This window comes from Tachysurus vachellii, chromosome 7 (genome assembly GCF_030014155.1).
Source record: "Tachysurus vachellii isolate PV-2020 chromosome 7, HZAU_Pvac_v1, whole genome shotgun sequence".
In the NCBI taxonomy this organism is placed as follows: domain Eukaryota; kingdom Metazoa; phylum Chordata; class Actinopteri; order Siluriformes; family Bagridae; genus Tachysurus; species Tachysurus vachellii.
The window spans coordinates 4,131,581-4,197,007 of NC_083466.1; the positions used below are offsets into that span (position 1 = coordinate 4,131,581).

At 41.1% G+C, this 65,427-nt stretch overlaps 1 protein-coding gene across 1 annotated transcript; it reads left to right on the plus strand.

Annotated features, from left to right (window-relative positions):
- The first annotated feature begins 8,992 nt into the window (after nt 1–8,992).
- Nucleotides 8,993–59,997, plus strand: lamc1 (laminin, gamma 1). Its single transcript, XM_060873914.1, has 27 exons — nt 8,993–9,636; nt 36,599–36,903; nt 39,431–39,561; nt 43,747–43,913; nt 44,249–44,555; nt 44,807–44,905; nt 46,986–47,122; nt 47,239–47,361; nt 47,564–47,753; nt 48,055–48,167; nt 48,534–48,755; nt 48,918–49,106; nt 49,197–49,442; nt 49,980–50,133; nt 50,226–50,368; nt 50,445–50,623; nt 51,177–51,330; nt 51,411–51,616; nt 51,697–51,776; nt 53,430–53,567; nt 53,640–53,784; nt 53,862–54,011; nt 55,409–55,523; nt 56,340–56,539; nt 56,623–56,781; nt 58,987–59,086; nt 59,194–59,997. The coding sequence occupies exons 1-27, from the start codon at nt 9,207–9,209 to the stop codon at nt 59,448–59,450; spliced, it is 4,839 nt and encodes a 1,612-aa protein (XP_060729897.1). The 5' UTR covers nt 8,993–9,206; the 3' UTR covers nt 59,451–59,997.
- The last annotated feature ends 5,430 nt before the right edge of the window (nt 59,998–65,427 follow it).

The following is a 65,427-nucleotide window of genomic DNA, read 5'->3' on the forward strand; positions in this document are numbered from 1 at the left end:
GATCAGAGGGGTGAGGGGTAAGTGAAGGGTGGCAGGACAAGGTGGGATGAATGGTTGGTGTGGGGTGGCAAAACAATGTGGGCTGAGGGGAAGATGTAGGGTGGCATAACAAGGAGGGGTGAGGGGTAGGTGAAGGGTGGCAGGACAAGGTGGGATTAATGGTTGGTGTGGGGTTGCAGAACAATGTGGGCTGAGGGGAAGATGTAGGGTGGCAGGCCAAGGAGGGGTAAGGGGTAAGTGAAGGGTGGCAGGACAAGATGGGATGAATAGTTGGTGTGGGGTGGCAGAACAATGTGGGCTGAGGGGAAGATGTAGGGTGGCAGAACAAGGAGGGGTGAAGGGTAGGTGAAGGGTGGCAGGACAAGGTGGGATTAATGGTTGGTGTGGGGTGGCAGAAAAATGTGGGCTGAGGGGAAGATGTAGGGTGGCAGGCCAAGGAGGGGTGAGGGGTAGGTGGAGGGTGGCAGGATAAAGTGGGATTAATGGTTGGGGTGTGGGGTGGCAGAACAATGTGGGCTGAGGGGAAGATGTAGGGTGGCAGGCCAAGGAGGGGTGAGGGGTAGGTGAAAGGTGGCAGGATAAGGTGGGATTAATGGTTGGTGTGGGGTGGCAGAACAATGTGGGCTGAGGGGAAGATGTAGGGTGGCAGGCCAAGGAGGGGTGAGGGGTAGGTGAAGGGTGGCAGGACAAGGGGATATATAGGTTGGTGTGGGGTTGCAGGATGAGGTTTGATGAGAAGTAGATCCGAGAATGGCAAAACAAGGTGCAATGAAGGGTAGATATAGGATGACACTACAAGGTGGGATGAGGGTATGATATGGGGTATAAATTCCCGGGCAGAATGAAGGGCAAACATGCGGCTGCAAGTTGGGGTTGGATGAGAGGTAGATGCAGGGTGCCGGAACGTTCACCTTGATACAATATCATGAAACTTTTACTTTTTTCTATTATTTTTTTTACCTCAGAGACATGAAGCAAAGACTTTACTTTAGCCAGAATAAAAATTTCACAGTGCATTACAGCACAGCTGTGATGGCAAGGATAATATGGTACACATTATATTAACAGTTTTATTCTGTTTAATCGTCCCACTTTATTAATTCAGATGAATGCAAGAAACTAAACCATGAAATGAAGGAATATAAAGACGTTAAATAAGTTACTGCAAGATGATAATAAAAAAAATAACAAAATAAAAACGAAATAAACAAAATAAAAATCTGACAAAAAATGTTAATCGTACTTGAACGCTGCATTTCTTAGAACGCTGCTTTATAGCTGATCGCTGATCGTCTTTGTGGTTAATCAACGCTGCCAAACTAAGGCAGTGTTCACTACATCTTAAGTCAGAGTAAACTGAAAACTATAAACTCCGCTATCAAAGTAACTTCCCATGGTATCAGTTGTAATATCAGTTATAACACCAGTATTTCGTTCTTACAAGAATATTGAAGAATTCTCCGGTCCAAAAAGATATTATTTATTGATTGAAATGTCGAGTGATTACCAACAGGGGGACTAGTTTCTCTGTTGCAGTTTCAGACATCCCAACCTGCAAAAAGTTTTCAAAAAAAAAAAATTAATTTTCAATAAATGTGTTTATCTTGGGGGGGCACGGTGGCTTAGTGGTTAGCACTTTCGCCTCACACCTCCAGGGTTGGGGGTTCGATTCCCGCCTCCGCCTTGTGTGTGTGGAGTTTGCATATTCTCCCCGTGCCTCGGGGGTTTCCTTCGGGTACTCTGGTTTCCTCCCCCGGTCTAAAGACGTGCATGGTAGGTTGATTGGCATCTATGGAAAATTGTCCGTAGTGTGTGATTGCGTGAGTGAATGAGAGTGTGTGTGTGCCCTGCGATGGGTTGGCACTCCGTCCAGGGTGTATCCTGCCTTGATGCCCAATGACTCCTGAGATAGGCACAGGCTCCCCGTGACCCTCGGTAGTTCGGATAAGCGGTAGAAAATGAGTGAGTGAGAGTGAGTGTTTATCTTGCAAGACATCAGATTCACAAGTGTTTGGTGAGACATCTGATTCTGTCTTGATGTGACGCACTATGCTGAATGCCCTTTTCACATCACAGTTAGAATTTGGCAGCATCTTTATCAGCTGATAGATCTCCCTGAATCTCAACTGCCCTGAGCTCACAGACCTTACTCTGGACAGCTTCCCCCAGAACTCATCGACTAAATTCTTGTAATTTGGCAACACTGCTTCCAGTTTAGTTGAGACATAATCCAGGATTTCTAAATGGAGTTGTTCTCTGGCATCTGCCTTCATCCCATTTGGAAATCTCTCTGCCAAAGTCAAAATTTGCTCTGGTTTCACATCATCTTGGTTCTCTGGATTGACCACTGACAGTTTTGTCAAGATTTGGTCTCTCATTGGGAACTTTTCCTTTACTTTTTGAAATCTCCTGACATAGAATGCTCTGGCATCTGTGAAGAATTGCCTTGTGAGTGGAGTGTGCTTCTTCACTTAGCAAATGCCTCCTTGTCAAAAACCCAACAAAAGGTTCTTCATCTGGACAGTGAATTTCAGGGTTGCTCACATCTACAGTATCTCTTGCAATTTCAGTTCTCTCAATACCTTTGGCACAATAAATCTGCTTGCTATGTCATTTAACCTGAAAAGAACTGGTGCCTTGTTTTGAAAAAAAAAAAATAAAAAATCTAACTAAATTTCTCAAAGCACTGTGTGACATTGTGGAGAAAACAAGTGTAAAGTTTCGTAGTGGGGTCTGTCAACCTCTTCTGAATGTCATAGGACTTCTGATTCTTACTATGTGACTCAAAATAAGAACTAAAAGACGGCCATTGTTTGATCAGATGGTCCAAAACCTTTTCCCAAAGAAAGCCAACGTGTTGGACAGTGCTTTCGTACTCTCTGCTCTGCTACATTGCAATAATCCTGAAACTGCTTAAGGTCTTCTCTTCTTTTTGAACTTTTCTCAAAGTAGTAGTAGATGTCAATTAGCAATTCCTCAGGTGACACTGAGAGCTCTTTAGCAGCAGTTTTGGAACATATGTTAACCAAGTGACTTGGACAACCAACACTATATATAAGGTGCCTGTGCTTTCACTCTTGTTAAGACAGAGTTGTTTTTACCAATCATGACATTGCAGCTGTCACTGCTGAATCCTACACAGTTAGACCTTTCAAGGCCTTTTTCATGCATGGATGATGCAATGTAGTTGAATATGTTGGCAGCTTTGGCATATTGCACACTGGCATGTTTTTTTGGGCTCTCTCCCTCTGCCAATGGCCATGATGGTGTAAAATATATCTTATACTGTGTTTTTTTGGACCTCTCTCCCTCTGCCATGGGCCATGATGGTGTAAAATGTGTCTTATACTGTGTTTTTTGGACCTCTCTCCCTCTGCCATGGGCCATGATGGCGCTCCTGTTTCTAGATACACTGATTAAGTCGGTCCGGGAGAAGAGATAAAAGCCCGCCCACACTGACAATTGATTGGTTGACTTACCGAAGCAGGCCAATCAGGATGCTCTCTGTCTTACATGCGCTTAATGAGGCGCACACACACACACACACACACACACACTCACTGACTTGGGATGTCTGTAGTTTCAGCTCTTGCTTGAGTCAGACGTGCCTCAAATTCAGTGAAATTATTTATGTTGAGATAAGTGACAGTGAAAAAAAAAAAGTTAAATCCTACCTGTGAAAAAGTTCTCTCTCTGAATGCAATATTTAGCGAATGTGCTTTTTTTATACACGAGTTAGTTCCGGCAAACTAGGCACTGGGACGAATCATTGCGCGCTCGGCTTCAGTCGTGTTAGTGACGTAATTTGTGGACAATTAAAATGTAAATTGATTTAAATTTTGACTTTTAAAAAAAAATCCACATCAGATCAAGACGAAAAGGAAGAAAATTTTACCTTTAAATCCCTTTAACAAGATTTTACAAATCAATATCAGTGCGCTTGTGGGATCTATTTCCGCTAGCGGAGGAAAAAGTCAACGGAATGTTATATATATGTATATATTAAACTTATTAATTGAAGCAAAACGTACACTAGGTTTGATCCTAAGAAAATGAAATGATATCAAATGAGATAAAATCACAAAGTGTATCCCGTTTTATTATTAAAAGAAACCCTTTGTCCATTTGAAGTCATTTGGTGTCACCACGTGTTTTACACCCACATGACTGTTGAAATATGAGATTTCTTTCAGCTTAGTAAAATAAGTTAGGGTTTAGTGTGTGTTTACATTAAAATGAACATCTCTGTGTTAAATGGACATTTAATTAACGTTTAAATAACTTTTATTACTCAGTGTGGCTTGTTAGCCGGTGGTAGACTGCTGAGAAAAAGTATGCTAGCTGGTGTTATTTAAAGGGATTAGATGGCTTAAGTTGGAATCTTGTCATTCATCCATCCATCCATCCATCTTTCCTTCCATCGATTTTCCTTCTGGAGTCTATCCTAGGCCTTGATGCCCGATGACGCCTGAGATTCGGATAAGCGGTAGAAAATGAGTGAGTGAGTGAGGTGAGTCTATCCTAGGTGACGGAGGAGGCGAGTTGGATGCACCCTGGATGTCACATGGAACACTCAAACACACCACGAACAATTTAGAGATTCTAATCAGGCTATAACTCATGGACTCAGGACTGTTGAAGGAAGCCAGAGGAAACCCCTGGGTAGAAAATGCAAACTTCACACACACACACACACACACACACACACACATACAGGTCAAAGATGGGAAACCCCCAGCCCTGGAGGCAAGAGGCAAACGTGTTAACCACTAAGCCACGGTGCCTCCTGGTGTTTTTTCATAAATAGCTTAAATTCTTAAGACTTGACATTACGCAATGCTCCCTACAGCCCATCAATTTCATAATTTTGCTTAAGTTAGGTGAATCTATTTCACCAGTTCACCAACGGACTTATGGACGTTTAATGGATAATTTTATTGTGATAAATCTGATATAAAATGAGTCAGGACTCTGTTGTGTTTCAGTTGGAAATGTTTGTTTTTCCCTTTCTTGGATAACCTTACATAGAATTTTAGTTACTTATGTACGAGGACGTGGGGCGTCTCACAGAGCAGAAATGGGTTTGATATTACCTTTTACTTTTTTGAATTAGAGATTTTTGTGTGGAAAAAATATAACTGAAAAATATAACTGATAAAAACAGAACTACCTATAAAAAGCTACAAATTCTTAAAGCCCTGAGTGTCTTAAATAACCTTCGAATTTAACCACCGCTGTGGGGAGAGACATGACAAAGAAATTCAATGCTGAGCATGGACTCAACAACAAAAGGCTCCATTTTTTATCCCCTGGGGGAAAAACAGGTAAAAAGAAAAGCGCGGTCAACATCCCAACTAAAGTAATGGGTTTTTAAATTCATTTAACACAGCTATTTTTAGTGTGGCTTTCTAGCTTAATGGTGGTTATCTTACTTTTTATTTTCAATAAAGGATCCTCTAAGCATAGTTGGATTTATCTAGCTGGATTTATCTAGCTTTATCAGCAGACAAACATGACTATCTGGCGAGAACGAGGCCTCAGGATGAATTCTGGTAGCTGCAGAAATCCTCTTAGAGAACAATTACTAATGAGAGTTTTAAATTTCTCGAGGCTAAGGAATTGAGACAATGTGCATTTGAGACATGCCTGCACATGTAGCCAAAGAAAATTGTCTCAGACAGGAAAGGTGGAACCTGCAGATGACTGAGGGTGTTGACATGCCGTGCTCATTTTGACACAGAGCGACAGGTCAAATTTGTTGAGACAAAAGATTGATTGATGGAGCGCTGCAATTAAAGACGTATGCTTGAACCAAAGCGCGTGTGTGTGTGGATGTGTGTTTTGGTGATTTGACGTTTGTGTAGACAGAGAGATAAAAGGTACAGTGTTGAGTTTTGAGCATTTTTCTTTAGTTCTTTAGTTCTTGAAGCTAAGAGGTGATCTATATAAGAATTATAATGATACTAAGCTATTAAGGTCTGCATGATTGAGTTAGATCATTTAGTGTCGTGCTGATTGCCAAGCTTTGATCATTTAAGATGCTTAGCAAACAGTTTGATAATGCAATTATGATAAAGAATGTGCCTTTTTGTGTGAAAGATTCAATTGATAAAGCGCCTTTCTTCAGATAGGACTGCAAATATCACTTACATTCCCTATGACATTCTCCGTGACTATTTTTTTATAGATCATAGCTAAAAAAAAACCTTGTTGAATTTTTGAGTCTGATTGGTCAAATGAAAGGTTTCTATGAATAAATTCTTACTTACATACTTGCAGTGTCCCCAGATGCTCCATCGCTAAGAATACATTTATATTTTAAATGTCTGCTTGTTGCTACGATGGTGTTTTTTTGTAAGTAGATCTTTACTTGATATTTATGGTTATGGAGTATTCCAGGCTGAAGAATTTGGTGGAAAGGAAACACTTTTATAGCTGTTATAATGTAAGTGATGAGTGGAACAGACTTGTTTCAGTTACGTGTTGTGCTGTGTTCCTTACTAAACAGCTGGAGAACATAATAAATGATGGGTGCATCCCAAATCGCACACTAATGCACTATTCTAAAACATTTTGTAGGACGCAGCTTTGCTTACATAGCAGAAAAGATGGATGAAAAAATATCTCAAGATGGCTAATGACACTCCGGTGGACAGTGTCTTAGAAATGTCTTTTGACTTCGGGCTTCATTTGCAGTCGACTGGGAAACAACTTATACATTCAGTTTTCCAGAGGCTCTTGTGAAGTACAAACAAAATATCTTGTGGATTATTTTCACCCAAAACCTCTTGATTCCGCCAGGAGGTTGACCACAGACAGATGTTAAACAATATTCCAAACATACATCAAAATCAAGACAAACTGTTTAACATCTGGCCGAATCGTAGAAGTAATGTAATGTATGGAAGGGCTGAGAAAGATGCAAGAAGATCTAGAAAGATGGCTGTTCTTGTCTCTGGAGAGGCGCTGGTCATTTCAAACCCAGTGTTTAAGACAAACTTAAAAGGTTTTCTTTTTTTTTTATTTTCAATGAAGGGGGTCAATCATCCTGAACTGGCCCGTATGTAGTAGAACAAAAGCTTTGAGGATGTTTACGCTGAGGTGAGGAATGTTGCGCTTGAGCTGTGGTTGAAATGGTCTTCATGGAGAAATGCACTGTAAACTGCTGTAAAGGTCAGCAAAGAGCTTTTCAGTCAATAGCTGTTGTCGAAAAAAAAGAAAGCATGTGTGAAGTCACAATGTGGTTGATTTTGATGCTGATCTAGAAGTATTTATTCAAAGGAAAGAAAATTGGGTTTAACTGAAACCTTCAGGTCACACATGAGAGAAATGCATTGATTTTTTTCTTATTGTTAAACCAGCATTTTCTTTACTATATCAAAAGATCCTTCTGAGACATATCAAGCTTCTGATCATGCTATGTTACAGGACAGCATGAAACCTTTAGAGTAAAAGTTCCCATAGTTCTTTTCTATATAAATGAGCTCACAGATGCACATGTGTCTGTATGATTGACAGGAGAGAAAGCGTATACCGTTCCTCCCACTCGGAGAACATGGCCAATTTTGTTTTTTCGATCTCCAGACGATCTCCTGACACTTTTAAGTTTGGACAGTTTGGCTTTTATGTATATTAGTCAAAATGGTGTCTGACTCAGTGTGTGCTGGTGTAAGAAAACATCCAGCAAGTGTCAGACAAAGTAACGTAAGCCTCTGCAGCTATAAATTCTTAACATCCACTGCTATTCTTGGTTTTCTGGGCACGGTATATTTAACCTCACTTTTTTTTGGCCCCTTTGCACACAGCATGTAATGTCTATCTTCTTCTATTTAATTTATAGCACTGGAGATTCATCCATCCAAGTACAAAGAGTCCTTTAAAAAAGTCCCTCAATGAGAATGCTCATTTGTATTAGCATAGCTTTTATTCTCTAAAGAATATTTTTTCTCAACATATATTGATTAAGATCAGATTTGCCCTTCTTCAAACATTTTGTGAACTATATCTTTAAAAAGTCTTAAGCATAAAACAGATAAAAGAAAAATCTAAGACATTTATGGTCTTGGATATGACCTAAGAAATATTTCTTTTACAAATTGCATCTTTTAAATTGAAAGAGTCATTATTGTAAAATAATTATATACAATTTAAAATATAAAATAAGAGTCATTGCTGTAAAAAAAAATAAATAAATAAAAAAATAAATAGAAAATATTTTACAGTATAATTAACTTTTTTTTAATCAATTTTAAAGTATGTGGTCATATTATTTTATTACATTTGTTTATCATGCTATAATAATAATTGTAATAATAATAATAATAATAATAGTCATTGTAAAAAAAAGATAATATTTTACAGTATTTTTAACTCTTTTTGAAACAATTTTAAAGTATGTGGTCATATTATTTTATTACATTTGTTTATCACGCTATAATAATAATAATTATTATTATAACAATAATAATAATAATAATAATAATAATAATAATAATAATAATAATAATAGTCATTGTAAAAAAATAAAATATTTTACAGTATGTTTAACTTTGTTTTAACAATTTTAAAGTATGTGGTCATATTATTTTATTACATTTGTTTATCATGCTATAATAATAATTGTAATAATAATAATAATAATAATAATAATAATAATAATAATAATAATAATAATAATAGTCATTGTAAAAAAAAAAGATAATATTTTACAGTATTTTTAACTCTTTTTGAAACAATTTTAAAGTATGTGGTCATATTATTTTATTACACTTGTTTATCATGCTATAATAATAATAATAATAATAATAATAATAATAATAATAATAATAATAATAATAAGCTCCTGCTCACTGCCTCGCTCACAACTAAGATTGACGGGGAGGCTGGCCAATAAGAACGCTTGCTCCTGCCAGGTCACGCCCTCTCGTGTCGCAGATATTCCTACTCGGCTTTCCAGTGGCTCGGCGGAATATCAAATAGTTCTTCGACCGGAAGTAGACCTACAAACTATTTTTTTTTGCACTGAAGTTCTATGACTTGCGCACTAGCTGGCAGGGTGTAGCCTGGTCAGATGTAGCTCTTTTCCTCTAAAAGTTTTTTTTTGTTTTCCTTTATGGCGTTGCTCAGGAATCAACAGCCTTAACGAGTGGAAGTAAAGTCGAGGAAAGAGTAAGAAAAGAAGGAGAGAGAAAAAAAAAAGATTGTGCATGGTTTTATTCCTAACTGGAGGACAGGGCCAGGACGCACGGAGACACATAATAATGCTCTGCGCGGCTCTTGTGTTGAGTTTACTGACTTTGTGCGCGACGCGCGTTCACGCAGCAATGGACGAGTGCGTGGACGAGACCAATCATCAGGCTCAACGCTGCTTGCCTGAGTTCGTGAACGCGGCGTTCAACGTGACCGTTGTGGCCACTAACACGTGCGGATCACCGCCTGAAGAATACTGCGTGCAAACCGGCGTGACCGGAGTCACCAAGTCGTGCCACATCTGCGATGCCCGAGATCCGAGACTACATCACAGCGCCGTCTACCTCACCGATTACAACAACCAAGCCGACACCACCTGGTGGCAAAGCCAGACCATGCTAGCAGGCGTCCAGTACCCCAGTTCCATCAACTTAACCCTGCACCTAGGTACGTGTTCCTGTTCATTCCCTCTAAACTCCATGCACAAGTTCTCATCACTGGAACTGGAAGTGTACCAGCATGTTCAGGTCCACAGATGCATTAGTTTTCCATCAATGCTTTAGAAGAACTCCTTTAAAATCTGGTAGAAATCCTTCCCTAGACAGTAGAGTTTTTTTTTTATATCAGTTATATAGTCAGGTGTGCACGTGTTATACGTCGGACGTGGTAGCGTAACGGTTAAGGCGTTTGACTAGTGACTGGAAGGTCGAGAGTTCGAATCCCAGGTCTATCAATATAAAAATATTTTTTACCTGATTATATAACTGATATAAAATCCTCCACTATCTGGGGAAGGCTTTTTACGAGATTTTAAATGAGTTCTTCTAAAGCATTGATTGAAAACCTATGCATCTGTGGACCTGAACTTGCTGGTACACTTCCAGTGATGGGCATACACCCATATCCTTCCACTATGGATAAGGGTGTATGCTAAATGCTCCAAACGTCATTTTACATACAGTCTAGTCTGTTTTTCTCGATACATCAAGAATCAAATGAATGGTGATTATAACACAGACAACCGTATACACCCAAAAGAATCATTAATATTGATTAGACATTGATAAGGCTAAATAAGGATAAAGGTTAATATCTTTACGGTTTACTTTTTGACCCCCGCATCAGCTCGCTTTCTTTGAACAAATGTCCGGCTTCAGATTATTTAGGGGGGAAAACACACACAAGATCCAGAGCTCATGACCTAATGAGTCGTCAAAATCTCCATAAACTGTATCACAGTTACATAAAATGCTCCATATTTTAGTTTGCAAATACTAACTAAAGGCTGGGGTTAAAACTAGCCTGTGGGTCGATAACTGTAGTCACACACACGCACACACACATGTGTGAACGTGTAGTTCTGATGGATTGCTTTGTGTGTTGAATGGGAAGCTGTGTTGACAGTGATTGGGTGGCTTTTCTCCTTCTGGGCTTCATTACACTATGTTTAAGGACATCTGGACACGGTTTACAGAGTCATGTTTGGTTTACTCCTGATGGGAAGGCTTTAACATGCAATTTAGTGCTTGAAAAATAGCCCATAATCACACTAGACCTCATTTTTATGGACTTCAATATAGTTAAAACTTCATTTCTAACAGCGCTGTTGTTTTGGACTCTGAGAGAGCGCGAATAAGTCGCCTAGTTTTGTTTGTAAAGCTATGGGAGTCGCTAAAGACGTCTCCAATAAGCGATTATATAATTGAAATAGAAACTGCAGCTCAGCTCATGAACTCTCCTCTACTTTCACTATGGTTGGGAAACTACTCAAGTGGCTAAACTGATTAAATGTGTTTACATTGTTCCAACCAGTCCGTTACCACCAGATTTAAACAATTTGCCAGAGGAGTGTGAGACTTATTCCAAACCAGGATCAAAACAGTGTAAGCAGTAGATCGGAATTGAGACTCGGGTTGAGTGACCATCTGGTCCCGGACCCCCAATAGCACAAAGAGGATTTTTGGTGTTTGGTGGATGTTTGAGAATTTTTACCTGAATCACAAGCTTTATAGGTAAAATCACAGGTCTGTCTTCTAGTGTATAATAGAAGATTCCATTTCAGATAGTTTGTATGTATTTCACCCCAAAGATTTTTTGGGATCATCTAGTAAGCAATCAAAAAATGTTGGATCACTGATTGGCCAGTTACATGTTTGGTGGATGTTTGTAGCCTCCATTTGCAGTCTTGATTGTTCTTGTACCCCTACATAGTTCTGGTGTTGGTTAAGCACGATAAGCCTCGTTTCGCGGAATAATTGCCGTGCCCTAAGGGACCTCATCCCTGCTGAAAGATAGCAAGCTAGGGGAACGTGATCTCTAAAGCTGATCAGCTGTCTGCTTTGAGGATGGCACGTCCAGGGGCGCTGAAAACCCGCATCTGTAATCACGGCTGACGTCGCCGCTAATGAAGGAGACATGCAGTTCCACATATTTGCACTTATACACTATAGAATCCCCCCAACCCAACCCCCATTCTTCATTGGAAGTGAAGTTAAAATGTCTGTACATAATGATGGCGGGATTCTTTTTTTTTCCCCCATCAGATAGTATGTTGTGTGCACGTCTCAGTAGGTGGGAAGCCACAAGAAGTCTGGAGCTTTGAGCCATAAGCTCTTATTTTTATATACTTTGCCTTTGATGGCTTTTATCTCTTATTCTGCCCGGTTTGGGCAGGAAGCAGACATGCCCTGACTTGACAGTTACCTCCACTCTTCCCTGAAAGCTGGAGATGAAGCTTGATCCAGCCAGACAGAATAAGAGATGACTCTGGTCATTATAAGCAAGTATTTTTTAGATTATGTAAACCTGTTTTTTTTTTTTTTTTAACGTTAGCAATCAGATTTGTGTAAGCCTTATTCGTTCCAATAGAAATATGAAACTTTGACCCTGTTGAACTCCAGTCAGCACTTTTGACGCTTGACATATCAGTGCCAAGACTATTCAAATACCAATCACAGCACAAAGTTTATGTTTATTTCAGTTGCATTACGTTGTTGGTATGTGATAACCTCTTTGTCCCTCTGTGACAATCTGGAGCTTCTAATCCAAGAAAACGTTGTGCAAAAACAGTATTTCTGATAAGGTCCATTTCACTTTAATAATGAACACCACTAAGAAATAAACCGACTCCTCTAAGCGTACCACCATCGTACATAGTTCATTAACCTGAGTCGGTACGAAGGAACGTGTCCCGGTGGCGTCTTGACTTTCTAAACTTATCGTGCTGTATTTCCTCCATAAATGAAAGGACTGTTTACTCAAAAGATTACCACTATCTTTTCCCAAATCTTAAGTCATTTGTTGTCAAATTACACCTAAATATATATCAGTTGCCCCCAAGGGACCAGGGAAGCTGCCCCACATTTCTCAATGACCTTAAAACTCTTGACAACATGATTTTTCCCTCCCAGAAAAACCCCTGCAAAACGTTATGTAATACAGTTTGCCAATATTAGGTCTGAGACACATGCACGTAATAGTTGTAGTTGTAATTGAATGTAAAAATATATTAATTAAGCTTTAAAAAAACATGTTGTCTACCTTCTAGTACTAGGTGGTACGTCTTGATCATCTCAGTAATAGTGCTGCTACCCTGTTAGTTCTCTGAAATTTTACCATTTAACAAAAACACAAGGTGGAACCAGTCTCTATTACCACACACAACGTCTAACAAGAAAATATTGTATTTAAATTGGCGAAAATTTGAAGTAGATTTGCAGTTTTGGTAAAGATTCAAGCAGAAAGGGGCTACACGAGCCAGAAAAGAGGCACTCTAGTTTGGGACCTTATGTAAACAGATGCTTTGTTGTCCCAGAAGCTATAGCTTACTGTATGAAGCTGATTTAGATGATGAATCTGGGAATGTTATGATGCTCCTTTATACCAGTCACAACACAGGCCATGCCTGTTTCCTGATGCACGTCCGTTTATCAGAACAAAATATTGTTTGTCGGCTTACGCTATAGGATTTCACAGAGCGTACTTCACGAGGGTCAAGCACTTAGGAAGAGTGTTCTCTTCCTGTTCTGTAGCTTGCATCAAAACTCCCTCTTCCCCTGTGTGCTCTTCCATGGCTGTCTTTCTCACTGGCTGGGAGAGAGTGTGTCGAGAGTGAGAGAAGCCATACAGTGTGGGAAAGTAAAAAGCAGCATGTTTCTTGGGCCCTAGGGTCTTTCAACTTCATCCCTCGCAAAGTTGTTTTTTCCCCGTCCAATCTCAAAGACCTTGTCATTTCCGAAGTGGACCAGCTGGGCCAAATTATACCAATTGCACTCGTGAAGGTCGGAGGGACTGTGAGTTATCTGCTCAGAGCCTGGAAGGTATGATCTCACTGTGGGAAACTTGTGTAAATAAAGGACTGTGAAGTGTGTGAGCCTTTTGGTGCATTTACAGTCCTAGGTATGCAATCAATGCTTTGCCTGTTTTGGGTGTTAGATACAACCCATACTGATTGAATCAAGTGACTAAGTATTGTTAGAAAGGTTCACAGGGCATTCAGTTGAGAGTAGACAAATCAGGGATTGGGGTATCTTGACAACAACACAAAAAAACAGCCACTAAAACTGTTCTGAAACGGGGTATATAAAACTTACAGGACAAGACCTAGCTGATTTAAGGAAAACTGCTAAATTGTTTACATTTAGGAAAATGGAACCAGATAAAATTGTTGAAAATATCCCAGGAAAGTACTTTTTAAAAAAAAAAAAAAACACCATGGATTTATTCCACAACCGTTTCTGGTTTTAATCTGAATAGAGCGAGAGCACTAAACGGACACGTATATGGGTTTGTGACTTTTCCTTACACCCCTGTTTGCCAGCGTCGCCGTTGTCTAATGCAATAAAAGAAGCCGTGACTGTTAATCGCTTAAGTAATTGCTTTGTCTGAGGTGGAACTGGGGTATCAGACCACCCAGGCTGGTCAAAGTGCAAAGTGTCACCTCATCTCCTGGTGATAAAGCCATTGTGGGCAGCTGATTCTGGCCAACATGGCCAAACACTTGACGAAAGAGCTCCTGCTGCTTTCAGATTGTACCTCATAGGAGCTGTCACACAGCTGTTTAACTGCAAAAGGAGCGAATCGTTGTGGCCAGACCGTTTACCGTTACCTATAATGGTTATTTGAAAAGAAAGGAAAGCCAAATTAGCATTAGGCCTTCCTCAATTACTTCAGATCATCTTATTAGGATCTCTTCGTTAGGCGCGAGTGTGATTCATTTATAGTCAAGGATAGATATTGTCCCTGAAACGACCCTGTAGAATATCGTTCCCACCCATTCGGCACACATGGCTGTGAAATGCACATGAAAACCAACGCACTCTTGCAGACCGAAGATTTTCTCCCTTACCTCCAATTAGTTTGTTTGAATTCAGCCTATCTTTGTTTTAACTGGCTTGAATTTACCTCAGCGTGTCAAGGGCACATTAGTAGTCGAAACGTCCTCTCAGGTTACTGTTGAATTCGTGTGGCTTTTACGAAGATGCTTAAGATTCACATTTATGTTTCGTATATGTTATGTTATCCATTTAAAAGACACTACCATTGTGTAGGTGGTAGAGAGAGTGCCAGCCTTCCACGTTACCTCAGGATGGCCTACGAATAGTCAAAACAAACATATAAAGGTCAGAATAAACAGCTTACGCGAGTGCTTATCGTGATGACTGTTGCCTTTTAAAGCACAACCATTGGCAATTAGTTTATTTTCGTAAATAAGACAATTTAAATTGTTTGTGTTTGTCACTTGAACCAGTTCTTGCCTCTGAAATGGAGGTTTTCAAGATCCCACTCAACTACGCTAACAAAAAAAACTCTGAACATTCCTACCCACTCGATCAGGACCTGCCTGCGAACTTTTCCAACAAATGTCCTTGTTTATATTAAATGTCAACATCTTAGTCATTAAAATCGCAGTTACTTTGACTGGGACAAAGCAGCTACTGAAGATGACTGAGTGGGTTAAGCAAATGTTTTGTACAGTTGTTTATTTCCTGCGTTAGTTAAAGTGGACGTTATTTGTACTGACGCAAAAACTACCTACTCCCCTGACTTTTGTCTTAAATGATGACTCTACTCTGTTCCTACCAAGCGAGAACTATTACATTTATCATTTGTAATTATTTTACTTTTAGTTCACTCGAGTATTCTGTCTTTCAACGCACATTTTGCGCGCATCACGTCATCGTGCCGAAGCAGATGGCGCGGTGCGCTTTATAATTTACTCGCACATCTCTGACGTAAAGTGACCCTTGTGTAAAAACATCTCGACCGCCAGAGCTTTTCTTCTTTATTTCGCTTCAAGCAGCTCTTCAAAGACTTCAAACACAGTGCTTAAGTGTGAAACCGACCCGGGTGTCGTTGGCCAAATACAGCTGTTTGTTTTTTTTTTTTGTTTTGTACGCATTAATGAGGAATCAGGTAACCCTGAAAATGAGAAGATCTCTCATGCTTTCTGTTTGTTTGTTTTTGTTTTTTTTTTCCCCCCCGGCTGGTCCGGTGCTTGAAGCTGTTCTCTCTGCTTTGTGTTATGATAAAATGTCCTCCCTCAGGCTGAAGTGTTAACACCTGCTTTTACAGGGGGATGTTTTTTTCCTCCCCTTTTCCAAGGTAGGACTGCTAGCCATGAGGGCCTTACAATGTACCCATGGAAAAAAACATGGTTTCCGGATGCCAACTCCAGTAAGGGATAGGTTTTCAGCATGCTGCAATAAACCGTGTTAGGGACACGTACTTCCCCCTCCTGCCTAATTTTAAATCATATCAATGTTCAGCTCGTGTCACATCTTCATTTTAAATCAATTTTATTGCACGTGGTGTTTTGGCGTGCTTTTATCTTGACTAGCTCGTTTGTCAGCTCCATTGTTTTTGGAGATGTATATTAATACAGTGTCTGGAGTAGGAAGTGCCTTCAGACTCTCAATGAGTCAGTGCCTGTTTTTAACTTCTGGTTTTAACTGTGCCATTGTTGAGAAGGACTCTTACCCCTTTTCCACCAAAAAGAACCGGCTGCTGGTTCAGAGCTAGCGCTGGTGCTGGTTCAAAGTTGGTTCCACTGGCGAACCTTCTAAGAACCGGTTTGCCTTTCCATCGGTTAGAGAGCCGTCACAGAGCCGAGTCTGACGTCACTGTGTACGTGTCACGTGTCCCAGCAACTTTAACGCAGCAGCGGCAAACACAAACACATCAACAATGGCGGATGTTGCTTTACTGTTAATGCTCATGGCTTTGTGAACCTACATTGGCATCCAAACGCGGCGAATCCAACATGTACATGCAGCTCCATGTAATCTGTATAAACGGAGGTTGTAATCGAGAAAGTACATAACATTATTTTATCATTAAGTTAGCCTTAGCATGTAGCTACATACTATCATGTGTGCCGATAATTGATCATATTGAGGTAAAGTAAGTGTATTAAACATTAGTATACTTAAGGTGCATTATCTAACAGTAGCCCCGCCCCCAGCCCCTGACACAAGCGGTTCTTAAGTCTAGACAGCAACGTTTTGGTGCTACTTAAGAACCACTTTTCCTGGTTCAGAGCCGGTGCTTTGGCTGTCGAAAAAGAAAGAACTGGTTCTAAATTAGGCTCCGAACCAGCACTCAAACTGCCTCGGTGGAAAAGGGGCACCTGAGTGCCAAAACACGTTCACAAAACGAAAACGCACCATTTAAATCAGCAATTGCAACCACGAGTCCAAAACCGCAGGTTTAGAAAACTGAAAACCCGGGAGGACCTTAATGAACACGCTCAATAGGTCACAAACGGTTTCCGTTACGAAAAAACGTCAGATTCTGTGTTGCGTTTTCTAATTTGAAGTTTTGTTTCAACTCCTTGTTTCAATGCAGAATTAATCAATTTAGACGCTTGTGAATTTGCTTTCGCTTTTTCATTTTCGCTTTTGCGTTTTATATCGACAGCTTGGTTTGTTTATTTCTTTTAATAAGTTGTGTGTTCTATTAAATGGGTATACTGTCTTGTCTATTACTGGTGAAAGCTGTTAAGAAGTGTTACCACATGAAATTTTGTACATTTTACACTGACGCTAAAGCTTTTTCATGTGTTTTCTGCTTAGCTTTCGCATTTTTTTGGTTGCTGTTTTGATTTTATTATTTTTCCTTTTTAATTAATGTTCTTAACTTATGGCTCATCACAGATCTACAGTTTAGTAAAGCTGCTTGTTTTTTTCTTTTTCAAGGCTTGATGGCTCTGCAAAAAAGTATGCAGACTTGATTTAGGACATAAAGCAGTCGGAGTTGACGTCCACATGCCTGTATCATAGTTTTCTCTCCACATTGAGACCGCAAAGACTTTTAACGAGCAAACACAGCTGTAACTAAACATTAACAAGGTATCCGCTTTAACGCGTATCCCTGATAAACGGGTGAAGGCTGGTGCACAGTGTTCTCAAGGTAGTTTCAAAATAGGTAGCAGGTCCCTTTATACGGTTACTTATTATATTCTGGACGGCTTGACTCCCATAGCAAAAATGCAGACGTTCACGGTCTAACCAGCTCGTATTTGTCAGAAGTACAATAATGTATAATTTACGGCTGACCGCATCAGATAAATCAGCGTTGCTCAACATCGCTAAATCAGTTGGTGTGACAGAAACGTATAAACGGTCACCGGAACTATTTCCTCGTGTTTGAGTAAAGCATTCCAACTAACAAACTCTTGCTGGAGGCAAACAACCCAGTGACGCATCCCTCTCGAGACAGGATGTCCTCTTTGGGAACTGCAAACTGCTAGGGTTAAACTCATTTCACATGACCCTGAACTCCCCATATTCCCCTTTTGTCTTTGAGAATTGTAGACTTACTTTATACACTTCCTGAAATGATTTTTCCCACTCACATATTTTTAAAACTATGAAAATTTGCCTAAAAAACACACGCGACTATTCTAGACCCTATAATCAAATCTCTACAAATTTCGTAGTAAGTAGTCCGTATTTCTTTTTGTGTCCTTTTGATAAGGTGAAGAAACACAAAGTGAAATTAAACACGTAATCAATCAGCAATGACCACACCATGAAGTAACGACCCGGTCAGCAGTCACGATCCACGTTGACATCGACATTTTTCAAAAACGCGCTCCACAAACATAGTGGAAACGTTCAAAAAGTACTTTTGTCTGACATTTCTTAATCACAATCAAAAGATTTCTTTGCCCAGAAAGGATCGTCTTAAAAGGCATGAATGAACATTATTCGTGTTTAAAGGAGGATGTTGGACGTCTTGGTAACATTACTAGCTGTGCAGTCGGGGACTGCTTGATGGCAGTGGCAACTGCATATAACTTGGACTTTCGAAGGGACCTTATGTAAACAGATGCTTTGTTGCCCCAGAAGCTATAGCTTACTGTATAAAGCTGATTTGGGAATGTTATGATGCTCCTTTATACCAGTCACAACACGGGCCATGCCTGTTTCCTGATGCACGTCCGTTTATCAGAGATTCTTACAATAGTATGCGGTCGGAATATAATTCTCATGTAGACTAGTCCACGGTCAACGTATTCTTTTGTTCTGCTGCCGACCAAATCGTCGGAATGTATTTTAGTCGCTGACTGGCAAAGGAAAAAAGAAAAGGAAAAAAAACCCCAGCATATTTACTACATTTCTAATGATCAACACGGTTAATGTTACCTGAAAACGTTTTAATTTGACATTTCGTCGCAGGTGTATTTAAGCTTTTTGAGTTGACGGCCGACAAAGCCGTAGTGTTAGGAGAAGGTGGCGGGGCTTTCAGGTGGAGGCTGTTCATACAGGTGCAAACCGCAAATCTGTTTATTCCATCAGGAAGAGATGTTACAAGCAAAACGAATGAAGTTTTGACAGATTTGGTTCCTTATCCACGCGTCCATGTTCCTTATCCAGGGGTCAGCAGGGCTCTTCCGGTTCCCCCGGGGAAGTCGAGCCAGGGCTGTAATTGGATTCTCCAACAATTGCTTCCTTTTGTCTGGCTTGACTAAACATGCTGTCCTTTTATATATCACCCAGGCAAATTCTACACCTTGTTGTGACATTCCAACATGCTTTGTGCTCGGCGTACTCCAGGCTTGTACACTCGCTTTAACGTGGATGTTTTGTTTGAATTAAATTTTATTCTTGGAAATGTATTCAGTATCGTCCCACACTCCAAAATGTCCCTAGTACCAGAAACGCACTGGCCAGAAAGTCTGCAATAAAAGGAACACAGCGGTTCACCGAATCCCAAGTTCTTCTTAAAGGAGCGTAAGATAAAGAATACATTAATGTATACTTAACTTTACCCAATGTATAACGTTGAGAAGTTAACGGATAACTAACCGACAAACTTTAGCCTTTCCATTTTTTTTTCATCTTAAAGCTTCTTAGAGACTGAGACTTTTTTTTCTTGATTCGCAGTCAAGTCTAGTTTAGTCTTAACAAGCTCCCACACCTGAATAATACTCCAGAGCCCTGTTAATCATCCACATTCACCACAAGAGTTGCACAGTAAATAAAGTAAATTTTTACGAGTCCTCAGATCAGTGCATAGCTGAGGGTTTTGCGGAGCTTTATTTAAAAAAAAAAAAATCTGAGCGTCTGCAGCGGAGAATCCTTCTTGTATGTCAGCCGGGGACTTCAAAGAAGCTTTGGGTGTGTGAGTGATGGGGGGAGAGAGAAGCAGAGAAAGAGAAAAACATGCAGACAGAGAGCGATGGACATACTGAGACACATGGACAGAGAGAGAGATGAATAAACAGAGACGCACAAAAATTTAGAGGGATGTGGAAAGAGACACATGCGGACATTTAGAGGAGTCCTAATGTGGATAGACAGGGAGATACATGAACAGAGAAAGTGATAAACGTGTGAGAGACAGAGACAGAGAGAGACAGAGAGACAGAGAGACAGAGAGACAGAGAGAGAGAGAGACAGAGAGAGAGAGAGACAGAGAGAGAGAGAGACAGAGAGAGAGAGAGACAGAGAGAGAGAGAGACAGAGAGAGAGACAGAGAGAGAGACAGAGAGAAAGACAGAGACTCACTCAGGAACAGAAAGAGAACCAAATGAGCAGAGAGACACTGCATGAGAGAGACATGCAAATTTGTGCAGCGAGAGAGGTCGAAGACGTCAGGGTCCTATCTTTAGATCTGAGGTATCAGGCGGTCTCCTCCATCTCCCCCCCCGTCTCTTCTCTTGCCCACCTCACAGAGCTCTAGAACATCACAAAACCCCTTTGTCTTTTTCTCTGCATTGGGGGAGGGGTCATCCACTCACTGAATTACTCTTTTTGTTTGCTCATTCCTACTCATCTGTCGACCTCACGCTCTTTCCCCCCCTACTCTTGTCGTCTTTCATTTTACTGCTGTCCATCTTTCCTGTGTATGATCTCTCTCTCTCTCATAGTCTCTCACACACACACACACACACGAAAGGCAGGTCTGAAGAAGCTGCACTCCTTCAAATTTCTCCCTCTTCAGAGTTTTCCGTCTGTTCATAAGTATTTACTTTGTTCTTAAGCACCAGATTGAAAGCTAATCGAAAGTTTGACCGACGCCCCAATCGGCCTCACCGTCACACACAAGGACGCGTGATAAACGAATCGAGCCGGATTTTACGCCGCATTCTCTGGGTAATTAGCTCCCCAATACCCTCGTCTAATTCTGCGCTTGTTAGGAAGAATCGAATCCTCCGAATTTCTAAAACGCTTCAATTTCCCACACTTTGAGGTATTGTTGTTTTTAATGACCGTTGCTTTAACGTTTTAAATCAGCCAATTCAAAGAGTGTCAGGACGTCTTTCCCGCTAATTCATCTGCGATGCGAGCCTCCTGATAATTTCTCAGGATTTTGCTCTACATCTCACTGCATTCACCCCGAACCCCATTCTCTAGTAATGCCTTTTTTGATAAATTTCCACGTTTTGCTGCTTCGCCAGTTCAGAGTATTGCTTCACGGTCACGCGTCGTTTCCAGTGTGTTCGCATCACACAATCGTCCGTGAAGGAAGGAGAAAGAACTCAAACCCTGAATCATTCTGCGAGAGCGCATATTTTTGTAGACCAAAGGCGCTGACCCAAATCTGACCCACAAGATTTCATTATACAGGTAGACACCCTGCAGGCTGAGACTTGTTATCCATGCGGCGTAGTATACTTTAGGACAAAGTTGGCCAGAATCCGTTACCCAGCTTCCCCTGTTTCAATGCCTGACTGTAAAGTTAGGATTTCAGTAGAGCGTATAATGTGATCCTCCCCCGAAGCTTCAACAATACAATTATTTTATTTACATGCAAAAATTTGATGTTTTGACAAATCTGTGAAACACAAAGCAACCAGTAGACCAGTAGAATTAGAAATTAAAATGAGGACATTTGTGACGGTGTTTTGTAAAACGTGTCATCGGTAGCTGACAGCTGTGGTGGCCGAGCTGCGCTACTGTAATATTTAGCGCACATCTACAGTAGTTGGTTTCTGTCCTTAAAAATACTAGCACACTATAATGATTTGCTAGCTTTATGTTTGCATTGCAGTTGCCTAGATCCTTGTAGTAGCTGCGGAAAACTAACCCATAAGAACAACCTGCCATGCTCTCACCTTTTGTCATAATTACACGGATGGATATAAGCAGGGTTTACAGGCTTTCCACAGCATGCAATATCGGCCCCACACAGCCCTGCGAGTTCCCTCTGGAGCGGAAATTTGCTCGGATTACAAGCCTGTGTAATAGTAGGGAAGGTCTGCCAGCTCTCTCCTCCTGCTCCACTCATGACGGAAACATGTCATGCCCAGCAGTGTGTTACATTATCACCTACAATAAAATTTTAATTAGTTATTAACTTCCAACTTGTGCTTGCTTGGGGCTGTTTCTCTTTTTTTTTTTGTGCTTTCTTTTACCTCCTTTCCTCAGGTTAGTTGCATAAAAGCTAATTACTGCTGATGAAGAGCAGACCTTCATCTCGGGCTGTTTGCAAGAGATAAGCCCAGCACAGACACAAAGCTAGTAGCCCAAAGGTCTCAGATTGTGGTGTCAGAGTTTGCTGATTAAGATGGACAGACATGACGCGTGGCTGCCATCAGGTCTTTCTGATGTTTGTCAGCGTAAGTAAAGAATGTCTCGTTTGTTTTTAATCAAGCTCATAGACGGATTTTATTTCAAAATGACATGTTTGTTACATGTGATCTTTGTACAGAACTGACGGCAAACACTTCTCGGTTGTGTGTGTGTGGTTGAAGAAGGGCTACAAGAAATAGTTGGCATAAATATCCAGATGTCAATCTAACCTTTGTTGGCCCATAGGTATGGCTGATGTTGGGCCACCTTTGGGCCAAACTTTGGACTAAACTCAGTTGTTCTGTCGGGATGTGGTTGGAGATCAATATTAGTTCAGGATAATTTTGTCTGTGGAGACAGTGTTAGGTTCCAGACTTATGCCAACTTGACAAAAGTCTATTGGGCTGGCATTGATACCTAACATTATCCCACCAGAATTTCTGACGGGGCAAATTTGGGCAAACTCCATTTTGTCCATTTTGCCAGTCTTTGCTGTCAGATGTTCAGAAGTAATATTTTCCTGATGTTGGCACCTAAAATAATAGCTGACATTTGGTCAAATTTGGGTCAAAACAAGTTTGTCCTTTGGGCCAATGCTGGGTATTAGACTTTAAATCCACCGGGCCAATGTTAGTTCAATGGCCGAGATTCAATTGAGGCAAAATTATGTGCCAATGTTGGATCAACAAAAGTCTCTTGGGCCAACAGGGCCAATAAACATATTAAATCCACCTTGCCAATGGATGGCCACCCGATTGGACCATCACCCGAAAATGGCTGTAAATGTTGCGTGTGCTATTTCTTTTGTGTTTTCAATTTTCTTTATAGTAAAATGTGTAGAGTTTAATGAGGCTGTTTAGGTTTTGCATGTTCAGTGTTTTTATCTAATCTTCTTACAGCTACATGTACATGCGACTTGCTGAAGTACATGTACATGCTGAAGCCTTAAGATCCTAAACGGAGGCCATGAAGTCATATGTGTTTGGGTTTATATATATATCACAGTTTAATTCACTGTATTAATTCACACTTATGAAGAAAACATGGCCACGGATTAAAAGATATGCTAACCAAGGACTCATCTCCTCCTCTATCTCCTCCGCACACTTTAATTTAGTTCACAAGTTAATTTAGTTCACTGATAAAAATCAGATAGTAGAACTTGTGGCTGATTGAGTACCGTGATTGTCAGCAGACACTATTTGCTGTATAAATCAAGATATTACAAAGTTCAAAAGAATGCAGCTGTACATGGTATTAGAAGTGATAATTACTGCTCTTTACATCTCGCGCATGTTACCGAACAGCAGTCATACGCATAGACTGAGAATGCAGCTTACTGTATTATTACCCCCCAATGCCCTTTAGCCATTTTTTCCCCTCCTCTCGCTATTTCAGCCTTCTGTTAGCCGTAGCAGCTGTTTAATAACTGGCTGTCCTGTTTTTAGCCTTTTCAGAGCCTTTATTTAGCACCAGCAGATAAGACCACTCCAATTAACCTCTTTTCTTCTAAAGGATTTGTGAGACTAGTTTGTCCAGAGCTGAATAGCATCCTCGAGTTTATGCTAATTGTACGCTAAGTGCCTTTGAAAACTTCGTCTGATCCTCCACTAAGCTTTCTAAATTCCACAAATGCCATCCTTATAAAGCCGGAAATGAATTAAAAAAAGATCTGAATGCAGATTTAAGTTAAAATCATTGTGACTAATACGAAGAAGACCGGAACTTTCTCCTCGTGTTTTGCCGTGAGCTGTGTCGCTAAATTTGTAAGCTAGCTCTGCTCTGGTTTTGTTCTTACGAGTGGATTAAAAGGATGATTACCGAAGTATACGGTGTAATGAAGGAGGTGATGCAGAATTAAGCTCTAAGCTACTTATTTTTAGCTTCAACAACCTGAGAAAATAAAAAATGCTACGCGTCGACTTTGAAAACTAGCATTTTGATTTGTCTTCCATGTTTTAGTTGAACTTCTTATTAAGGGGGATTAAGTAGTATATATGTATGATTGACTACTATTTTAAGAGGCATACAAGTGTGAGGAAGCTGAGCTAAATAAAAGTTTGAGGTATAAACTCTTGTCTCCTGCTAGCTCTATGCAGTCACCTTGTGGCTAATCATAGCGCTCAAGAGAGAGAGGTATTTTACCTCACTGATGTCGTCGGCTTGTTTTTAAATAAATCTTTTATCATTATTAGAACAGTTTATTATAACTACAGTACGAACTATAGTAAGGACAACGTTGATGATTGGCTCGAGCCAGGTTCTCCTCTTAAATCGTTCACATGCAGGTTCAGACTAAACAAGTCTGAATCCCCTGATGGCAATCTTTAAACCGGAGTAAGTTCAGCAGGAGGCTGGTCGAGGCTTTATCTCCTAGCAGCAGGTATCCCGAGCCCGTCTCTAGCTTTAGTTTCGATTAGCTGATAAGATTCCAATTATGCCGCCTTACGTCTTTTGGTGACGAAGGTGCCTGTGGTTTTTGTGTTTCCACACCAGCTGTGTGGCCTTTTCAGGCCTTTTAGCCGCTTTATATAATGCGTGGGCTTTTAATATACATGCCTGGTGACTTCAAGGCAATATATTTTGATAATAATAAGAATGATTGCAGTAAGGCAGAGCATAGGAACTGTTTACAACTGGCTCTTGGTGTTCTCCTTCCTCCTCCTCCTCACTTCCACTGTTGACCCTGACCCTGATTCTGTCTGAGTCAGCCAAGATTCCCAAAAGGTAGAGAGAGCGGATTGTGCGTGTGTGTGTGTGTGTGTGTGTGTTGGCTCGGCTTCCACTCCAGTTTCCCATATCTGCTGTTGTGTGTTCTTTTTCTTTTTTTTTTCCCCCCCCCTCCTCCACAGGAAATTCTAAATCGCTTCAGGGAGTGAAATACAGTTGAGTAAAACATGTGTTTGTATGAGAAAGAAGGGACAATAGTGTTACTCATGCAGATTTAATTTTCTTTTAACTCTCTTGTAGTAAACCAGGACACACAGGATAGAAGGTGCAGAAATAAGTCGCTCGACATTGTTAGAGTAGTCCAGCTGCCCGATCCGACAATCGCAGGAAGATTCTTCGTTCTATATTTGCTGGAAGAGGGTTTTTTTTTCGTTGTTTTTATTTTAACAGCTGTCGAAATGCAACACACAATAACAAAACGTCTCGTGTCTCTCTACCGTCTTTGCCTTTAAACGTGAGGTGTTTGCCAAATTAAAATATCATTGAAGCGTGACAACCCCTCAGCCCTTTCCTAAACACTTCTAAGGTAGACGGAACGAGTCTTTACGCAGACTAAACATATTTTCCCATTTGGACATGGTATCCATGATGGTTTAGTGGCTCATAATAAGAATGCCTGGTTAATGAATGAATTATACAGTTACAAATCAGTAGTGATGCCGAATTTCATTGGAAAGTATGGAGTAACACTGCTTTCAGTTTCCCCATCGGTTCCCACAGCTACCTGCTCTGTAATATTAAACTTAGCCTGAATTCCATATTCATTCAGGCTCGCTACAACCAACAGGGGCTAGTTTGGCTACACTTCCATCTTCTCCTCATCCTCCTCCTCCTCACAACCAGAGACCTAAAATACTTCACTTCACCCCCTCTCTTCTTTCCAGCGTAGTGCATGCTATGTTGGGAGCTTCTCCTCATATGAAGTTTGACAGGACCTCAGATTGTTTACTCAGCTGTTCCGTGTTCATCATCCGACGTTAAAATAAAATGTACGCGGGCCTGGATTTACAGCAGGGAAAACTCGCTGCCCAAGGAAACAGTCAGAGCTACGTGCCATTTTAAATCTGTGTCTTTGTGGAGGGAAAAAGGCTCCTGAAACAGAACTCGAGGTTAATGAGCAGCAAAGTAATTGTGGTGTGTGTGGGGGGCTTTAAAAGAGCACTCCCTTACCTTTGGGACAGATTTCACTGCTGTGACATTATGGGTGTGATTTGGAGTTAATCAGTAACTGGGCAGAATGGTGTTAAGAAGCTGTTCACCATGAATGCCTGATCCATATGGGCTACGCCGTATACGTATATGATTCAGCACGTTGGAAGAGCTACCAAAAACTCGTCGGATTCCCGTTTTCCTGTGTCGTGAGCTGGCCTTTCCCTCATCATGGTTATAAAAGCCATAGTTACCATAGGTACGATAGACTTCCTATAACTTTAAATATCCTGATATAGCATTTGATTCGTTGAACGTTTGGTCTGTTTATAGTTACAAATAATGTCAGATTTCTGTTCTGCTGAGACACTTCTACACTTGTTGAAGCGAAAGCTTCAGCATCCTGAAATGCTTTTCTGAGCAGTCCCTGAAACATTGTGGATGCTTCACTCGGTTTCTGACTTCCTCTATATTGGGAGACAGACTAACCCTGGTATTCAGAAAAGCAGACAGGATGAGATCAGACTCCCCAGACCCCAGCTGGTGTCCTTGAGCCGTCTTTTACTCGAAGAGATACCAGCATGGTGTGTCGCTGCGTCCAACAGAACCAGCCCATTGTTATGACTACACTACCACAAAAGACTCGTCTGCGAGTCGTCTCTGATGTGGTTCCCGTGTATCGGCAGCACGTGCGTGTAAAGTAAAGAACATCACCACCATCAGGCTGCCTCCTTTTTCTGCTTAATGGTGTCTGTATTAACCACGAAACAAGCAGCGACGTCATCTGTTACGTGCGGTAACGGACACGCGGTTCGTTTCTTTCAACTGATCACTTTTTGAAGCATCTGAAATGAAGCATCTGAAATCTGAATCTGAAGCATCTCAAACTTTTTGAAGAGTCTGAAATGATGTCAAGGCAAATATAACTTATAATCTAAATTAATTGATTTGATTCATTTATTAAAGAATGGTACATCTTGTCTGTTTGAGAGATTTTTTTTCCGTTAGATACAAAGCGCTAACACTGGAGACTCCTTCCATAAATGTTAAACAAAACTCATCGAAAATACTTAATCAACAACCTTCTGCTCTGATCAATCAGATTAGAGAATTTCACCAGCGTGAAATTTCACTTACAATAAAGTAAAGGTTCAAAAGCTAACGATCAGTGTGAGGCAGGGGAAAAGGGTCACATCTCCTCAGCCACAGAATCAACATTCAATGTTTCCCACAGCAGGAAGTCCTTCGGTCGTTTCGTTTGTTCCTCTTGGTTTCTTTACTCTGTCAGGGTGGGCTTTTTTTTTTCCTTTAAACTCATCATTGTTACCTCTTTCGTTCAGCTCATGGCTTTGTGTGACCTGGCAGGCAACAAAAAATCTAATTAAATGAAAAAAAAAGTTTAACTATGTAATTATCACCCGTGTGTTTATTCCCAATACTCCCTTTCATGTCTCTTGTTATTGATTCTCACCCCTGCGCTCTTTTTTTTTTTTTTTTTTTTTTTTTTTTTTTTTTTTTAAAACCTCTCACTGTCTGCTCTCTAACGAGCATTTGACCCAGTCGTTACAGTCATCTTTCCTTCCTTAGCCTCCAGTATTCCCCTCTTTTTGTTTTTTTTTCGTTTTTTTTTCCCGCCCTGCCCAGAGATCCACCCCAGGGGTCATGCGCTCCCTCCCGGGCCTGAGGGCTCAGCACCTTAACGGTGTTGACTTCTCACCGAGTCAGTATGAAGCCCTGAATAGCCACCCGGGGGTCAGCCGAATAGAGGAAGAGTTTAAGAGGATTTGAGGTGAAGAGCTTAAGATAGAGTTCACAGTGCTCCTGCTTTTTAAACTAAAGCACACCGAATTTGTCCCGAACCTCTTTAATTATCTTTACTTAGTAACTGAATGCATTCAACCCCCACGTTCACCTCTGACCTCTTTGCATTTGCACCTGCTTATATCTGAAACACCGGTAAGAAGTTGTTTTTTTCCCCCCTTCCAGCTGGAAGAGAAGAAATCTGCTCAAATATGGAGATCGGAAGAGAGAAGCTATCATTTTCTCCTCCCTAATCCCACCATTAGAAGTTCTCTTTCTCATCCGTTCGGCCCTGACGATGTGTTTGAGCGCATTCTTTAGATTCCTCCATTGTAAATGTGCCGCCACCCGCCTCCTCCTCCTCCTCTACCCGCGATCTCCAAATAAAACCTCTCTGTTTGATCACCGCTTAATCTGGACAAGATTTCGCTTTATTCCTTTTTGCTAATCTTAGCAAAGCGAACTTCCTAGTGTCTATTCTTTTCGAGTGACCGAAAGGGAAATGTAGTCCCGGATCTTTTTAAAGCCAGCCCTGCCTGCTTGCACGAGCTGAAGGTTAAACTGGGTACGCATGTTTCTAGGAAGCTGTGTGCAGGGGTTGCCTCCCACTTCGTTCCATGACGCCTAAGCTTCTCCTGCCAAAGTTACTCAAAAAAGGGAATTTTTTTTTCCTTAACAAGATTGAACAAACAGAATTATATAAATTCATATATATATTTTTTATACATCATAAACTACCAACACTTTTCATAGTCATGCGATTATCTATGTATCTTTTTTTTTTTTTTAATGTATAGAATTTTTATTTATTTGTTTATTAAGAGGAAAATATTACTGTCGTTTTGGAAAATAATGTAATTTAGTTTGATTGCTTTTTATCTGTTATTTGTTTATATAGAGCTCGTCTTTGGAAACAAGCAAGCAAAATTAACCAAAGAACAAGCAAAAACGAACAAATAAACATGCAAACATATAGCAGGGAAAAAAAATAATTAAGTTGATTATTGCATCTTGAAAGGTTAATAGTTATTTTCCTTTGTAAAAAAATAAATAAAATACAACGCCTTTCAAAATGTATTTTTGTTTTTTTTACTGTAAAAATTGATTTGCTTGTTTTTTTGGTTTGTTCATTTAATTTGTTTATTGTTTTTGGAAAACATTTACTGCCTGAAAAAACCCCACAATCAAATGAACGTTAAAAAAACTCTTCCAAAGACGATTAAATTTTTCAAGATGTATTTGTGTACTTTAATGTTATTTGTTTGTTTGCTTTTTTGTTTGTTTATTTGTTCATAAAAGAATAAGATTTTTTTTTTAGCATGAGGACACTTGCGCCCTATTCGGACGGGATTAGTTTTACGTGGGGACGTGGAGTAATGCAATTTTACCTCAGGACGTCTGTAATATTAATTGGCAAATTCGCACGGGACAAGACATCTCAGTAAAACTAGCAGAAGTGGGAGGGGTAACTCGCTTTACGCACCACAGTAACCTGCTTGTTGTCATGTGCGTATGACGTTGCTTTCTGTTATCATGTGCGCAAGCAGACAACATGGCGCCTCCATGCTTGCAAAACGCTCCAAAAACTTTTAAACAGGAAATGACGGAATTTTACCGTACATATTTACAGCGGGTCTATTCGGACGGGATTAGTATTACCTGAGGTAATTTTTCCGGACCTTTTTACAGAAGGTAAAAGTCGCCGTAATCTTTACTGACATTGTCCGTAATGATTACCGAGATGGCACATTCGGACAGGACTAAAATCACAGAGAAGCTCTGGTAATAATTACTTTACCCCCACGTCCCCACGTAAAACTAATCCCGTCCGAATAGGGCTTTAGAATGAAACAAGCGATTAGCTGATCGTGGCGAATTCTTGCCGGTTTTTCTTTCTTGGTTGGTGAGAATGTTGTAAGAAGCTAGCATGGACTACTACATGGAAGTGATCGGCTGATCACACAGCCAGACATGCTTTAACACAGAGAGAGAGAGCTCTTGCTATACACTTGACACGTTGGACCGGATGTATATAACTTTTAAGCGCTTAAGTCGTGTTTAGAGAAACTCTATAATGTAACCCAAATACCGAACGCCTCAGTCACATGTGAGGTTCCGTGGGAGTGAAGAGTTGAGCAGATGTTCTGCGTATCTCCCAGCTGGCTGGCAAGCAGCTGCTGAAAACTTCTGCACAGGGGAAGAGTGCGGACAGTCATGCCCACACGTCAAGAAAGTCAAAGCTGCGATTGTTTGGATTCATGAAGGAAGAATGTGATGAGGTCATGGGAGGAAATTTAATTGGGCCAAAGCGTTGGGCTGAGGCGTCCCTCCGGATTCTCACAGCGCCCTCTAATCCTGGCTTCTCCCAGGGGGACCTTTTCTCTCTCTTGCGCTCGCTCTCTCTCTCTTTTTTTTTTTTTTTTTTTCCCCCTCTTTCACCTCTTTCTTTTTCTTTTCTGTATGTCTGTATGTGTGTACGTGCATGTGTGCACTCGTAGGCTGCATTTTGAAAGAGGAGTGCTTGAAGAGGACCAGGTTTACTTCTAGTCCAACACACACATACACAAACACACACTACAGTCAGAGGACAATAAAATAAATAAGATCAAAAATAAGATCACATCTGATAGCAGTTTGTCATGTTTGTCAGTTTAGCAGTTTGTCAGTTTTTCCTCAGTTAAGACGAAGCACATGAACAGAGCTGAAAGCTTACTATCGATGGGGTGTGTGTGTTTCTGTTTTTTTTTTTTTTGTTTTTTTTTTAGACATCTATTTCCTTCGAGAATCGTAAGTGTTTGAATCTTGCTTTTGTTTGTAGCTCATCTGTGCTAGTGGATAATGACAGAGCACTATGCTAATGCTTAAGTGGAGGCTCTTGGGTTTACCTCAGGTTTACACCAGATTTAGCATCTTTTTTCCTCACAGCATCTTTCTGTCAAAGTTAGCAAGCTGTTTTCAATCTTAGGAAGCATGATACAGCTTGACCTGAAGCCATTTACACTCTATTTTAGATTATTTGCGTGTACTTCCTCCCCCAGCTCTCAAAATGCTCCAATATTCAATGTCTCGTTGTGCTTTTTAACCATTTATAGTTCAGTTAAATGCTGTGGGACATCCATGTGTCAAGCTATGACTTACATGCTGTAACAGCTGTAAACAGTTGTTCTGTCACTCTTTTTTTTTTTTTTTTTTTTTTTTTTTTTTTTTTTTTTCTCTTTTCCTCTCCCGTGAGGATAGCAAAACACACATTGTCGTTTACTAAGAAGTGTGAAAACACAAAGGTTTACCCTGTTGAAAAGCTTTAGCTGTTACACATAACGTACTGAATTGAGCACATAATACAAAACTAGATTTGTAAAGTTCGTCGTGACAAACTTTGATGTTGGCTTTGACGATGCAAGTATTTGCAAAGGCCGGTGCTTTTTGGAGGCGAGTGGACATAACGGTTAGCGTTACTTTTGAAGGCAAGTGGACAGAAAGATAGGGTGCCAAAACATTTGGCGGTAAGTGGAGACGAGAATGTGATGTCATCAGAATACACGTGAGGAAGTTCCCCTCATTGTTCTGAGTGTTTTGATACGTCACATGTCCATGTTGTAAAAAGTTTTTTGATTTTGCAGATTTTGGGGGCGGGGCTGCGGCACAACTGAAAGGCCAGTCGGTACACCAATTTAAACCTTTGTTCAGAGTATCACCCTAAAGGAGCTGGCCGAGTTTGGTGTAGATAGTTCAAAAGCTCGCCGAGTTATAAACCTCCAAAATTTATAATAGGAGTCTATGGGGAAAAAAGGCCATTTTGAGACCCGGTACCAGAAGTACCGGTACTCGGATTGCTTATAAAATTAATAGCAACAAACTTCAGCGTCTACAAAATATCCGAATTTGGTGCATGTGGCTCAAAAGCCCTAGGAGGAGTTACTCTTGATAAATTTTTGTCTAAGCTTAAATAGGAAAACAGAATGTTGGCTTCTACAAAGCCAACATAATTACTGCGTGTACACAATTCAGGAATTCAACGGTGCTGAGGTAAAAATATTCAAATAGAAAACAACGATCAACATCTATGTTTCAGCCATAACACTTGAATGTTTGATGTTTACATCATGTGGAGAAACTTTGGTTTTCTCAGTCAAAGCAACAGTCAGATCAAACACACCTCAGGCAAACAGTAAACATTGTGTGGATTGTGAATTCTAGCTCTGTGTGTTTTGTCTGCTCTGCTGATTTGTTTGTCTTAGTGAGGGAAGTTAACTATCGATCACCTTCAGAGGTGAACCAAAAAGGTGTGATCTCTCGCTCTCTCTTTTTGTCGAGTCTGGGAATGTCCACCCTCAATGGAATTTCTCGAATTCAAAAGGCAGGATTGACCTTCAAACTTTTGAATGAATGGTGAAAAACGCTAACGTGATGAGCGCTATTTTCATTTAATGAGTCTTGGAGCTGGTCATGGATTTAAGTAGATGTTGGAGAACTATCCTTTAAAAGAGGCTCTGTTTAATCCGATTTATTTTCTTTGTCTGAGCTAGCGTTACTTGTCCCCTGCAAACCAGCAAAACTAGCATGTCATCTGATCTGATTTTCCACCTTCATTTTGTAACACGAGTGAATAAACGATTGAATGTTTTTTTTGCCAAAGAGAGAACTTACTTTTTAATCTTAAAATTTTTAATTTTAATTTTTGGTTTTTTAATCATTTTCTTCAGACACTGAAGCAGAGTATTTGAGGACCAGCACAGTTGTAGGCTTGAATCTGGTTTGCTTTGGAAATGCCCCAGATCTGCACGATCAAACGTGGAAATCTTTGGGGGGTTTTTGTTTTGGGTGTAAATCTAAGCCAGGTTGTAAGGCTCTCAGTTCTTCCATGCAGTAGTGCTTTATATCTTGATGAACACCGTTCTCTTTCTGCTTCCAAAACCGTTTATGATAAAAGGACCTGTTTAAGCATTAATTCAGACATCCATGATAGGAGGTATAAACTCCGAGTATTTGGATTGTCGTGGATGAAGGAACTTTGGTCTAAAATATAGTCATTCTTATAGCTGTTTAGGTTTTTGTTTAATGGCAGGTCACAACATTGCTAGCCTGAAGGTTCCTGAGGTCAGGGTAATGGCTTTCTGGATTTTAGATAGATCTCCTGTTGGGTTTCTTTCGGGTTCTCAGGAGTCCTCAGACTATCCCAAAAACATATCAGTAACTGGAAAATAAATTGTTCCTAGGAATAGTGGATGGGCGTGTCAAAAATACAGAGACAAAACAAAACATTGGACATGGGGTTGAAAATACACTTTAGATGACTACTACTTAGCAGTTCAGTCTACCGGTTTTGTTGGTTGTGAGAGCATTGATGCTTTCACAGACATGTCCTAGATCATCTGGGTTGAGAGGCCTGTATTTATGCTCCCAGTATAAGCCCCAGCACGCTGCTGTAACATTTTTTCTCATGTTCTTTAACGAGCAGTTAAGCTCCACTAAAACCACATAGACATGACTGACTGGTAACATTTGAATTGTTCTACAGGTCCACCTGTTGTGTCTAAAATACAACTATTGCTTTAATAATAAAATCTTTTTTAGGCCAGTTTTGGTATTTTGTCTCTCGTTGAACCAAACAACAGGCCGTATTCAGCATTTTATCTCCCTGCTGCTCTTCTATAATCACCGTCTCTTGTAGACACTTGCCGTCCGCTTTCTTTTGATCGTCAGCATGCCCAACCACCCCCTTTGTCCCCCCCTTAGGTCCCTTTTCCCCTGGCCGGCGTCACTCTGCTCCCTAGAAGCGCATTCCACCAGGGAACCAGAGACATTGTACAACCCATTCCTCTGTCTCTGACCTTATAGACACAGAATCAAGTCATACTGTCTGGAGTTCAGACCATTGTACATTCACCCCAAAGCTCTGAAGCTCATAAACTATCATAAACTGGTTCTTACTGTTTTGCGAGTTTATGTCAAAGTTAGAAAGAATATAAAGTCTGCTAAAATGTCACGTTACCATGCATTACATCTTATAGCTGGTATGGAAACACAGACTTAAATATTTTAATTTCATTTTTTTTTTTTTTATAATAAACTACTCCTATATTGACATCTGTTTGGTCAAGAAGACATGTTATTTGTCTTATCTGTTTATTCCATTATTATCTATTATTATTTTTTAACTAAAAGATATGGCTTTCTGTAAATTTGCCTGCCTTGTTTCTATAGTAACAATATTGACTTACTAACATCTACATATACGTAATCAATCATATAAACCAAGTGTAATTTAACAAACAAAATTGTATAAAAAGACTCCGTGTGTTAGGATTAGGAGAAACTCTAGAGCTCGACTAGAGTTAGTAGTAAAATATTACACGTCCACTTATTCCTCTCTCCTGGGATGGGCTGTGCTGGTTCCCAGGTCCAGGGAACACCTATCAACGCTTCCTGTGCAGCTGCAGTGAAGAACAGCACTGTTTTCCTTTTTCTGAATTTCCAGCAGCTGTTCTGGAGGAAGTGATCTATAGCTCTCAGGATGTGTAATGTTTTTCCCTCTACGCTATGGACCATCAACATTCAAGCCTGAATTGAAGCGTTTTGCCAAATCACAAGTAAGAAGTGAGGAAGTGGAAGCAGGAAGTTAGCAGAGCAAAGTTGGCACAAACCCATCCTTGCTTCTGAACTCCAGGAACGGGCCACCGCACAGAGCACCGAGCGCTTAAACGCCAGTGAAGACGATTGGCTGAGCCGTGTAACTTCCCAGTCAATCTACACATGGAATAAGAAGATATTAAATGCATAGCACAGCATTGATGGTTTTGTCTCTAAAATGTTAACATTGCTATTGTAATAGCTCATGCACAAGGAGCTGGATAGTGGGTGCTTTACATAATAATAAAATATGGTGAAATTTTCTGTTGGATGTTTATGTAAAATTTGTGAAAGGTGTCTCCGTTGTTCGCTTGTGACACGTCGACAATGCTTATGCTGCGTTCACACTTCGTGGAGCAAAGTGTGATGAGTTGCTTCTGATGCTTCGAGCAACCTTGTTGGTTTGACGTCACTACAAGTCGAGGAGGTGGAAAAAAAAGTAATGTTTAGTGTAGTGTAACGTTGATGTTTCCTCTTCAAACCAATCCCCATGTATTGGGTAATTTCAATAAAGGCTTTGTTAACGGTTGTGAGAAATTCCTAGCTATCCAACTGCCAACTATTTGTATAGAGTTCTCATTGGAAACGTGAGCACCTCCTGGATTAGTTCCTGCATTGTTGGAAACTCGCTCTGGCCGCTGTGAGCTTTTCACCTGGGTTTCTTGTTCGCTTTGACCAGGTAATCTCTAAAGCGTTATACGATCTTTCTTTACGTCACGTCATCCACTTCATTCATGGTGCAGTGTTATCAAAGCCCCACATCCTGCTTTGTAAATATTCTCTCGCCTCGAGCCGAACCTTTGTCCTCAGCAGGTCGACATTTGTGCCTGAAAGTCAGTGAGGTTATCGCCACGGTAACCTTCAACAACACCGTCAAAGGCGTTTCTGATAACGGTCTCTTCAAACTTCCTCCTCTCTCTCTCTCTTTTTTTTTTTTTTTTTTTTTTTTTTTTTTTTTTTTTTTCTTTTATATGCATGAAGTTCAGCCTGTTTACTCAGTGAATAGTTGGTTCTTCCTGATAGCTGTTGCGGATTTGTTTGGAGAGCGAATTCTTTGCTGGCGCAAACCGTGCCCATTGCTGCTATCGGCCTCCTGTGGCCCCCTGTTGAAAGACGGTGTCATTTCCTTCATTCAAAATAAATGACATCTCTTCATAAGGTTTTTGTCCGCTTGCACTGTATAGATGTATGCTCATCCCCTAGAACATGCCTATCTTGCTCAGGCTTGCCGGATGCGTTCCTACACGCTCGCTGGCAGTATTGGAGGACCCTGAAGCTGCTGAATGTCAGAGCTGAAAGGCCTTCTTGGGGAAAAAAAACGCTTTGAACAGGTTTTTTTTGGAGGGACCACACTCTGCCGCTTCTTTCTAGCTCTAGCTCTGTGTTGGTTTCACAAATGCCTGAAATTTATTTTATGTTATTTCTTGAGACTCAACCAAATATATGTGCATGTGACAAGGCAGATTGGATAAAGTCTTATTGGATACACCACAATCCAAGTTATTCCCTGCTACCACTTAAGCAGAACATCTCAGTTGAGACTGGAGCTACTTCCTGAAGGTTATGCACTTACACTATGCACTAACGTCTGGTGTACAAATTATGGTAGGGCTAAATGAATTTACTTCTAAATGAAGTGCTATATATTCTACAAAATTGTATAACTCTGTGATCTGGGATGTACCATTATGGGACCAAAAAAGTTAGGGTCACGCATTACCATTACGTCTTCATTTATGTTTTGACAAGTAAAAAAACAAAACAAACAAAAAAAAAAACGAATGCAGGTACAGATGGTAATAATTGCATTTGGTTTTGGTCAAGAGTTTCTGTGAGAGCGGCTGGGATTGTTCAGAATTCCTTCGGGAGCGGGTGCGGGAATGGATTTAATATGTTCCTTTTGGAGGAACTCTCTGTTCTGAACAGCTTGAGGTTTTTCTTGTACTGAATTTGAGATCCTCTGAACAGCATATTTTTGGTTCAGGCCTCCTAGATCATGTATTAACCGAATAATTGTCAACTGTTGCTAACTGTTAATTTCCTGATCTCTGTTTCATTATTTTGTCCTTTCTACTTTTCAGGCAAGGCCTTTGACATCACCTATGTGCGTCTCAAGTTCCACACCAGCCGCCCAGAGAGCTTTGCCATCTACAAGCGCACGAGCGAGGACGGCCCGTGGATCCCGTACCAGTACTACAGCGGCTCGTGCGAGAAAACCTACAGCAAGACGAACCGCGGGTTCATCCGCACCGGCGAAGACGAGCAGCAGGCTCTCTGCACGGATGAGTTCAGCGACATCTCTCCGCTCACCGGAGGAAACGTGGCCTTCTCGACACTCGAGGGCCGCCCCAGCGCATACAACTTTGACAACAGCCCGGTGCTTCAGGTAGCATTTGTTTTGCTCAATTTATTTATGTCTCGCTCTGACTGGAGCTCACATTTTAGACGTAACAAAAACAATACTTTTTTTTGGCAACACAAACACTGACTCACTCAGCAGCAGTGTGTGCCTTTCCAGTTTTCTGCACGGCAGATTGCAGAACTTCCACCTGCTGTAACATTTTAAAAATATAGTTGGGGTAGATCCTCTGCTGAGACCTGGCAATCCTGAACCCTAATATTTAATTAGATATTCTAAGCATTTTTTCTTGATAATCTATGAAGCAGGGCTTTTGTTAAGCATTCATGCCTTGCTTGCTGAAGACTATTTGAACCCATACAGTACAAACACACACATTTTCCCTCAGTCTATTTAAATCAGTGACTGTGGTGAGAAGATTGAGTCAGCTACTCGTCTGGTTGCGAACACTTCTGATGTTTGGGGAGGGCAGGATGTGGTGATTGAGTAGAACCTGGGCATGGACTGGAGGTAACAGAAGTTCCCACTAGTACGTGTGTGAGCGAGATGTTCCAAATGTTTTTAGTTGCGACACGTCTCCTGTTCTCCGCTCAGTGCCAGGACTCGCAGCAGGTTGCTAGGTGACGCCTCCAGCTTTCCCACCCTGGCTCTGATGGTACTAGTCAGCTTGTGGTGACAGCTGGAAAGCGTCTGTCCGTCTGCTCTGTTGTTTCGAGCGAGCCAGATGTGTTATGCGTGACTAAACTGTAAGACTCTGGGAAATCGTTTTGGCTATTAAATTGACGGAATTGTAATTTCCGACTAAATTACGATTTGTGTCATACGAAATGAAATAAATATGAAGATATTGCTTAAGTTTGAGAGTGATTCAAACCAGCATTGTTTTAGCTTATAAGATTCTGTCAGGGGATGAAATTTATCTTGGCTAAATTAGTTAGTAGGCTAGCAAGTCAAAGCTCTTATGTTTTGGTTTCCTAAAAGAAAGCAAATTTGTAATTTTACTAAGTTGTAAGAGCTGATATAATTTCAAGAAATAAAAAAAAAACTAACAGCTTTGCCATCAAATTTTTGCATTCTTTATTTATTTTTTTCTATGCGATTTCACCCTAGCGTGTTTTTGAGAATCCAACTGTATGACATGAGCCGGTACAAGCCATGTATATATTATACATCTCATACATGTACATATTTTGGTTTAGAGGTGAAATTTCTGTGTAGAGTTTGTGAGACTTTTTTTTTCTTCCAAATATTAAAAAGGATTTTGGTGCGTAATGACGGATCTTTTGGTTGCGTTTTGGTTTTGGTTCGTTAAATTTATATGCAGTAAGAGAACAAATCAAACCAAGCAGCAAGAATCAGGAGAAATAAATTTGACTCCTAGGATTATGGAATCTCTTTAGGAGACACCGCCATTTTCTTGTGTTTTGAGAATTTATTAACTTTTTTGATGTCGCCAGTCCCCGTACTACAGTATGTTGTCCCCATTAGGTGTTCCTGCTACTGGTTGCCATGGAAATAATGTTTCTCATTGGATGGAGCAACTAGCATCCCAAGTCCATTTTCTTGCTGCTCAAGTGAACATTTCTTGTTTGTATATAAAATTGACCTGTGTGTGTGTATACACATTATATCAAAGCTAAACAAGGAGAAGCGGTCCATGGTCTGGTCTGCAGTATACAGTAATGATCCCATCTAAAACAACCTGTCCGCCATCAGATTCCAGTGTCTTCCTGCCTCTTCCCACGGAAATGCTGAAGATTAACATACAGGATGCCGACTTTGCACCACGTGCTGGATCCATAGGCCGGCCCGTTTAATGAAATAAAATGATTTGTGGATTTGACGCAGGCTGCAAAGGAGTCATGGATATCGGATCTGGAGCATCCTAGCTGGACGGATGCCCGGGCTCCAAGAAAAGGAAAGAGGGGGAAGGGGCACTTCGCTTCCTTCAATGTTTCTTTATCTGCAGCGGAACAAAGTTTTGTCTTACAGCACAGTTTTACCCATTTCTTTTTAACGTATTAAACTTGCGTCGCTTATTTTGTACTTCATACTCGCGCTACTTTTGTGCTTAACTGTAGTGCTGAGGTTACTAGTAAGCCTTAGTTGTGCTAGTGTGTGTGGGAGACGTTGGACACCTGCCCGAGCAGGAACACGCACTGAATCACAGCTGTGTGCTATGGATAAGGTGTCAGAAAGGCTTGAGGGATTTGTGCTGCTCTTTGCCAGCTGGGCTTTACACGTTAAAGATTTCATAGTTTCTCATGCTTAGATTCACGTGGGCTATTCGAGGAATTTGTGTCCGACAACACACACTGCGTATCTTGTCCTCTGGCTTTTGGTTCTATGATCAAATCATACATTAACAGATATCAATAATCTGAATGCTTAACACCAAACAGGTTTACAGTATTGTTGGTATCACATTCTTGGCCTCATTTAAATTACATGATGCTTGTGCGTATATTCTCACTGTCCAGGCATTTCTTGTCTGTACAAACCGTGTCTGTGAAAGTGTCTTGCTTTAAGCGCTGTGTGTGTGCATGTTTTGCAGAATTGGGTGACTGCAACAGACATCAGAGTGACCCTGAACAGACTGAACACGTTTGGAGACGAAGTGTTCAACGACCCCAAAGTCCTCAAGTCGTACTACTACGCCATTTCCGACTTCGCCGTAGGAGGAAGGTGAGTGTTTTTTATCGATTCTAATTTTAGGAAGCAGTCTAAACAAAGAAACGCTCCAAGTCTAAACTCATCACACGTGGACGCGCCAAGGCAGAAACGAATCTAAGCGCACAAGTCCGAGCAAGTCCAAGAGCGATGACATAAACCTTCAGCCAAAGCGTAGATCACGTTGCCAACCTGTGGACGCTAGCACAAGTTGCTAAGGATTTGACTGCCGATTCATGTCCAAGGTTTGTTGTACGACTCGGTTAAAAAAAAAAAAAAAAATAAGGAAAAAAGATTTCTTAATGCCTGGGATCAGGTTGGCGTTAAGAGCGTGTTACATTCCTGACATTCCTTCGTGATAGCGCGGGATTACAAGGCGGAGGAAGGGAGTCGAACACGCGGCATACACGCCTTATGCCTCGTATGTGTGTCCTGCATCACAGACTCTAAACCCAACTTGCATTATTCACACACTCGTTATACATCATTAATACTTTACACTGTCATTGTGATTGTTATAAACAAATTCTCAAAATGGAAAACTTTTTAATCAGGATTATAAAAAAAAAGAACTGAATGTTGAGGTAGCTGTAAGATTATACACCATGATTAACCGTGATAACAAAACAACCCTAGTGACTGATGCCCCTTTTCCACCGAGGCAGTTTGAGTGCTGGTTCGGAGCCTAGTTTAGAACCAGTTCTTTCTTTTTCGACAGCCAAAGCACCGGCTCTGAACCAGGAAAAGTGGTTCTTAAGTAGCAACAAAACGTTGCTGGGCTAGACTTAAGAACCGCTTGTGTCAGGGGCTGTGGGCGGGGCTACTGTTAGTGCATTTGTTAATGTAGCTTAAGTATACTAATGTTTAATACACTTTTACTTTACCGCAATATGATACATTATCAGCACACATGATAGTAGGTAGCTACATGCTAAGGCTAACTTTTTTCTGTGTTAATGATAAAATAATGTTATGTACTTTCTCGATAACAACCTCCCTGTTTATACAAATTACATGGAGCTGCACGTAGACGTTGGATTCGCCGCGTTTGGATGCCAATGTAGGTTCACAAAGCCATGAGCATTAACAGCAAAGCAACATCCGCCATTGTTGATGTTGTGTTTGTGTTTGCCGCTGCTGCTGCGCTAACGTTGCTGGGACACATGACATGTATACAGTGACGTCAGACTTGGCTCTGTGATGCTCTCTAACCGGTGGAAAGGCAAACCGGTTCTTAGAAGGTTCGCCAGTGGAACCAACTTTGAACCAGCACCAGTGCTAGCTTTGAACCAGCACCCGGTTCTTTTTGGTGGAAAAGGGGTATAAAACAACTTCAAGTGTTGACAGGTGCTTGAGGTTTGAGGGACGTCTCATTTTATAAGGATCAACGCAAGGCACATGAATGTGCACCGAGCCTTAGTATCTGCCTGGTCAGGTTTAGAAGAATCTTTTATTTTTCTTTGCATATCCCACTTAGGAAGCTGGGGTCAGAGTGCAGCGACAGCCACAATATGGCATCTCCGGAGCAGAAATTATAACCCTCTGTAATTCTAAACAGACTCTAGCCAGAATTCACACCCCATGCTGACAATCCTGGGTACCCAATCTTCACTGCTTGGGTATTTTAAGTGTTTTCCAAGACCTAGTGGTAGTGCTCATATTGAATGTAAAAAAAAAAAATATGGTTTACTTCTGGTTGAAAATTACGATATTTGAAGCACTAAACAATTCAATTCAATTCAAGTTTATTTATACAGTAATACCTCGGGATATGAGTTTAATTCGTTCCGTGACTCGTATCTCAAATTGCTCGTATCTCAAAACAATTTTCCCCATTTAAATTAATTGAAATCCCATTAATCCGTTCCAGCTCTCAAAATTCCACTCCAGTTGTTTTGTTTGTGTTTTGAATATAAAAAATTTACAGTACCTGTATTTATAAATGACAAATATTGTATAAAAACATACAGTAATAAAAGAGAAAGTTAAAAAAATAAACTGGTTTACTTTACGGAAGATGCGCACGGAGGTTGAGGGAGGAGTAAACAGGAGGAGGAGTTAGGAGGAATTACACTTTCACTTTCGTTCACTTACTCGCTACTGTACACTCTGAATGCTACTTTACACTTAAATGGAACTTAACTAATCTTCACTAAAATTAACGAACTTAACTGAAATTCTCTTAACTGAACTTAATTGCTACAATTTCTGTTTTCTTTACATTAATTTTGCTTAATTTTCTTCATCACTTTTCTCTTCACTTGTTTTTGACTTTTTTGTCACTCTTTCCTCACTAACATCTGCTGGTCGTTTTAATAAAAACCTGTCCGGTCGGCATATCGGATGCGGTGTAGTCGCACAATTTAAAATTTTTTAACGGATCCGAAAATTACGGATCCGTAGATGGTCGGCACCTCACGCAGCGACTTTGCGACTCTCCATATGAAATGAATGTTTATCGCCGTCGTGTGCAGTGGAAAGGCGGCTTTAACCGAGTGAGGCGCAGGAAGCTGAGGCGGGGAAACAGAGCACACGTGGTTGTTGGGGATCTTTGTTTCGGCGGCAGCGGCTCAGATGCTCGTATCTCAAAAATTTGCTCGTATCTCACAGCAAAAATATGGTCGAATCACAGCTCGTATCTCAAAAAATTTGTATGTCAAAGCACTCGTATCTCGAGGTATCACTGTATAGCGCTTTTTACAATTGACATTGTCTCAAAGCAGCTTTACAAAACATAAACATAGAACAAAAGGTTATTATAAAGAATAATTATAAAGATTAATAGAATACAAAATTAATATTAGATATACAGTATGTAGTTCACAATGTGTATGTATTTATCCCCTATAAGCGAGTCTGAGGTGACTCAGGCAGCAGTGGCAAGGAAAAACTACCTTAGATGGTAAAGGAAGAAACCTTGAGAGGAACCAGACTCAAAGGGGAACCTCATCCTCATATGGGTGACACTGGAGCATGTGATTATAAATATACAGTCTGATTAATGTTGATGTTATTGATGTAAAAGACCACATGGAGTTCACATCTCCTCTTTAGTATCACAGAGTACAACTGGAGCTGGTAGATCTCTAGATGCCTCAGGATTCTCAGTCGGCCTCATCTCAGTGGAGTTCCAAAATCTTCATCACACGGAAGACGATCGGATGTCTGGATGCCTCGGGATGGGTAGAAGGAGAGAAGCAATGGATAAGGATTAACATATCTGCTAATATGTGCAGAATATTATGGGATGTATTATGTGTACGCCTGACTAAAGAGATGAGTTTTTAATCTACATGTAAACTGGGAAAGTGTGTCTGAGCACCGAACACTATCAGGAAGACTATTCTAAAGTTTGGGAGCCAAATAAGAAACAAAAGCACAAATGATTCTTCCGCAAGTTGTTTTTTGTTCCATCAGTCACATTTTCCATAAGCCCGTGCCAAGAAACACCTGAGACAATAGCCGAGAGGTGACTACCCACACAAGTCCTCTCTTGTTAGGCAGAGCCCCCCGTAAGGAGAACGTTCCTGCTGCCTCGTGCTCGAACAGCGGCCAGGAGCACAAACCGAGCATTGTGCCACGGCTCTGACGGACTGCTTCTAACCGGCTGCAGACGAATTGAAATTTTGATTTAGTGATCTAACAGCATTCACAGCACAGTGCTTTTGTCACCTTTTCCGGAGGGTCTAGTATGTAATCCACATGCCAGATGGTTTGCGTCCAATTATCAGTTACTGTATTTGGCACGAAAGTTGGAAGAATTGCTTTCGGCGGCATGCATGTTCAGGGGGAGAAAAAAAAAGTGGAATTTGTTCAGACAGCCCTACCTGAAAGTGTTTAGACGAGGCCTGTTAGTTTACAGCTCTTTGAGGAGGGGAAAAAAAAAAGAAGACAATATGTCGCGGTTGCACTCGGCGAGTGATTCAAAGGTCAGACCTATAAAGACGAGTCATTAGCCGCTACAAAGACGTGGTGACACGGCTACAAAGGCTCCGTAAACAGTATTCTGTGCCGGCTATTTGAACAGTTCACCGTTTCGTGACATTCATCTTTCCGCTCTTGCCTCACAGCCTTGCCCCAGTGTTAAAACCCAAAACACAGACAGGATGTGTGATGTGTACATACACTTCGAGTGTGCTTTATCATAGTGCTATATGTATGTGTGTGTGTATGAACACCTGCTGTTGTCTTTCTCTTCAGGTGCAAATGTAACGGTCATGCCAGCGAGTGTGTGAAGAATGAATACAGCAAGTTGGTGTGTAACTGCAAGCACAACACCGAGGGTGATGACTGCAACGTGTGTAAGCCCTTCTATAACGACCACCCATGGAGAAGAGCCACGGCTGACAACGCCAATGAGTGTCAGCGTGAGTGTCAACTATATATAAAACATCCTTCTACTGCACAGCGGTGACATTCTAGTGGCATTATATGACTATGTAGTGACGTCATAATGTCGTACGAGCTTCTTTGCGACTTTATACTGCAGTTAGAGTGGCTTGAAGAGGCATAACGTGACGTTATAGTGACTCTATAGTTGTGACTTTATAGCCATGCTATAGCCGTGATGCTGTAGTAGGGACGCTACGGCGGCGAAGTTACTAGTTCTTGTTATTACGACTGGTTTTGCTGTCTAATGATTTGGGATCCTTTTGGGATCCAAGTGTCAATGTCCTTTAATGAAATTGTGATTGTGTTTCAGAATGCAACTGCAACGGCAAGAGCAGCGAATGCTTTTTTGACCCGGCTCTGTTCCGTGCCACGGGTCACGGAGGTCACTGCCGCAACTGCGCCCACAACACGGACGGACCCAACTGCGAGCGCTGCCTGGACAACTACTACAGACTGGGTCCAGACCAGCACTGCCTGCCCTGCAGCTGTAACCCTGTTGGCTCTCTGAGCACTCAGTGTGACACGACAGGTCGTTGCAGTTGCAAACCGGGAGTCATGGGAGATAAGTGTGACCGCTGCCAGCCTGGGTACCACTCGCTGTCTGAGGCGGGCTGCAGGTACACTTTAAGCTGTAGTGCTACAAATAATTCATTTGTGTGTTATGTTTAGTGTTATAATGTATAATGTATCTGAATATGTATAACACATGTATTAAATTTATGAATTTTAATCAGTTCTTTTATTTACTTCTCTCTTTTCCCCCTTCTTCCTTAAAGATGATATTGACAGCTCTGTTTATTCAGTGGCTGTAGATTCTTGCCCGCTAATATTTCTCTTTTTTTTTTCTTATTTTTGTGTTCCTTCACAGTCCCTGCTCCTGCAACCCTGCCGGAAGCACACAGGAGTGCGATGTCACTACGGGACGCTGTCAGTGCAAGGAAAACGTGGACGGCTTCAGCTGTGACAGGTCGGCACTCGTTACCATGTGATCGGACTCTCTTTTTCTCTGTGTGACTCATTCTCTCTGTCTCGGTCTCTCTCTCTCTCTCTCTCTCTCTCTCTCTCTCTCCCTCTCCTTGTCTGTCTCTCTCCCTCTGGCGGTTCACATTGTTCTCAGATTAGACATCAGCGTTTATGTCCCAGAATTGAACACATCATCAGCATGTTGTAAAGACTCCCAGTAAAGTCAGCTTTAAACAGGTCTCTGAGGAAACGTTCTTTTAATCAGCTGTCGGAATTTGGAAAGTCCCTGTGTGTGTGTCTGTGTGTGTGTCTGTGTGTGTGTCTGTGTGTGTGTCTGTGTCTGTGTGTGTGTCTGTGTCTGTGTGTGTGTCTGTGTCTGTGTGTGTGTCTGTGTCTGTGTGTGTGTCTGTGTGTGTGTCTGTGTGTGTGTCTGTGTCTGTGTGTGTGTCTGTGTGTGTGTCTGTGTCTGTGTGTGTGTGTCTGTGTGTGTGTGTGTCTGTGTGTGTGTGTCTGTGTGTGTGTGTCTGTGTGTGTGTGTCTGTGTGTGTGTGTCTGTGTGTGTGTCTGTGTGTGTGTGTGTGTCTGTGTGTGTGTGTCTGTCTGTCTGTGTCTGTCTGTGTGTGTGTCTGTCTGTGTGTGTGTCTGTCTGTCTGTGTGTGTGTCTGTCTGTGTGTGTGTCTGTCTGTGTGTGTGTCTGTGTGTGTGTGTGTGTCTGTGTGTGTGTGTCTGTCTGTGTGTGTGTGTCTGTCTGTGTGTGTGTGTCTGTCTGTGTGTGTGTGTCTGTCTGTGTGTGTGTCTGTCTGTGTGTGTGTGTGTCTGTCTGTCTGTCTGTCTGTGTGGGTGTGTGTGTCTGTCTGTGTGGGTGTGTGTGACTGTCTGTGTGGGTGTGTGTGACTCTGTCTGTGTGTCTGTCTGTCTGTGTGTCTGTCTGTCTGTCTGTCTGTGTGGGTGTGTGTGTCTGTCTGTGTGGGTGTGTGTGACTGTCTGGGTGTGTGTGACTGTCTGTGTGGGTGTGTCTGTGTGTGTGTGTGTCTGTCTGTGTGTGTGTGTGTCTGTCTGTGTGTGTGTGTGTCTGTCTGTGTGTGTGTGTGTCTGTCTGTGTGTGTGTGTGTCTGTCTGTCTGTGTGTGTGTCTGTCTGTCTGTGTGGGTGTATGTGACTGTCTGTGTGGGTGTGTGTGACTGTCTGTGTGGGTGTGTGTGACTGTCTGTGTGTGTGTGTGTGACTGTCTGTGTGTGTGTGTGTGTGTGTGACTGTCTGTGTGTGTGTGTGTGACTGTCTGTGTGTGTGTGTGTGTGACTGTCTGTGTGTGTGTGTGTGTGACTGTCTGTGTGTGTGTGTGTGTGACTGTCTGTGTGTGTGTGTGTGACTGTCTGTGTGTGTGTGTGACTGTCTGTGTGTGTGTGTGACTGTCTGTGTGTCTGTCTCTGTGTGTGTCTGTCTCTGTGTGTGTCTGTCTCTGTGTGTGTCTGTCTCTGTGTGTGTGTGTGTGTGTGTGAGAGAGACAGACAGACCGCTAATTGGGGAAGTATGTGTGGAAGACAGAATTAGGGGCTGTGTTGGAGACAGGAGAAAATAGCTCAGAGATATGAGCGACTGCCCTGAGCAACGCCATGTAGGGCCTTCAGACAACCAGCTTAACCATCCGCAGTACTGACTGTACACCCCTTCCCCCTCTTTACATGTGCATACACACACAGAGAACATGACGTTCAACAGGAAACTGCTTTCATAGGAATGTGTAGATGTAACGAGAATTCAGATCTAAACTAGTGAACAAATAAATACAACACATAATAATTATACACATGTGTGCCTGCCCGTGTGTGTGTGTGTGTGTGTGTGTGTCTGTGGTAAAGTTGTAAATTTTCTTGATTTCACAGCTTACTTATTTTCATCACCTGAGAAATCCTACTGCCACACGCATTTTGTACAGTGAACCGAGGTGACGCTAATGTCCTACAAAGCGACATCGTCCCTGCAGTACTTTATTGTCAGACCCCTCAGAAGCCCCCCAGATAGGGATTCATCAGTACAGTAGGTGTGTAGATGTCACTTCACAGACTGTGGTCATATTTCACTCAGGTGTAAACTAGGCTTCTTCAACCTGGATGTCCAGAATCCTCAGGGATGTACGCCGTGCTTCTGCTTCCATCATTCCACCGTGTGCGAGAGCGCCGAGGGCTACAGCATACACACCATCACGTCCAACTTCGAACGAGGCGAGCAGCTTTAAATGCATACACACACACACACACGCGCACACGCACGCACGCACACGCGTTTGAGAAATTGTGGTTCACTTCTTCTAATTGAGTTTTGTTTTTGTTTTTTTTAGGTGACGAAAGCTGGAAGGGTCAGCGGAGAGACGGCTCCAGCGTGCCAGTGCAGTGGTCTCCGAGCTCTCAGGAGATCTCACTCATGTCAGAAGATTACTTCCCCATGTACTTTGTGGCTTCAGGTACAGCTGCTGATTCTTTTAATAAGCTTTGTGCAACAGACAACATCCGCAGAAAGAACAGAAAGCACACGCATGAATGCAGCGAAAATAGGAGTTTTTTATTCAGTTAGAGCAAAAGTAATGGCACCCCGTGGCGGTTGAGACGTTTTTACTTGTCGTTTTCCGCTGGCTGTAATTGTTAACGCGCTACTCGTTCTTGCAGAAAAATTTTTGGGGAACCACATCCTGAGCTACGGTCAGAACCTGACTCTCCATTTCCGGGTGGATCGGCGCGACGCTCGCCTTTCAGCCGAGGACGTTGTGCTTGAAGGGGCGGGGCAGCGCATCGCCGTGCCACTCATCGCACAGGGAAACGCTTACCCCGAAGACCAAATGAAGACCTTTGTGTTCAGGTGAGCAAATGTACTTTGCCGTCATGTCAACTTCATGATGTCGTGAAGTTATTCGATCAGGCAGTCACATGGCAGCTGCAAAAGCACACAAAGTGAGTATTTCCATAACTGCTATCTCATACCCCGCAGTCTCAGGTGCACACAATAGTGAGTTACACAATAACTTGCCCTCTTGCTTGATGCGAGAGATCTGAGGTGAACGGTCAGGCTGGGTTGAAGTGACTGGACGTTTACAGTATCCCAAATAACCCAACGATAACCTCAGTATCATACAAATCTCAGCATGTTGTCTGTTCGACAGGCTCCATCACACCCCTGACTCTCCCTGGAGACCAGAGCTGAGGCACACAGAGTTCCAGAAGCTTCTCCACAACCTGACGTCCATCAAGATCCGCGGAACCTACAGCGAGAGAAGTACGCGCAGTAATAATGTCTCAGCGCAGCTTTACAGAAATCCAGGTGTCGATTTAGATCTGTAGGGAATCTTCATGTGGAAGAAATCTTCTTTAGTGGCTTTATAAATCATTGCAGTATCCAGGTGTAGACAAAAGACAAAATGTTACTCACTCAAAAGGACAGACTTTATTATTATGGCAGGTGCAAAGCTACAATATGAAGGTGATTATGCATTGAAGCAAGAGCGAGACATTTTCGGGACATCTTGGGTAGATCTTTTTAGACGTTCTACATGTGGGAATCTATCCAGCAACGGGAAGTGAAGTGGTGCAATAGAAGAGCACAAACCTCTATATCCATGACACTTTTTCTTTTGGCGTCCAGGTGCTGGGTATCTGGATAACGTGTCTCTGGTGACCGCTCGGCGAGGACACGGGGAGCCAGCGCGCTGGGTGGAGAAGTGTTCGTGTCCTGCCGGCTACGAGGGTCAGCACTGCGGCAAGTGCACTCTGGGATACAGGAGGAGCCAACCGGAGCTGGGTCAATACAGCCCCTGTGAAACGTGCAACTGCAACGGCCACAGCGACACCTGCGACCCTGTAACAGGTCACTGCCATATGCAACACATTCACAATGTCTAACACAACTGTGACTTTCACAATCCATTTGTAACATGTTTGCAACACGTCTGTAACATATTCGTACTCGTAATATTTTTGTGCTGGCCAAGTAATCACACTTTTTTTTTCTTTTCCCCGTCCTCTACAGGAATGTGTGACTGCAACGACAATACTGCTGGCATGAGCTGCGAGAGGTGTAAGGACGGTTTCTATGGCGATGCCACGGCGGGTTCACCGTCCGACTGTAAACCGTGCCCATGTCCTGCAGGCGCCACTTGCGCTCTTGTTCCCAAAACCAAAGAGGTGGTGTGCACCAACTGTCCGCTCGGCACCACAGGTACGGCGCGCGCAAACACACACACGCCAGCGGTTCTGCGTTCCTTTCACATTCGTATAGGTAGTAACTGCGTCTCACGTCTGTACCTAGGGAAACGATGCGAGCTGTGCGACGACGGGTTCTTCGGCAACCCGCAAGGCGTCAACGGTCAAATGAGGCCGTGCCGTGCATGCAACTGCAACAGCAACATTGACCCCAACGCTGTGGGCAACTGCGACCGCGACAGCGGCGAGTGCCTCAAGTGCATCTACAACACGAACGGCTTTTTCTGCGATCGCTGCAAAGAAGGTTACTACGGCAACGCCTTGGCTACCAACCCAGCAGATAAGTGCAAACGTGAGTACTCCTTGTTATCCTCAGGCTTGCGGGACAGTCTCCGTTATAACCAGCATGTGGAAGCAGAGTAAACACACAAGCATGCTGTGTTCACTATCCCACTGATTCATGACTGTTTATTTAAGTAAACTGTACTGTAATTGCAGCTGGCCCCATTTGTTTAGTTGCAATACGAGTGTGTGCATCTTTCCTGTCTCGGTGCTGCCATCTTTCACTACTTTTTAATTCTTTATTTTAGTTTCCTGGCATGTTACTTTCATATTACTTTCTATATTATTTTTAATTATTGTAAGTTTGTTTTATTACAAGGAATTATTTATATATAATTAAAATATTTTTTAAAGTTATTTATTTATTTTTGCTACTGTCAATATTACTAAATTATTTGTATTTTTTATTTGTATTTATTTTTTTGTGCGACACTAAAGCATTATTATTGTTGTTGTTGTTGTTGTTGTTATTATTGTTATTATTATTATTATTATTATTATTATTATTGGGTTTTTTAACCCATGCCTCCCCTGTTCATCTCTGCAGCTTGCACCTGCTCACCTCACGGCACAGTGGACAGGCAGAAGACCTGCATGCAGGTAACGGGGCAGTGTGAGTGTCTCCCTCACGTCACCAACCGAGACTGCAGCGCCTGTGAGCCCGGCTACTACAACCTGAAAAGTGGAAACGGCTGCCAAAGGTTACCTTAAAGCACAATACAGAAGCGATGACGCTGAGTTGAGTTCATTTTGAACATCTGTATATCGTTTTTTTTTTTTTTTTGGTCTTTAGGTGCAACTGCAACCCTATCGGCTCCACTAACGGCCAGTGTGACATTGAGACCGGACAGTGCGAGTGTCAGCCCGGGGTCACAGGGCAGCACTGCGAGCGCTGCGAAGTCAACTTCTTCGGCTTCAGCTCGTCCGGATGCAAACGTAAGAACCCCGATTGCGTTTTTAAAAAATATATTATTTCCTCAGTACGTGTCTTTACGTCTGTCTTTTCTCACAGCCTGCGACTGCGACCCTGAGGGCTCGCGTACAGCTCAATGCAGAGACGACGGCCATTGCGAGTGTCGCCCCGGCTTCATCGGTAAACGCTGCGATATGTGCGAGGAGAACTACTTCTACAACCGCTCCATTTCAGGCTGCCAGCAGTGTCCCAACTGCTACAGTCTCGTCAGGGACAAGGTAAGACCAGTCTAGGTCACTATGTAGGTGTTGACCTTGAACACAACCTGCCGGGAATAATACAGATACGCAGTGTTTTAACACCAGACCTTCACATCAGCCAGTATAAAGGCCACACAAATATTTTGGGGTAACGATAAACGTTATGTTCTTTGCACAAGTTCGAAGCTTTGGTTTTTTTTTTCCTAACCGCCATCAACACAAAGAGTCAGGTCTCAAAGTTGACGTGTTGGAAGCAGGAAAAATAGGCGAAGGGTAAAGTGACAAGAAAGCAAACCATGACAACTGGGTCAGAGCCTCTCCTAAACAGCAGGTCTTGTCAGGTGTTCTTGCTCTGATCCAAGAAGGAGGATCAGTGACTCAGAGACAGAGTCGTGGGAGCTCAAGGCGGCTCATTGAGGTGAAGTTCCCTAAACTGCATAAGCAAGCCAACAGTTGCAGAAGTTTGGCTAACACGGGTTTCCTTTCCTTTCCTGTTATTCTCCTGCCTTCCTGCCCCATGCATGGTCAACCTTGTAACAGCAAACATATCATTTCTCTGTCTGTGATGCAGGTGAACCAGCAGAGACAGAAGCTCCATGACCTGCAGAATCTGATCGACAACCTGGGCAGCCAGGACACAGTGAGTGACAAAGCCTTCGAAGACCGTCTCAAGGAGGCTGAGAAAACGATCATGGATCTGTTGAAGGAGGCTCAGGCCAGCAAAGGTAGCGTACGATTTCTCTCTCTCGTGTACCGATTTATGCAATTTCCCGACTTTGTCCGCTCATTCTGACGGTCGCTGCAGAGTTGGACAGTGACCTGTTGGATCGCCTGAAGAGCCTCAACAACACGCTGACAACACAGTGGAACCGGCTGCAGAACATCCGGAACACGGTGGACAACACCGGAGACCTGGCGGACAAGGCACGCGGCAGGGTGCAAGAGACGGAAAGACTCATCGAGCGGGCGAGAGATGAGCTGGACAAAGCAAAGGATGCCATCAGCAAAGTGGTGAGTATTTTAGAGAGACAGAGAGAGAGACAGAGAGAAAGAGAATGAATGAGTTATGAATTTCTTTTTCATCTCACTAGGATATCAAAATTCCCACAACCACTGGAGATCCCAACAACATGACGCTCCTGGCAGAGGAGGCTCGCAGTCTGGCAGAGAAGTACGTAAACCTGTTGGAGCTGTGTCCCAAACGACGTGCTACACACTAACAGTGTGCACTGTGTACTCTAGCATATCCTCTCACTCATCCTTTGCTTTCTTTCTAATCCATTCCATTCCTTCTTCCCATTTTTTTTTTTTCCCCTTTCCGTAAATTTTTCTTGTATTTCTCCTCAACTCACCCTCTCTTTTCCTCTCTTCTCTTCTTATCTGGGATGTGGTAGCTCAGTGGTTGAGGTGTTCGACTACTGATCGGAAGATCATTGGCTCGAATCCCAGGTCTACCAAGTTGCCACTGCAGGGCCCCTGAGCAAGGCCCTTAACCCTCAATTGCTCAGGTGTATAAACTGAAATAAGACAATGTAAGTCACTCTGGATAAGAGTGTCTGATAAATGCTGCTCTCTTTTCCTCTCTTCTCCTCTTTTCTCCTCTCTTTTCCTCTCTTCTCCTCCTTCTTTCATTACTTTTCCTGTTTTTCATTTATTTTCCTTTCTTATTTTCTTCTTAGGTCCTTTTCTTTCTCGCCATATATTTCTCAACTCACCCTCTCTTTTCCTCACTTCTCTTCTTTTCTCCTCTCTTTTCCTCTCTTCTCCTCTTTTCTCCTCTCTTTTTCTCTCCTCTCCTCTCCTCCTCCTTTCATTTCGTTTCCTGTTTTTAATTTGTCCTTTCTTATTTTCTTCTTAGGTCTTTTTCTTTCTCGCCATATATTCCTCCCTTTCTTTTAATTTCTGTCCCTTCCCTTTCCATATTTTTTCTTGTATTTCTCCTCAACTCACCCTCTCTTTTCCTCTGTTCTCTTCTTTTCTCCTCTCTTTTCCTCTCTTCTCTTATTTTCTCCTCTCCTCTCCTCTCCTCCTTCTTTCATTACCTTTCCTGTTTTTATTTGTTTTCCTTTCTTATTTTCTTTCTCGCCATATATTCCTCCCTTTCTTTTAATTTTCCTTCCCTTCCCTTTCCTTGTATTTCTCCTCAACTCACCCTCTCTTTTCCTCTCCTCTCCTCTTTTCTCCTCTCTTTTCCTCTCCTCTCCTCTCCTCCTTCTTTCATTACCTTTCCTGTTTTTAATTTATTTTCCTTTCTTATTTTCTTCTTAGGTCCTTTTCTTTCTCGCCATTATATTCCTCCCTTCCTTTTAATTTCCTTCCCTTCCCTTGCCGTATTTTTTTCTTGTATTTCTCCTCATCTCACCCTCTCTTCTCCTCTTTTCTCCTCTCTTTTCCTCTCCTCTCTTTCTTTCATTTCCTTTCCTGCTTTCAATTTATTTTCCTTTCTTATTTTCTTCTTAGGTCCTTTTCTTTCTCGGCCATATATTCCTCCCTTCCTTTTAATTTCCGTCCCTTCCCTTTCCTTCTTTCTATCTATACAAAATCTCTCATCATCACCAAAACCATTTATGCACCTTCAAGATGTCCTCCTTTCTTCCTGTGAGTCAGATCGTTCCAGTTTTTTTAAGATTGTTCGTTACACATGTAGAGAAAAGCATATTTATACAATATACCAGTTCACCGGATGAATAAATGGCTCTTAATTAGCTCCGCCCCTTTTCTGAGCGGGTGAATAAAATCCTAAGCACCTCACATGTCCTCCAGCAACAGTAAACAACTCGAGTTGGATAGTATTTACTGGACCAGTTGCATTTCTTCTATGTAGGCATAAGACGGATGCAGATCAGATTGAAAAAATTGCCAAAGATGCCAACGACACTTCGACGAAGGCCTACAACCTGCTGATGAAGACTCTGGACAGCGAAAGCAAGATAAACAAGGACATCGATGACCTGAACAAGAAGTATGTTTCCCAAGAGTAGACTTGCTTCCCTGTATATGAGAGCACCCTTCATGAAATGTACATCTTCTACAGGTACAACGAGGCCAAGGACCTGGCCAAGAACCTGGAGAAACAGGCCACTAAAATCCGATCCGAAGCAGAAGAAGCAGGAGACAAGGCCATGAAGATCTACGCTAACCTGACCAGCCTGCCTCCATTTGACGTCAAATCACTAGAGGTAAAGATGCCGGTTATTGCTTTAGTTGAAAGGTTTTACTGTGTAAATCACTTAGTAAAGAAACATTGTGCTTTTAGGATGAAGCCAATAAAATTAAGAAGGAGGCGTCAGACCTGGATAAGCTCATCGATAAAACCGAGGGGGAATACAATGACCTGAGGGAAGACTTGAGAGGCAAAGAAAACGATGTCCGCAGACTGCTGGAAAAGGGCAAGACCGAGCAACAGGTAGCGTTTCTGTCTTTCCTTGCTTCCATATTTCCTTTTCTCGTTTCCTTTTATTCCTTTTTTCCTCTTTCCTTTCCTTTCTTTTTTCCTCTTTTCCTTTCCTTTCCTTTCCTCCTCTTTCCTTTCATTTCCTTTCTTCCTCCCTCTTTACTTTTATTTGCTTTCCTTTTTTCCTCTTTCCTTTTCTTTCCTTTCCTGTTTTCCGTTTTTCATTTCCATTCCTTTTTTCTTCTTTCCCTTTCTTTCCTTTCTTTCTTCCTCTTTCCTTTCATTTACTTTCCTTTCTTCCTCTTTCCTTTTATTTCCTTTCCTTTTTTCCCCTTTCCTTTCCTTTCCTTTCCCTTTTTCCTTTCCTTTTTTCTCCTTTCCCTTTCTTTCCTTTCCTTTTTTCCCTCTTTCCTTTCTTTTTTCCCCTTTCCTTTGCTTTCCTTTTTTTCCCCTTTCCTTTCCCTTTTTCCTCTTTCCTTTTCTTTCCATTCATTTCCTTTTTCCTCTTTCCTTTCCTTTCCCCTTTTCCGCTTTCATTTTCTTTCCATTAATTTCCTTTTTCCTTTTCTTTCCTTTCCTTTCCCTTTTTCCTCTTTCTTTTCCTTTCCTTTTTTCCTCTTTCATTGCATGTACATTGCTTTTCTTAATTCCTTTTTTCCTTTCTTCATTTTCCTTCTTCTTCTAGCTAGCGCTCAGTATGTCATGTTCTCCTGAATTGTCAGGAAAAAACAAAATCACGAATCACAGAGGAGGCCGCGCGCGCGCTCGTCCCTACATATTTATTTTCTTATTATTTTGACACTTTAACACACATTACTCTGTTACTTAGCTTTCTGACTTTATAATACAAGCTGCACACGGCCTCTGATCTACACTGAAGTCCTTGTTTTTTTGCTAATCCCTGTTTAAACAAGCAACATTTACTTTCCTTTTCAAACAGTAGCCAAATTTCTTTGTTTAGAGAGCGAGCGAGAGAGCACTTGGCTGCAGGGAGGTCCAGATTTCAAAGTGCTGACAGATGAGAAAGATGATGAATCTTTTGAGTCTTTTACAGCTTTGTCATATAATTAGAACTGCTTGAAATGGCACGCTAATGAAGGTGCTGATCCCTGTGCACACTGTACATCAGGAAAATTACGCTGTATGGGTACATCCAGGATCCAGGCTTTGTAAAATGATCCTGGCATGATAAATAAACAAACAAACAAACAAAAAAAACAAACAAATAAATAACACTTCTGTGACACTTTTCATTTTTACTTCATATACAAAAAAGAATAATTATAATTACAGCTCTCGCTCTCTCTCTCTCTCTCTCTTTCTCTCTCTCTCTCTCTCTCTCTCTCTCTCTCTGTCTCTTTCTCTCTCTCTCAATCCCCCCTTTACCCCCTGCCCCCGCCCCCTTTCAGACAGCGGATCAGTTGCTGGCGCGCGCGGATGCAGCCAAGGCTCTGGCAGAAGAGGCAGCAAAGAAAGGCCTTTCCACATTCCAGGAGGCCCAGGACATCCTCAACAACCTCCGAGGTACACGAGCGTGTTTATTTCTAATAGGCAAAAATGTATATAGTTCAAGTCCACTCGAAATCCCCGATGATTCTCAGCGCGTCTCAAACTCGGAACTCTAAACTGGCTTAGAGCACCATCTGCTGGCCACACTGTGTATCGCATGCACATGATGGATCTATGGATGGATGGAGGGAGGGATGGATGGATAGATGAGCGGTATTTCTCGATTTTGCGAGCGTCAAGAAAACTCAAGAAAATAATTGCCGGCTTCACTCATTCACTCATGTATTGCATTCTCACGATGGATGCATAGATAGATAGATAGATGGATGGACAAGCGGTCCCTCAGGATTTTGCACATTTTCAGTATCACTGCAGGTTTGAGCCAGGACGCAGCCAGCGCAACACGTCACGTCACACAAAATCAAGCAAATTTGGCCGTAGCAATCACTAAAAACCTCACTGTAGAGTTCAGTGTTCAGTTCCCGGAGAGTTCAATATCTCTTTACATTGATTACAACTCATCACAGGATTCAATATAATTTAAAAAAATGATACCCAAATATTCTATCTTTGTACCTGTAGTATAAGACCTCATGACTATTACTTAAATAATGAGTTGTCTTAAATATGACTATTATAATGTGTTTTTTTTTAAAACATTTTTTATATAGTCCCAGCTATTATGATTCAACTTGCCTTGAGCTATCAGGTCTAATGCAGCATCCATGGTCATATTATTATCATCTCTGAATCCCTGATCTAGTTCCTCTTAAACGTTTTCTGTGTTTGATCTTTCATCCCTGTATCGGTGCCGCTCCCGTCTCCTTGTAGACTTCGATAAGCGAGTGAACGACAACAAGACCACAGCGGAGGAGGCACTGAGACGTATTCCGCAAATCAACGCGACGATCAACGCAGCCAACGAGAAGACCCGGCAGGCCGAGGCAGCCCTGGGCAACGCGGCGGCCGACGCCAAAGAAGCCAAATCCAAGGCGGAGGAAGCTGAGAAGATCGCCAACAACGTCCAGAAGGTATGTACGGTCAGACAGGGCTAAGCGAATTCTTTGGATCACTCAGTAACACACAGTAATCATTTCCACATTCTCCCGAGCAGGGTTCAGCTAAAACCAAAGCCGAGGCAGAGAAAGCCTTTGGCGACACAATGAAACTGGACAACGAGGTGAAGGACATGATGAAGCAGCTGGCAGACGCAGAGAACGAGCTGGAGAAGAAGAAAGACGAGGCAGCACAGGACATGATGATGGCTTCGATGGTAAATATAGCGTTCGCTATGGGATCAGTTTCAAGCATCAGACAGGACGCAGTTTCACTCACTCGCTGCTGTGCTTTGAAATTTTCACAGCGAGATAAAGTAGAGTGACAAATGAATGAAAAAATGTATTCAGTTGTGTTCCAGCAGTCGGACGCTAATTATTTGTTCTTATTTTTTATTTTAAAACTGTCAGTATTTAGCGTGTTGGTATCAGCTGTGAGAGAGACTGGCTTTGAGGAAAGAGTAAAACAATACACCACTGCTGGGAAACTAAGATTGTAATACTCATACATGGGCCTGCAAATTGAGTGAAAGGGGGGAAAAAAACGTAATTAATTGGAAAATTTGTTTTAGCCAGTATTGTTAGTGAGGTAGCAACCAGTTGTTGTGCTAGTTACTAAGAAATAGTAACTAGTTACAGTTACTAGTTACGTCATTCAAAAAGTAACTCAATTACTCTGTTGATTACTTTACACCAAAAAGTAATGCATTACTGTTAAAAGTAAACCTTTAGTTACTTTTTAAAGAACGTTCTTTAATGTTCCCATTAATGCCCTTTTATGCGTTATGGTCTATACAAACACAACACTGTTTGTTGATCTGTCCCTGGTTAACAGTCCGGTTAAAATCTAGTCCCTGTTGTTTGGCTGGAGTTCGAGTGTGTCCACCGACACCGGGTTAGGCGTCGGTGGACGGCGGATCGTCAAGGCGTGTAGTTTCTACCTCCAGATTGGAGTTGCTGTTTATCGCAGTAGATCGGACCTTCGAACCAGAAAGACACAGCTTACATCTGACTAAAAGGTTTTTGTCTTTATGCTCAACTAAAGTGAAATAATGAGCATGTTTCCACTTTGAGAAACCCGTCTTGATCTCGCCTTGACCGCCCACAGTGCGGCGTCTTCAGAGTGTTTACAGTGTTTGGCATTAGGGTTGCAAAGGGGCGGAAAGTTTCCGGTAAATTTCCGGGAATTGATGGTAATTTACAGGAATTTATGGGAATTAATTGGAAATATAGGGAAATTTAATATAAACTATATTATATAAAAACATAAATAAACATTTTGTCTGATCATAAGCAGACATGCATGCAAGGTAATGCAAATTTTAAAAATGACGTCCTGACTGATTTAATTGGAAGTAGAACTTTAATTGATTATTTCATTGGGTAACAAAAGCATAATGCACATTATTATGCTTGTAATAAACATAATAAACTTAATAATTGTAATAAACATTATTTTATAGAGGGGGTGAGTGAGTGTGTGGGAGAGGGTCATCAAATGATCTGTACATGTGGTAACACTCCTAATTTACTGCTTATTAAGAGTTACTAAGGTAGTTATTAAGTTTAGGTATTGGGTACAATTAAGAATGTAGAATAAGGTCATGCAGAATAAGACATTAATATGTGCTTAATAAGTACTAATAAATACCCAATATTCTATTAATATTCATGCTAATAAGCAACAAGTTAAATGACCCTAAAATAAAGTGTTACTGTGCATGTTATGGAAGAATGGTAAGTACCTGCAGGGGGTTTGGCCTCAATGGCCCTCCAGTAAGCAGTGTGCTGTGTGCAAGTGACCGAGGAACGCAGGGTACAAATTCAACTTAAACTGCATGAAATCTTGTTGTTTTAAACAAAATTATGCTGTTAAGATTTTTTTTAACTACATTTAAGTTCCTTGTTATAGGCAACTCTGCATTTTTTTAAAAATTCCCAGCTAATTCCCATATATTCCCATTAATTCCCATATATTCCCATTAATTCCCATATGTTGGCATCCACCAATCCTACAATGCTTCGCTGCTGTACACAGGTTAGTCTGTAGGCTACACTTCAGCCAAAATGAATTCATTTAAAAAAGTAACGGACAACCGTTAGAGTAGAGTATTAGTTACTGTCAAAAGTAACTGCGTTACAGTAACGCGTTATTGCCCAACACTGGTAGCAACAAACATGAAAGTTTTCAAATCTTTACCTCAGATTTGGGCCAAGATTTGGTGCTCTTGGATTCACATGCATCAAACATGATTACTGCTTTTATACAAAGTCATTACGTAGACCGCTAGGAGTTTAAATGGACTAATCCTGTGCTTCAGGTTCACACGATTATTTTTAAAAATAAAACAAAACCACAAAAAAAAAAAAAAAAAAACATTTACACTGTAACGTCATGTCTACTTCATCCATCTCGTCCACAGGCATCAGACAACGCCAAGGAAGCAGAAGAAAATGCCCGTAAAGCTAAAAACTCCGTCCGCACCGTTCTCAGCGCCATCACCGACTTACTCGGCCAACTGGGTGAGCTGGGCATTCTCACATACATTACTACAAAATCGTTTTATTTTTTTTTTTTTCTTTTCCTTCTATTTCAACACTGTGATTCATCCGTGCTCTCGTCTGTCCAGGCAACATCGACAAGGTGGACTTGAGCAAGCTGGAGCAGATCGACAGATCGCTAAACGAAGCCAAGGAGAAAATGGCGGGCAGCGACCTGGATAGGAAGCTGAAGGAGCTGAACGACGTGGCCAAGAGCCAAGAGGATATGATCAGCGATTACGACCGGCAGATCCGTGAGATCCGCGCCGACATCACCAACCTCAACGACATCAAGAACACTCTTCCTAATGGCTGCTTCAACACGCCATCCCTCGAGCGGCCTTAACCCCTCTCCACCACTCATCCCTCTCTCTCTCTCTCTCTCTCTCTCTCTCTCTCCTTCTTCTTGTCTCGACCACACCAGTCGCCGTCTAACATTCGGGGCAAGATGCCGTCTTTTACCAAAATGGGTTTTTGTTTGTTTTAGCTGTGTTTTCTTATTCATCAGTGAAGTCACACATATTTTTTCTCTTATCTTTATCAATCCCAACAATATACAGCCAGTAGAATTTTTTTTTTTTTTTTTTTTAACCCAGCTATTCAACAATGCACAAAAAAAAGTCTTGAATTCTCCAGAACTTTTATTCCTCCTACTCTTTGCTCCATTACAACCCCAGATATTTACTGTTGGTTTAGAAAAACGGACAAGGAAGGAATCTTATTTGTGGTTTTTTTTTTTCTCTCTCTCTCTCTGTCTCTCTCTCTCCCTCTCTCTCTCTCTCTCTCACATTCTCACACACTCCTCCATTACAGTATTCAATTCATCTCATCCACAAACAGCAACATGTACAATTTGTACTTCGGCATCCACTTCACCTTTCAGCTCAAACCCACTTCAATTTTTTTTTTTTTTTTTTTGTTTTTATTTTTTTTTTTGGCTGTTTACTTACTTACAGGTTTATCGCCAATCACTCGTTCACTGTTTATTTTTTCAATTTGTTTTTTATTTTGCAAGACGAAAAGAATTTCAACACTATGCAACTTTGTACATTTTGCGTAGCAAGACTTATCTGATACACTGGTGCTAATAATTATTTTAAAATGTTATATTTTTGTGTGAATGTTTTTTTTTTAATTATTATTATTATTATATAGAGTGAGGATTTTTTTTTTTTTTCCTTCGTGTAAATATATTCGTACATGTTTCAGGAATGGCTTTTTTTTTTTTTTTTGAATGACAGTCTCCCAGTCAGCTGAAAAAAAAATCGTCTAAAATAAGCACACCACCACCATAATATATAAATATATATTAAAAATAAATAAAAATATAAATATATATATATATAAATATGTCCTGTGGTATAATATGCTTGCTTGTATACATGGCTAATTTTTTTTTTGCCTCGTAGCACCGCCATTTATTTTGATTGATTTTCAGCAAGTTGGTAGTAATAAAAAAATAAAGAAAAAAAGACAAACAAACAAAAAAAACAGAAGGAAAGAAAGAAAGAACCATAAAAAGATTTGGAAGAACAACAACAATCCTGTAACTAAAACTCACCTAAACGTATGTAGAAATATGTCTAACATTTCAATCTTGTGGTTTTTTTTTATTTGTATTTTTTTTTTTTTTTTTTTTTGGATATCAAGCTGGTCTCATGTGACCAGTTGAGCAGATACAATGGTGTCTTGTGCCTTAATTAACTACTGGAGAAGGATTCATCAGGCTATGATCCAAGATTACTCAACTACTACTTTTTTCTTTCTGAAAACACACACACACATACATACTACACAGTAATGAAGCAGGAAGCTTATTAAGCACTCCACGATGATGAATATGATGATGATATAGATATAGATATGCTTTATTATCTGGTGAACTTCTCCAGAAGGCTTCCTCCAAACCTCTTTTGCCTTACCAATGTGGACATGAGTGCAACATTTACACAGTTTATCTATACAACAGTATTGAATTTTTTTTTTTTTTTTTTTTTAAATGTAACGTGTTTTTTTTCAGTATGTGGGTGTGTTGCACAAGTTGGGTTTTAAGCTCCTGCTTTCCTATGTTGATGTTCAAGGCACTACACACACATTATATATATATATATATATATACACACACACATACACACACACAAAGGGCCTGAGAAACAGCTTTGTCACCCGTTTGCCTGTTAAATCAAATTATAACATTTGAATAATAAACAAGTGGTTATTTCCAGACCTGAAATGCTGTGCTTGTGTTTATTTTTATCTGAATCCGAATCGTTTAATCGTGACTCAGAGTCGTCTAGACGGCACCGATTCACGTTCCATAAAATCACACCTTATCTACACAACCGTAAAAAGGCATTCCATTTGTATTCATGTATGGCATGTATACCAAATGTTTGTGTAATCAACATACTTTCATCAGTGAACTCTACATGTTTTTGGTGCAAGCTGTTATCAGAAATCATATCATTAGATGTCTATAGTAAAACTAAAGTGTCACATGATCTCAGTAGATAGATATATGCCTGGAAAATTCCAAAGTTTGTTCGGGAACGAACCTACACAAACTGCATCGCTAAGATCAAGAAGCTGAAAAAACAATGTCCAGAATGAACGTCTGGAGAAGAGTCGGTCATGGTTTGGTTCAGTTCAGTTTAGTTTATTTGTATAGTGCTTTGAACAATGTACAAAGAAGCTTTACGGAGCATATGAAAAAGTTCAAGATTAATATCAGACTTACACTCACCGGCCACTTTATTAGGTACACCTGTCCAACTGCTCGTTAACGTAAATTTCTAATCAGCCAATCACATGGCAGCAACTCAATGCATTTAGGCATGTAGATGATCTGCTGCAGTTCAAACCAAGCATCAGAATGGGGAAGAAAGGTGATTTAAGTGGCTTTGAACGGGTTGTTGGTTGTTGGTGCCAGACGGGCTGGTCTGAGTATTTCAGAAACTGCTGATCTACTGGGATTTTCACGCACAACCATCTCTAGGGTTTACAGAGAATGGTCCGAAAAAGAGAAAATATCCAGTGAGCGGCAGTTCTGTGGGCGCAAATGCCTTGTTGATGCCAGAGGTCAGAGGAGAATGGCCAGACTGGTTCGAGCTGATAGAAAGGCAACAGTAACTCAAACAACCACTCGTTACAACCGAGGTATGCAGAAGAGCATCTCTGAACACACAACACGTCGAACCTTGAGGCGGATGGGCTACAGCAGCAGAAGACCACACCGGTACTAGTAAGGTGTACCTAATAAAGTGGCCGGTGAGTGTATATCAGAACAAGCCTGAGGTGACTGTGGTGAGGAAAAACTCCCTTAGATGGAAGAGGAAGAAACCTTTAGAGAAACCAGACTCAAAAGGGAACCCATTCTCATTTGGGTGACACTGGAGGGTGTGATTATAAACTGTTATAAACACCGGAGTGTGTTATTATGAATAATGTCCTTTTTCCTAATAAAACTCTTTTGAGTATGGATGGAAGGACTGATTTTTTTTTTTTTATGTACTCACTGACTGACTTACTAATTTGTCTTTTATTTACTCACCAACTTCATTACTTATTTTCTGAGTTAATGACTTGCATAATTACTGACTTAATCACTGACTTATTTATTGATTGATGATCTGATTTATTGATTCACATTTGGTCTTAATTAGTGATATATTATTACGTACTGATTGACTTATTTACTTGCTTATTTTTCACTGACTTACTGACTTAACTACTGATTTACTTACTCATTTAATCACTGATTTAGTGACTTGCCTACATACTGACTTACATCATTACTGGTGTAATTAATTACCAACTGACTTTGGGAAATATCTGATACTTTGAACATTAAATCTATTAAATAAAATTGGGAAGAATTTGGCCATCGCCCAAAAATCAGTGAAGGATCAAGGAGCTGGAGAGAACCACAGCTCATACAGGAGAAGCTGTTAATAGGACAAATGTAGCTTGATAGAGAAAACAGAAAAAGGTTCTCCGGTCCGATTTTGGCTTTAGCAAGTTTCACTACATTTGGTGGAAACCCAGTGCTGCTCATCACCATGAGAACACCATCCTAACAGTGAAGCATGGTGGTGGAAGCATCATGCTGAGCATCACCCTTAGCCTCTTTATTCGCTGTCCAATCTCCTCTTTTTTTTTTACCCCACTTCACTAATTTTTCATAGACGGTCTCCTTTAGAAACAGTTATTGCTGTGGTTTTACATTTCTTTAAAATGTAGTATATTATTTATATTATATTATTTATAATTGTTTCAATAGCACCTTGATATTCATAATACTGTTTGTTCTTAGAATCTAATCTTAGAATCTAAGGAAGAGGTCTATTTATCTTTAAATCACATGGTATATTTATTCCTGTTAAGTGATGGGTCACCGGATTTAGCTAGTTTGATTAGCGCAACGTGAGAGAGAGAGCAAATACAAATTGAGACTTGCAGCTGCATTATTCCTTGATACTAAGAATTAATCATAATGGGCTGCATGTTTTAATCTCTGACTCAGCAGGTACGGTTAGCTTGTCATATGGATGACTGGCCGAAGCCTGTAGCCACACATCACAAGGGCCATCATTGTTCCATTTTTGGTCTTCGCAGACGGAACATTATGAACCCCACCACCCCCCAGCCCCCTGAGTTATTTACATCCATTAAAATAAAGATCTTTCTTGAACATGCTGGAGAGTCATTCTGTCTTTAACAAATGCATAAAGATTTCCCTGTTCATGCTGCCTTTAAATATAAAGTTTAATCAAATTCACCATGTGATGCATGTGGAATGTTGAATGTTCTCTGACATTTGAGTAAGACTTATTCACGCAGTAAAGGGCTAAATCCTGATATGGTATTAATCAAGAACTACTTCATTGGATTACATTACTAATACATTGCTACTTAATGCCACATCCATTTAAACTTGTATTTTTTAATTTTAGATAGACAGGTTGTTTCATGTATAAAAATTCCTTTATCATTGTTCAAACACATACAGTCAATTGTACAGGCTAAATCATGCAAGGCTTCAGACACCAGAACCCAGAAAGGCATATCACCATTTTTTATTATTTTTTGAAGACGTGTGTTTATGCAGGGTGTGGTATTGATAGGACAGACGTAGACAGGATGTGAGTTGGGACGCTCCATGAGTTGTAGTGTAGTTGTGAGGTGAAGTTCAGGTGGGGAACGGTGTGTGCAAACCGAGCAAGGCGTGGCTGTGTGTGTGTGTGTATGTTTGGGTATGCTTAGAAACCTCTGACTCAGCCCATGTCTGAAGTGCTTTGATGGTGTATGACACTCAGGGCGTAGCTTCATGTACACGGTAATGAAATCACAACCTTGAGGTGTTGCATTTTTTTATTTCACCCAGCTGGAATTTCTTTTCCTTGCTGCAGGCGGTGTCTTTATCCCAGCAAGCTGGCAACTTTCCCTCGTCTCTCTCATAATTCTAGGTGTGGCTGTGCTTATCTATATAACAACCACACAACACAAATATACAAATATACATTGCAGTCTGCGTTCAGGTTGAGCTGATTTGTGACAAACACAATTTGATTGATGCCACTTTTGCATCATTTAGCATGCTATATGTTGCGTGTGTACATTTCCTGTCAGCATTTATCAGCTTGGATATTTTTCCAGGGTGTTTCCTGCTAGGAGATTCTTTTTTGTTCCAGAATGTTCTAAACATAAAAGAAGTTTAACATAGATTAATGTAACATAACTGCAACCAAACCACACCCAATCACTCTCACACACAAACCTTGCCATAAATATTATCCACTGTCCAAAGAGCAAAGAGTAATCGAAATAAAACATCAGTAAAAACGAAATAAACACATATCTCTCTTATAAATGGAATTGTGTGTGTGTGTGTGTGTGTGTGTATATGTATATATATATATATATATATATATATATATATATATATATATATATGTATATATATATATATATATATACATATACACACACACAATTCCTTAGAAGACTGGATTTACCAGAACCTACCAGCATATTTAAATGATTTGAATTAATTTAAGATTAACAATAAGTTCATTTCTTAAACAGTTTGACTAGCTCTGTCTATGCCTTGACAAATGATAGACTCAGCTGGAACGTTCATTAGAATAAACCGGTCAAAGTACCCTCAGAAAACCTTTATAAAAGTCTATTTCTGTGGTATACTTTCAACGAAAAGCACTAAAGAGTTGCCACGAGGTGTTTACTTAAAGGGTACATCTTTCTAGTGTGTTATTTATTTATTTATTTTTTTTGACTGAAAAGCTAAAAAACGCAAGTATTTCTCC

What these genes read in the sequence shown, in the direction of transcription:
- lamc1 (XM_060873914.1), top strand. Translation starts at nt 9,207, where the DNA reads ATGGTTTTATTCCTAACTGGAGGACAGGGCCAGGACGCACGGAGACAC. An exon ending in AGTGGAAACGGCTGCCAAAG is followed by an intron (nt 50,134 to 50,225) that starts GTTACCTTAAAG and finishes TTTGGTCTTTAG; the next exon opens with GTGCAACTGCAACCCTATCG. An exon ending in TTGACGTCAAATCACTAGAG is followed by an intron (nt 53,785 to 53,861) that starts GTAAAGATGCCG and finishes TTGTGCTTTTAG; the next exon opens with GATGAAGCCAATAAAATTAA.